General features: G+C 50.8%; 2 protein-coding genes and 1 non-coding gene across 5 annotated transcripts in view; all 3 read right to left on the bottom strand.

Moving 5' to 3' along the window:
- E2f2 (E2F transcription factor 2) overlaps window positions 1-8759 on the bottom strand; it is a 20807-nt gene extending 12048 nt beyond the window's left edge. Inside the window, exons 1-4 of one of the 3 annotated variants that reach the window (XM_006980830.4) lie at window positions 8447-8759; window positions 2821-2926; window positions 928-1147; window positions 43-201 (exon numbers count right to left, since the gene is read on the bottom strand). In XM_006980830.4, coding sequence (XP_006980892.2) covers window positions 43-201; window positions 928-1147; window positions 2821-2926; window positions 8447-8716 — 755 coding nt within the window. In that variant the 5' untranslated portion in view covers window positions 8717-8759. Of the gene's footprint in view, window positions 1-42; window positions 202-538; window positions 874-927; window positions 1148-2820; window positions 2927-8446 lie in introns of those variants that run through there. The other 2 variants (XM_015999254.3, XM_015999251.3) reach the window with 2 other exon arrangements.
- Window positions 8760-33648: 24889 nt separating this feature from the next.
- Window positions 33649-35205, bottom strand: Id3 (inhibitor of DNA binding 3). The gene is made up of 3 exons (XM_006980829.4): window positions 34842-35205; window positions 34636-34718; window positions 33649-34145 (listed from the first exon to the last, which is right to left on the bottom strand). The coding sequence occupies exons 1-2, from the start codon at window positions 35139-35141 to the stop codon at window positions 34659-34661; spliced, it is 360 nt and encodes a 119-aa protein (XP_006980891.1). The 5' UTR covers window positions 35142-35205; the 3' UTR covers window positions 33649-34145; window positions 34636-34658.
- A 6822-nt stretch (window positions 35206-42027) lies between these two features.
- Window positions 42028-42130, bottom strand: LOC121827703 (U6 spliceosomal RNA). The gene has a single exon (XR_006070018.1). It is a non-coding gene; the product is annotated as a U6 spliceosomal RNA (small nuclear RNA).
- Between the last annotated feature and the right edge of the window lie 28326 nt (window positions 42131-70456).

The raw sequence follows: 70456 nt of genomic DNA, 5'->3' as shown, positions 1-70456 counted from the left end.
CCCGCCCCCTCCCCCTTTCCCAGCTCCCTGCAGAAAGGATATTTCTTGTTGGCGTTATCTTCCGTCAGGTGCTTGAAGGTCTGGGAGCAGCTCTGGATGAGCTGGTCCAAGGCCTGCTCCGCGTTCATCAGTTCCTTCAGCTCCTGGCCTAGCTGCTGCTGCTTCGCAGGTCGGGTGGGGTCTTCAAATATTCCCCTGCCTCTGGGAACACAGCAGCCCCCGATGTCAGTGCCCGTCCACATTCACCGTCCCTACCCTCAGGGTTGCCCGGCACAGCTGCAATGACGGAGCTCGTGAAACTCCAAGCCAGGGTGAGTCTCCAGTGGTGCCCATGCCACGTCGTGCATGTCAGTGGTGGTGCCTAGCTCCCTGGGAACTGTCATGGATCAGCACTTGAAGTTTGGTTAGCGATAAGAAGCCTGAGCCCCAGGGTCTAGCCTTATGCCACCGCCTCCACGAGATGGAAAGGAACTATTGACTTTAGCCCTGGCCCCGCTTCGGAGTTTCCTTTAGGGTTCATGCCAGGGCTCTTTCAGACCTTGTAGCTGTAGGGAGGAGTCTGACCCACACCTGTGCAGCTCCCAAGAGGCTTTCCTAAGAGGGGGGATCCTAGGGACCCGGACACACGGAGCCGGGGTCCTCTCAGGCCTTTACAACCCCCAAAACTCCTCCACTAGGTCCCTTTGCTCTGGCTGCGATTACTCCAGCATTTAACTCCTGTCCCATCCCACTCAAACACACTGGCTATGCCCCTCCTCAGAGACCTATTGGTTGGCTTTGGCCACCTACCACCACCACCCTGTACTTGTACATTGCCTGTTGCTGGGGAGGGCACTCTAAAAGTCACACTCATTGGCTACTGTTCCTGGCCCCGCCCCCGACACATGCACCCATTGGATGGCGCCATGGCCTGGCCCAGGCACTCACACCCACTGGATGTTGTTTTTGGACTTCTTGCGGATGAGCTGGATGCCCTCCAGCACGTTGGTGATGTCATAGATGCGTCGCTTCTGCACATCCAGCACTTCGGCTGCCCAGTTCAGGTCCAGGACCCCATCCTCCGACTCGCTCAGGAGGTAAATGAATTTCTTGGTGAGCAGTCCCAGCGACGTGTCATAGCGTGTCTTCTCCCCAGGAGACTTGGGGGCTGAGGAAGCAAAGGTCCCACTCACACGCCGCTCTGGGGGAGCCAGCGTGGGTTCGCTCCAGGCGTTCAGCTCCATGAAGCAACACCTTCTACCCCCCTTCACCGAGAACTGTCCAGCGCGCGGAGCACCCAGGCAGGGGCTTCTCCACGGCCGCACAGACCCGGGACCTGTAACCTCGGAGGAAAGAGACTTGCTCCAGGTCTCACCGCCAGGGGGCGCTGCAGAGACCGGAAGCGAAGGGTGGCCACTCCGGGTTCAGAGTACCTTTCCACCCTAGCTCAGAGGAGACACAGCCACAACTCCAACAACTGTTGGGAGGGTCACCGTTCTGGGCACTTCCCTTAAGCGAATACCCTACGGGGTTGTACAGAAGCCCAGACTGGCTGAGTACTTGGTTCGCTTCACCCAGCAAGTGGCAAACCAGGATTCAAATGCGGGCAGTTTGGCTCCAGCCTTCCCCCTAAACCATTATCCTCTCCTACCAATTATACCAGGAATTAGGAATTGTGGTTGGGAGGGTAGGACAAGCCTGGATGTGAGAACAGTTTTATAGATCCACACTTGCCTTTTCTTTCCAGGTGTAGCCCAATAATTATCTGAGGGGAATCATCTAACATCAAACATCAAATGGGCCAGGTTCATGGAAAAGGTCCCTTTCTCAATAAGGCTGAGGTTGCAACACCACATCTCAGCTGCAGCGAATTAAACCACAAGGGAACTTTTGCAATCAAATGACTTTAAGTCACATAGAAGTTAGTGGCCACACTAATCATGGGAACTAAGTTTTAGTCTCAGATCCCTCAAAAGGGGGACTTGAGAATCTCTGAACACACCGAGGCCAAGCATTTGGCACACAGGCTGCTTAGTGCAGTTTTGTGTCCATGGCAGACATTAATAGTTGATCAGTGTACTATGCTCTGTAGTCCTACAGAGTTTTGGAATCCTGTGCCTCGTCTACATGAGATAAGGAGGGTTCACAGAAAAGGGTGAACCAGTCAAGTCACGTGGGATCCCTTACCTGGATCCCCAATTCCTGACCTTCATGCAGTCTACCTAGTTGTATGCGCTCATTAGACCTCTGGGGAAATTCATATAACTCCTGGACACACTGGCTTTAATTCCCAGTTTAACCAGAATATTGACTGAAAATCTCAACGGTAGGAATTCCTCCTGACTCAGCTTTAGGGAGGCACTAGCCAGACAGCCCCGAGACCTTCAGGTGGCACAGGCTGGATTAGTCCAAGCTTCAGTTCCCTGCGAATCAATTAGCACTGTCTGCAAGTGAGCCGCTAATCCTCCCAGAGCTCTCTTGAAGAAAAGGTCAGATTAACCCAACTATGAAAACTTAAAAAAAAAAATAAGTTCTTAGATCAACACTGGTGATTGTGGTTAGCTCTGAGGAGCAGGTACCTAGTGTACAAGTAGTCTGGGACACTAGTCCTGATTCCACTGACTAGCTGTGTGACCTTGGCCAAGTCCTGAGTTCCTCCAAGTTGCCTCATCAGTAAATGGGACACAGTCCTACCTACTGGACAGAATCAAGTGTGAGAATACACCAGAAACCCTGGGAAAGGAAACAGTCTGAAACAGACTTCTGTGCTGATGACTTGGATACGGCTGTTGCCTCCTGCCCCATGCCACCCTGCTGTAGGTGCCCTTCAGAAACTCTTACTTTTGGGGCTTGGTAAACCATCCACTCGGATGCACTTCCCCTTGGGAGTCCGGAATTCAGGGATCGCAGGCCTCCCAATGCCCTCCAGGTCCAGCTTCCTCTTGGCCTTTGACAGACAGGAAAGAGGGGAGGAGGGAGAATTAGAGAACTGGGTCTTCCTTCGCCTCTTCCCTGAACTGCAGCGAGGCCAAGGAGCCCACCAGCAGCCACCTCCCGTGTGTTTGCCCTCAGCCCTCGGGACAGCGTGGCTGGCTGAACTTGGTGAGGAAATGTCAATGCCCAGCGAAGTGAGTGCCATATTTTCTGAGTGGCAAATAAAATCCCCATCTCTTGTGTCCCGGCCCCTGGAGGCATCTACCAATGAAACACACACTTGGAGGGAGCAGTGGGCGGGACCTAAACCACATCAGGCTGCCTTTCAGAAGCAGCTGGCTCAGACAGACCTGGTGCCCATCACAGCCCCACAGCTGGCCCTTATCAGGGTGGGACCAGCATCCGCCCAGGCCCAGGGGACTTCCTGGCTCAGTGCCACACCCCAGGGAGGTGCCCACATTGAGAAACAGTGCAAACACTCCCCCTTCCCCATTTGGGCTCCAGCTTGAGGGTCCAGGGCCTCCTGAATGGGCGGCTTGTCATTCTCTTTGCGGAGACACAATGAGTCCTCCCCCCGCCCCGTGTCTTAAGGACAAGCAGCTGAGGCCCTGCTGCCCCTCCCCATTCCCGCCAAGCTTGGGAAACACCTGCTGGGGAAACCAAACCACAGCCCATCTGCTCCTTCCTACCCAGACACCACCCACTACCACCACCACAGGGCCACAATGAGGCTTCTTCTAGCTGCATTGCCCGGAAAGGGCCTCCCTGATGGTTAGGGCTGGGCAGGGGTGGGGCAGGGGCACTGGGGCACTGGGGCACTGGGCAAAGAGCCAGCTGGACTCTCCAGCACCTTTGAAGGCTCACTGTATGACCTAGGGACATGTCCCGCCATAGCTAAGAGCCTCAGTTTCCTGCTCCGTAAAATGGGCAGAACATCACGACCTGGAAGGCTACCGCAAGGACTTGGGAGTGACTTCTGTGGAGTTCTTAGGACTAGATACAGTAGGGGCTCAGGAAATGCACAGTCCCTTCCCCAAACACGATCTCAACATCTTCCTGGACACACCCTCCGGGGCCATTGAGCCGGCTTCCTTCCTTCCCTGTCCCCCAGACACCCCCACTCACTTGAGAGGTCTGTTTTAACACTTAGTGGTGAGGTCACGCTCCGCAGGGCTGAGCCTTCTAACTGCTGCTGCGCACAGCTGTCTTGACAGGTGTCAGCTCCCCTCCCCGACTCCTGCCCCCTCCAGGAAGTCTCCCTGGACTGGTACAAGAGTTCCGTTCACTGCTCCCAGGAGCCTGAGCGTCTCTCCCCCCACCCCATGCCAAGGCTCAGACAGAATCCAAACCCCTGCTTGTCACCTGCCCGTCAGCTGACCAACAATCCTAGACTCCAGGGGGGCTAGCCCCATCTTGTCATCAGAGATGGGCCCTGTCGGTCACCCGCTGAGCCCTGCTAGAGTCTAAGCTAAGTTCCAGCACTTGGCTCTAACCGAGCTCCCAGCACCGCGGGTACCCACTGTACAGCTGTTGTAATCAAGGCCAGGTGGGCTCCACAGACTTGGTCTTCAGCAAAACGGTTCGCTCCAACCCCCTCCCACCAGACAAGGACAGGGGGACAAGCCAAGTCCCAGCTCATCCCATACTCCCAAGCCCCCATCCGAAGGTCACTGGCCTCCTGCAAGGCAGGCGGCAGGAGAGGACCCTGAGCAGCCAGCCTAGCACATCTCCCAGTCCTGAGGTGGGTCTGCACTGGCAATCTGTCTTGGCAGACAAGTGGATACAGGTTAAGTTACAAGGCAGGCCTAAAGTCACACAGACAAAAGCCGGGCCGGGGTTCGAACCCAGGTCTGACCAACTCCAACGCCCTGTGCCAGGCTCCAAGAGCCAGCCGTACCCACTCCCTCGGGAATTGCTGGAATGTGGGCCAAGGTCTGGCTGTGTCATCTGCTCCCATCACTTCAGACTGTTTCCCCTTCTGTCCCCCTCCCTCCCTATATCCCACATGACTGCACTCCCAGGGTCCCTAAGTAGCAGAGTGTCCCCACTTAAGGACACCAGCCCAACACCCTTGGGTGCTACCCAAAGAAGTCACCGTGTGGCTGGGTTGAGCCTGCAGAGGCCTGTTGGCAGAAGACAAGCTCCAGGAGAGGCTGAGACCACAGGCCTTGGGGTCAGATGGGGTCAAAGCTAGTCTTCTCCCTCCTTAGCTCGATGAGCTGGGAGGTCAGGTGACCTTGACCCACCTATAGAGTTGGGCCAGTCTGCTCCTGCTGAGAGTCAGAAAGTGTACTCTGCCCCGGCAGTGCAGTGCTGCCGAGGCCTCCCTCCCTCAGACAGGGGTGTCACCCTCCCTCAGGCAGGGGTGTCACCCTCCCTCAGGCAGGGGTATCACCGTGAGTGAAGATCAAGGGTGAACAAAGCCGAGGCATCAGGGGCTAAAGATCTGTGACCACACCCAGAGGCCAGTGTGGCTCTGATCTGGACCCTCGGAAACAGCCCCTGGTTAGGATTTAACTCCAGGCGCCAAGCCCTCAAGGGTAGGACACACCCCTTGCTCAGGCAGCCCCAGAGGAACTGGCAAGGCCAAGCAAGGGAGCAATCGGGTCAGAGAGGGAAGGGACTTGCCCAAGGTCACACAGCAGGGACCTGGGTCTCCTTTCCAGCCTCGTCAGGCACTGGGGTGGGAGCAAATTTAAGGATCACTTTGCTGTCGGCTCCAAAGTTCCATGACAGCAGGACGGCCTGGGGCTGGTCACCCTACCCCGGAGCCTATTTGTCATCCTCTAGCCTGGTGTCAGCAGAGTTAAAAATGAGTGAGTGAGGAGTGAGTGAGTGAGTGAGTGAGTGTGTGTGTGTGTGTGTGTGTGTGTGTGTGTGTGTGTGTTCAGCTTACATTGGAAAGGCTGAGGCAGGATCTTTTTTGTTTATCTTGAGACAAGGTCTCATTGTGTACCCCTGGCTGTCCTAGAACTCTGTGTAGACCAGGCTGACCTCAAACTCACAGAGATCCACTCTGCCTCCGGAGTACTGGAATTAAAGACCCGAGCCACCAGGACCTGCTGGATATCTGTAACTTTCAACAATCTTCCTGCCTCAGTTTCTCCAGTGCTAGGACTACAGGAGTGTATGTGTGCCCAGCTTAGCTGGATCATTTGAGCCTAGGCATTCAGGACCAGCCTGGCAATAGTGAGATCCTATCTCAACAACAACAAAAGCCAGGCGTGGCGGTGCATGCCTTTGATCCCAGCATCCAGGAGGCAGAAGCAGACAGATCTCCGAGGCCAGCCTGGTCTACATAGTGAGTTCCAGGACAGCAATGTGAGCAGTATAGACAAATGAAGAGGCAAAGAAAAACACCAAAGAGCCCCATTGTCCTCCCAGAAACCAGCTTGTGGGGCTGATAGAAAAATGCTATGAACCTGGCCAGAGGTGAGACTCCACAAGGAGTGGTCCTCGGTCTTTTCTAGAGGATAGCAAGAATGATGGGCAGGAAGCAAGGAGACCCGGGTCCTGGCCTTACTTCTGCAACTCAGCTTGGTTACCATCCCTTTAAAGGCCAGCTCCCCAACAAATCTTGCTCACCCCACACTTTGCAGCCACAAAGCAGAAAGCCACACCCAAGGTTGGGTTGGAGCAGCTCCAGGTCACACCCTTGTAAAATGAGTAAGCAGGGGGTTAGGCCTGCCCATGGGGTGCTGGGGCCCCAGCATCTGGAGACGGACCAGAGATGGGCTCTGGGCCTGGCAGGCCTTTAGGGAGTCTGACGCAAGGACACCCCCACTTCTTGGCTTGTGACTTGGGCATGTGACCTCACCTCTGCTCAGTTTCCTCACCTGCAGAGCGCCCCATCCTGAGCATCTTAACTGAGATAACTGGCGAAGAGTGCCAAGCAGGGCCTGGCATGCAAGGGCTGCTCTGGCTAAGATCCCTGAGCCCGCCCTGGGAGGGCAGAACAGACAGATGCGGGGTTGGTGGGGAGGTCCAAAGCGGGTCAAAAGCCCAGCTGCTACTGACACTCTACATCCAAAAGCAGGTGGCCAAAGGAGAGATTAGCCTGCCACAGAGTCCCCTTTCCTGGGGCCACCTAGCTCCAAGGCTGCATGGAGAGAGCTGACTTGTAGTCAGGTCACTGGACCCATTTCCCTGTGTGACCTGTGGTCACTCAGTTTTCCCACCTCTGTGACATGAAACGTCTGTTCAATCTACTTCACAAGCTACATGAATGCTCCACACCAGAGAAGGCAAGAGACAGTTACCCTCGTCATCCTGACCTGTAAAATAGGGATGACATGCAGCCAGCCCTTCCTGCCTTCCTGCCCTTCCAGGAAAGGGATCTGGGAAGATAAAACACAGCTTGACTCCAAAGGCAGAAAGTGAGTAGCCAGAGAGTTGATCCTTGTAGCCCCCAAGATCACTGAGCCCCGAGCTCGCCCTGGGAGGGTAGAACAGACAGAGGCACAGGCCATCCAGAATGTCCAGGGGAAATGGGATGCTCCTATCCCTGTCCCCAGACGGACCAGACTCTACAAATACCCTCTCCCCTCCCAGGCACCCACTTCCCAAACCTGAGCTGGAAGTGACAGAGGAGATAAGCCAAGAAAGGTGCATTTTCTAGAAGAGGAACTAAAGCTGTCAGATGGTTCAGTGGGTAAAGGAGCCACCAAGCTGGACACCTTGCGTTGGATCCCCAGGACCCACTCGGAAGAAAATAACCAGCTCTGAAAGTCGTCTCTGACCTCCACACAATGCGGCACAAACAGTCCCCTCCCCCACATAAATGTAATTTTAAAACTTTCTAAAAGAGGAAACAGAGGCCCTGACTTATCCTAGTATCCAGTGATGATCAGGAGCTGAAATGCAGCTCCCCGACCCTCACGCCACCTCCCCAGGCCTTTTCCCGGTTCACTTCCACTCTCGGGTTGCTGCTACTCCTACAGCACACACCCTGAGCTACAGCCCAAAGCCACCACACCAGGTCTTCCTTCACAACAGATCTGCAGGACCCAGGAGGACACAGTCCAACTGAACAGGAACTCCAAGACACTAACTACATTTGCATCTGCTGCTGGCTATTTCGGAGGATGACCAGGCTGTGGGGAGGGCCTGGGGACAACACTTGAGAAGGAGCTGGCTAGACCACTTTTTGTCATACCAGGCTGGACCAGAGACCTACCCTCCTGTCACCAGGAAATCCCACAGGCCAAGCCCCTGGCCTGAAATGGCAGGTGCTGGTTTCTGGTGTAAACAATGAAGGAATGAATGAACTGTAGCAATGTCTATGCCTTGTGGACTCTGTCAAGGTCACACTGGCTCTCTGAGCATTGGTCTGGGTCTCCAGGCTCCCAGTCCAGTGCTCATCACACTCCCCAACAGCAGGTGAGATGGTTATTTCATGCAGTAGGAAAACGAAGGGGTTCTCCCCACTTGCCCACCTCAACCAGCTGTACTCAAAACTGAACCCCAAGCGGCCGCCTTCCTTTTCCCCCACCCAGACACGCATATGGGAAGTACCGGGGGTCCCCAGCATTACCGGCAGCCGGCCTGCGGGCACACATCGCACAATCTGGCCCTCGGGTCCGTGGGGAGTGGCGTCGAGGCAGGTGCCCAGCGCCGCAGCGGAGGGCACCGTCTGCGTGTAAAGCGAAGTGTAGTAGGTGGTGGTGCTGGTGGTGGCGGTGGCCGGACAGAGCTGGGGGCTGCTGAGACCGGCAGGCCACAGCGGCTCGGTGGGGTTCAACGCGGGCGAGCTCTTTGTGGGCTGCGCTGTGGCCGGAGCCAGGGTCCGCGGCGCGCGCAGCATGGCGAGTGCGGTGCCCCCTACCCACCCGGGTCTGGCGCGCGCGCGCGGGGCACCTGCGGGCTTTGCAGCCGGCTGCGCCGCGGACGCCGGGAGCAGCCGCCAATGGACGCCCGCGGGGCAAGGCCGGACCCTCCCCTCCTGGCCCGCCGCCCAGAGCTGCCGAGCTCGGAGATCACCGCTCGGAGATCGCGAGGCGCGGTGCCACTGCCAGGGGCTGGCCCGGCCGGGCCTGCGCCCCGAATGTCTGGGCGCCGGCGCGGGAGAGCGTCCCCGGATGCCCACGGACCCCGCGGACACGCGTGTGCTCTGACCCGCGAGGGGTGTCTTGCACGCCCCGCTGAGCTCTCTGCTTGCCCTCTAGTCCCCAGCCCTTGCTCGGTCTCCTTTTTCTTTTCTTTCTTTTTTTTTTCCCTTTCTTTTCTTTCTTTTTTTTTTTTTTAGCGCCAAACTACGTGCCGCCAAATTCGGATCTCCCGCGGAAAATGCCGCGCTTCGATTGGCTTCCACAACATATACAGGCTCCACCCTCCTACCCGCCCCCGGAAAAGCTTAGTCTAAGAAACAACGATTACAACAGGAGCTTCGTGGCTTAAAGGGGCCGCAACATCTGCCGACTTCAGCGTCCTCTTGGCTCTCACAGCCAGCGAAGTTGAGGCAGGAGGGGCACCTGGGACTCCCAGTATCGCGACCTACAGAACAGCGAATAGCGCTGAGGAATGGGCCCCGGTTCTTTGAAGGTGGGGGCCAAACCCTTGAGGAAAATCAGAGTCTGGATCTGAGCCTTGACCCTCAGTGCATTTCCCAGGCCACAAGAGCTTTTGCTCATTTGCATTGTTGCTTAGGTAGATTATATCCATTTATTAATATATTAATTAATATAACCAATATATCCTCCTTTCTCTTCAAACGAAAGCCCGGGCACCTGTTCCTTTAATTGGCAGAGGGTCAGGAAAGGGTGGAGCCTCCCATTTACATTTCTTCTTCAGGAAGAACTAATTAACATCTATTGAGAGCCTACTGTATCCCAGTACAGTACACCGAGATCAGACCATAACATGTGTTATGTTGTTTAATTTACCCCACCAATCCTGAGAAGCGGGATGGGTAAAGCTAGAGAGTCGGAGGGGTGGGGTAATTCGCCCAGGGTCATTCACAGATTTGCTGATCTGAGAGTTGGCAGTCAAATCTAGGACAGTCCAGCTCGGTGTCCTTGTTTGTTCTAGTAAAGACTCCTCCCGGACTCTCCCAAGCTCTGTCCTGCCCTTGGCAGGCACAGCAGGATGGGGTCCAGAGTCTGTCAGGGACACTCTTTTCCCCAGGACCCAGCACTCTCGCGAGTTAAACACCTCCAGGTTTCTCCTAAACAATTACTTCATAAACTTCCCTTGCTGATCATCCGAGTACAGTCACATCTCTCGAGTTTAAAGAGGCTGGAAGAGTGTTGGCTGGCGGGGCCATCAGCAGGTGCTGGCCTGTTCAAGATCAGCTGGGTGGTTTTGGTTTTTTGGTTTTTCTTTTCAGGTTTGGGCCTTGGCACTCAAAGCCCTCCAGAGTGAGTCTCCAGCTTAAAACCTCCTTAGGTCGTGAGGAATCAGGCAGTCGAGGCTTTGCTCACCAGCATTCCTAATTCCATACCTTAACCCTTTTACCAAAGCCGTTTGACAAGATTTCTCAGTTCTCTGGGTCTTGTTTTTCTCATCGCTAATAACACCTCATAGGATCACAGAGAAATCTCATGAGATCATGCGTGCAAACTTTTCTGAACAGAGCCTCGAGAACTGGCAGCTGTGGCCACATCAGACATTGTCTCTGGAACACAGATGTCTTTAGTCTCCGGCATCTCACCAGGCAGTGGCAGCCCATGTCTTTAATCCCAGCACTCGGGAGGCAGAGGCAGGCGGATCTCTGAGATGGAGGCCAGCGTGGTCTACAGAGTGAGTTCCAGGACAGCCAGGGCTACACAGAGAAAGACCAATAATAATACCAACAATAAAATTGCTTACTGGTCCTTCAAGCCCAGTTTAAACCTCTCCTCCTCCAGGAAGCCTTCCCTGCCTACTTCCCCTCTTTCATCCCGAAGGCCTTTTACTCTCTTTGAATATTTATTGTGCCCTGCCTCAAGCAAGACTTGGCTTTCTTGCCTTGTAAATCACTGCATTCTAAGCTCCTTCAATGATCTCTATCAAATCTCCCCTTGAATGGGGCTTGGCTTGGCATGCAGAAAGTGGCTAATAAATATTGATTATGACTTGTTCGTGTGTCCAGCAAAGAGAGGCAGCAATGAGTAAGATTTGAAATCAGAAAGTGGGGGGGGGGGTCCCTCACAAAGTCCTACATCCTAGCCGGACAACCTTGGGCAGCGGTTGCCCGACCTCTTGGAACTTCCATTTCCCCAGCCACCCGATACAGATAAAGCTGCCCCTCAGCTTGTGACCAAGATCTTCCAAGGCATCATTCCTGTGACAGTGGGAACGATGGCCACTGGTCTGTATCGAGAGTCCTCTTCATGCGCTGCACCTCCAGCCTCTCTGATCCCCACAACACACCGCACTGTTATTATCCCCATTCTACAGACGAGGGAGCCGGGAAGGAATTGTGGCTGAGCAGGTTTGCAGCAGAAGCAGAGCCCCAGGGCCAGGGAGGGAAATGGGGGTGGCTGGGTGGGGCTGGGAGAGAAGAAGGGAACCAGCAGCCAGCGAGGGGGCCCAGAGCCAGTTCTCTGTGGTTGAGTTTCGGGTAGTTGGGGCTGGCTTTGGAGTTTCACTGCCTGGGAACGGATGGATTCCTGCGGGAGGTGTGGGCGCTGGGGCAGGCCTCCCTCAGCTTGAATCCTTACCCTATCCATGCTTCAGGTTGGGATCGAAGCGTTGGTTCTTACACCTTTGAAGCTGGACCACAAAGTGGCCCTTCCATTCAGTATCTGGGATGCACTATGTGTTGAATAAGGGATCTATAGAAGGGTGCCCGGCGCATAGTAGGTACTTGAGGTAAACACCCAGCTGTGCGCTTACATGCTTATTTTGTTGTTTGGTTGTGGTGGTGCTTTTGAGATAAGGTCTTGCTATGTAGCCCTGGCTAGCCTCTGACTCGCTAGATAGACCAGGCTGGCCTTTCACTCACACAGATATGCCTGCCTCTGCCTCCCAAGTCCTGGGATTAAAAGCATGTGCCATCAGCCAGGCAGAGTGGTGAACGCCTTTAACCTCAACAGTTGGCAGGCAGAGGCAGATGGATCTCGGTGAGTTCGAGGCCAGCTTGGTCTATCTAGTGAGTTCCAGGACAGCCGGGACTATATAGTGAGACCCTGTTTCAAAAAACAAAAACAAAAACAAACAAAAAAGCACGTGCTGCAATGCTTATTTTGTTGAAGCCTCCCAATTACCTTAGAACAGGTACAACATGAGCACAAGAAACTGAGGGTGACCCATGTAAACCAGGGGTTCTCAACCTTCCTAACGCTGGGACCCTTTAATACAGTTCCTCGGATTGTGGTGACCCCCAGCCATAAAATTATTTTCGATACTACTTCAAAACTGTAATCTTGCTATTGTTATGAATCATACTGGAAATATCTGTGGTTTTCAATGGTCTTAGGCGACCCGTGAGAAAGGGTCGTTTAACCCCCACCCAGAGGGCTACAACTCAAAGGTTGAGAACCGCTAACGTCAAAAGATTCGACTAAAGGTTGCTTGAAGATGAAGTCAGGATCAAACTTGGATCTCTGTCTCCCAAGGCACTAAGATATATTTTTAAAAATACATTTACTTTATGTGTATGATTGCTTTGCTTGCATATATGTTTGTGTGCCACATGCATGCTTGGTGCCCAAGGAGGTCAGAAGAGGGTGTCTGGTCCCCTGCAACCAGAGTTATTGATGGTTGTGAGCCTCCATGAGGGTGCTGGGAATTGAACCCAGGTCCTTTGCAAGAGTAACAGTGCTCTAGACTACTGAGCCATCTCTCCAGAGCCATACACTAAGGACACTGAATGAAGGACCCGTCTCAGGGTCTCAGAAATCCTTGCCTTGCCAATGAGCCAGGGTCCCTGGGCTGCAGACATTGCCGGCAGTGGACAGAGTGGGCCCAGGCTGGAAGTGGTGTTTCACACCTGCAGTCCCGGCACTTGGAAGGTGGAGGCAAGAGCAGTGGTTCCGGGTTAGCCTCAACTACATAGTTTTAGGCCAGCCTGGACTATATGAGACCCTGTCTAAAAACAAACAAACAAACAAATAAAAATATGCTCACAACTGGGTAAGTTAGGGATGCTTCCAACCATTTTCCAGATGATGAAAGGGTGACTTGGGGCACTAAGGACCTGCTTGAGGTACACACCTGATATAACAAAGCCCTTGTCCCAGCCAGGCGCAAAGAGCCTTGGGAGATTCCCCAAGCCAATGCAAACTTCCATCCTCCTGTCTGTCATCCCTGGTGTGTCTTCTGACAAATATCTCAACAGATGCCTCTGCTCAAAACCCTGTTTATCAAAGCCTAAAATATTTGGTACAGGTTTCCCAGAGAGCCAGATGTGGTGATTCACGATTCACACCTGTAATCCTGGCATCAAGCAGGCTAAAACAGGAGGATTGCCTTGAGTCAAGGTCACCCTGGGCTACATAGCAAATACCAAACCAGGCAGGGCTACAGAACAACTCTCTCTCTCTCTCTCTCTCTCTCTCTCTCTCTCTCTCTCTCTCTCACACACACACACACACACACACACACACACACATTTAAAAAGAAAAAAAAAAAAACCCTCGGGAGGCAGAGCCAGGTGGATCTCTGTGTGTTTGAGGCCTGCCTGGTCTACAGAGTGAGTTCTAGAACAGCCAGGGCTACACAGAGAAACCCTGCCTCAAAAAAAAAAAAAAAAAAAAAAAAAAAAAAAAATTGTTAGTCACTTGGGAGACAGCAAAACCACTGTGAGATTCTGCTTCCCACTGGCATGGCCATATTGAGAGAGATGGACACTAGCAAGTGTTGGCCAGGATGTGGAGAAATCCGAGCCTCCCGTGTTGCTGGAAGAAATGAGTTAGTACAGCTGCGCTGCAAACTATTTGGCGGGTTTTCAAAAAGCCACACACAAATAGAGAAGGCCTGTAATCTCAGGACTCAGGCTACACAGTGTGGCCATGCCTCAACGGACCCCTTCCTCCACTAAATCAATACACAGATAAATAAAACAAAGTCTAGGCATGGTGGCATAGATCTCCACGGGTTCAAGGTCATCCTTGTCTACATAGTGAGATTCAGGCCAGTCCAGGCTACATAATGAGAACTTGTCTCAAAAACAAAAACAAAAAAACAATAAATAAATATATATAAATATATATACACATACATATATATAAAGGCAAACAACTATAGTATGATTTAGTAATAGTAATCCTGGCTATAAACTTAAGAGAACTGACAACCCTGTTAAGATTGTGATGTGTACTAGGCAATGGTGACACACACCTTTAATCACGGCACTTGGGTGGCAGGAGGATCTCTGAGTTCAAGGCCAGCCTGGTCTATAGAGCTTCATAGAGAAACTCTGTCTCAGAAAAAAAAAAAAAAAAAAGAAAGAAAGGAAGGAAAGAAGGAAGGAAGGAAGGAAGGAAGCAAGCAAGCATAAAAGTGTGTACACAAACTAGGCATTGTGGCACATGCCCTTGATTCTAGCCTCTGATTCTAGCACTCAGGGGGCAGAGGCAGGCAGGTCTCTATAAGTTCCAAGCCAGCTGTCAAACAAACAACGCAACACATGTGTACATAGTGTTCATATCCATGGGGTTTTTAATGGCTCCAGAGTAAAAATAACCCAGGTGTCATAAACCGATAAATGGATAAATAAACTGTAGCCATACCGTTGGGGCATATGGTTGTTTGTTTGTTTGTTTGTTTTTGTTTTGTCAAGACAGCATCTCTCTATACCTCCCTGGCTCCCTGGCTCCCCTGGAACTCACTCTGTAGACCAGGCTGGCCTTGAACTCACAGAGGTCTGCGTGTCCCTGCATCTGCCTTCGAGGGCTAGGATTATGGGTGTGGGTCCCCATGTCCAGCCTATATTTTTTGCCATAAAAAGAAAAGAAGAACCAATTATCAATTATACCCCAACATGGGTGAGCCTTGAAAACATGTAGCCAAGTGGAAGAAACTGGACACTAAAGGCCACATATTATAAAATCCAGTTTATATGAAATACCCGGAAAGTCTGGGAATGGGCAAGTCTGTAGCTGCAGGAAACAGCCTAGCGTTGGCTGGGGATGGATCAGTCTCCATGACAGATGAGGGAAGTGGACCGCATAAAAGGCAGCTAACCCTGTGCCCACCTTCCTGCGGGATTTTAAGTCTTTGTTTTCTCAGGGGCAAAGGCAATGCTCTGCTGAACTTGCTCACCAGTGGGCGATACATGCCTTCTGGCTAGCCGGGCTCCCTTCTCTCGGCCTCTGAAAGGCTGCCGGGGGCGAAAGGGAGAGGGTGCCATCTAGAGGCCGACTGGCGCACCTGCCGCGGAGCGTCTCACCGATCCCCTTGGCGCGTGCGTGCTAAGACAGGGAGCGCAGGATGCAGCCCTGGTGGGAAAGCCCAGGCTACCAGTTTGGCCAGATTCTTTCCAGATGTTTGCAGACACTGAAGATGTTTTTCACAGATGTTGGGACTTGTGAAGGTGACCCCACATGAAACGGGGGCCATCCATCTGCGGATGTAGCTCAGTCATGGAGGACTTGATGAGGCGTTGGTTGGCTACAATCTCCAAAATTGAAGGGGGGGAAATGCTGTTGTGGGGGGCAGGGGCAGGGGTGGAAGTGATAAAGGATGGGAGTGAGAGTAATCAGAATACATTACATACATGCATAAAATTGTCAACGAATAAATTTAACTTAAACATTAGCAAAAGAAAGAGAAAGAAAGAAAAAGGAAGGAAGGAAGGAAGGAAGGAAGGAAGGAAGGAAGGAAGGAAGGAAGGAAGGAAGGAAGGAAGGAAGGAAAGAAGGAAGGAAGGAAGGAAGGAAGGAAAGGAAAGGAAAGGCAAAGCCCCCGGGCGTTGGAGGCACACTTCTTTAATGGCAGCACTTGGGAGGCGGAGCCAGGCGGATCTCTGAGTTCGAGGCCAGCCTGGTCTACAGAGCCATATCCAGGACAGGCACCAAAACTATGCAGAGAACCCGTCTGGGGGCGGGGGATGCCTGGCTGTGGTGGCGCACACCTGTAATCCCACCTCTTGGGAGGCAGAGGCAGGTAGATCTCTGTGAGTTTGAGGACAGCCTGGTCTACAGAGCAAGTTTCAGGACAGCCAGAGCTGTTACACAGAGAAACCCTGTCTCAAAAATAAATAAATAAATAAATAAACAAACAAGCAAAAAAAAAAAAATAAGTTTACTGTTGGTCTAGCACATTTTTCCCCCCACTGGACTTAGTGGCTCATGCCTATAATCCCAGCACTTGGGAGGATGAGGCAGGAGCATTGCCAGTAGCTCAAGACCAGCCTAGAAGAAGACAGAGAAACACTGGAGGTGTTTAGAGCAGTTTGGGGGAGGACGACCCACAATCAGTTTTCTCCTCCTCTCCCCAAGGGTGCCCCAAGTTGTACCCCATCATGGCTGGGCCATGCTTACCCACCTCTAATCTCCACACATGGACCTTGAGTTCTGATCAACATGCCTCTCCCAAATGCCTGACACCTCTGCTCCCCAAGGACCCGAGGTGTTCTGCTGGAGATGTCTTTCTTCACCTCCCTGCCTCAGGGAGACCACCCTGCTTGCTCCCCCACCCCCACCCCCACCCCAACACCCTGTCTCTCCATCTCTGTCCCTCTGTCTCTGTCCCTCTGTCTTTCTCTCATTTTGAAATAGGGTCTCAAGTAGCCCAGGCTGGCTTCCAGCTTTCTATGTAGCCAAGAATAGCTTTGAGCTCTTAATCCTCTGCCTTGACCTCCGGAGTGTGGGAATTACAGGCGTTTATCACCAGGCCGTTTCTTGGCTTTTGGATAAGGCCTCACTGTATAGCCCAGGCTGGCCTCAAACTCAATCCCTCTCTTCCTTGAGATATAGGATATCGGGATTACAGGTGTGCTTCACCAGGCCCCCTCCCTTTCTTTTAACCAGTTAAGTTTCTGAGAATGTTATGCATTCTATATTCATTCCTGATTCAAAAACTCCCAATTAAAAAAAAAAAAGAAAAGAAAAAGAAAGGTGTGCCTTAATGCTTCAGATAATAGAAGTGAAACTTTGAAGCAAGATCAGGAATTCAGACCAAGCTGAGTGGTAGAGCCCTTGGAAGGCTAAGGCGGCAGGAGGGTACCTTGTGTGTGTGTGTGGGGGGGCTGCGAAGAGATCACTCCACGAAACAGATCTAAGGAAAGAGGTTTCACCCGACCCGGAGGGAGGAGAGCGAAAGGCCATCTCAGAGCGGGGACATGAGAGAGAGAGAGAGAGAGAGACCAGGAAACAGAGAGTAAGGGAAAGAGGGAACGAGAGTCAGAAACAGAGACGGAGGGGGGGGGGGTCTTTTAAAGGGGGCACGTGACCTGCTGGAGGCCATGATGAGGCAAGCAGCTGCTACTGCCGCCACGGCAGATCTTTGAGTTCAGTCTCCAGCACAAAACCAAAGGGGACCTCAGTTGGCAAAGGGCTCAGAAGGGATTAGATCAATTGTTAAAACGGGAAAACAAGCCCAAACGCTTTGGAATGAAGACAGTCAGTCTTACACCAGGCATGGTGCCGCACATTTTTTGATCAGTAGAAGAGGAGAAACTACATAGGTCTATGGACCGGACCTTAAATACCCTGTAGGTTCGGTCTTGAGGAGCTCTGGGGGAGGAACTGGGGGAGGAACTTGGCGGGGTTTCTGTGGGCAGGGTTTGGAATGGGAGGAGTGAGGCCAAGTTCCCAGCTGAACATCTGGGCGGGATTTGGACCCCCCCCCCCAAATTGGAGATTCCCAACATCTTTAATCCCAGCCCTTGGAGGGGGAGGCAGAGGCAGGCAGATCTCCGTGACTTTGAGGCCAGCCTGGTCTACAGAGTGAGTTCCAGGACAGCCAGTCTTGGGAATCTTGCTGGTGTTGGGTGATGATGGTGAGTGTCCATCCTCAGATGCCGACTATGACCCCAGTTCCCACCGTACTGTTACTATCTCAGTCCAACACCAACTCCATGGTAATTATGGCTGTTTTCACGCTCTGCCTGCTCCTTGTCCAGCCCAGTGGCCCCTGACGGGCTCAGCCGCCATGAGAAGTATGGAAAGTAGTTGACAGGTCACTCAGCCCCTTCCCAGGAACAGTCTCAGGCCACTGACACAGTCTCTGGAACTTTGTACCTGGGGAAATACTCTCAGGACCCTGGGAGGTCAGAGAGGACACGTCACCTTAGAGGCTAAACGTTTCCGGCGTTCCCTTTCTCCAGGCCCCCAGGGAAAGAAGCATAGCGTCTCCCTCCTACCCACTCCCCCGGTTCCCCTCCACCCACCGTGGCCATTTCCCCTTACCCAGCAGATCAGAAACTTTTATTTTTAATCAGTATGGGAGACGGAAGTGGGAGCCTCAGGCATGCTGGGTAACTGCTCGACCACCAGGAAAGTGCAAAGCTCTTTGAACGTTGACATGAACCATTATCCCAGTGTTTCTCAACCTTCCTAACCCTTTAATACAGTTCCTCATGTTGTGATGACCCCCAGCTATAAAATTATTTTCATTGCTACTTCATAACTGTAATTTTGTTACTGTTACGAATTGTAACATGAATATCTATGCAGGGTATCTGATATGCAGCCCCTGTGAAAGGGTTGTTTTAACCCATAGAGGGGTCATGACCCACATGTTGAGAACCCCTGCTTACCAGGAACCTTAACACCGGACCGCATGTGATAAGGGGCAATCAAAATGAAGGCCCAAGGGCTGAGCTGGGGGAAGGGAGGCTAGCTCAGTGACACCTCCCTTGCCTAACAGGTAAGTCCTGTTACACCAATGAACTTTGTGTTTTAGACTTGGCTCCCAGTGGCATGATATATCATTATGCGTATGCAAATATTCTTACTTAAGTGTGTTATCCAAAACCCATCTGGGAACAAGCATTTTGGATAAGGGTTGCTATTGTTGTTTGTTTTTTTACTCTTTTGCTCTTTGGGGGGCCACCACCCAGCTCCCAAACAAATTCACACACAGAGGCTTATTATTATTACTTATGAATGCCTGGCTTTAGCTTGGCTTGTTTCTAGTCAGCTTTTCTTAACTTAAATTACCTTGTCTACCTTTTGCCTCTGGGCTTTTCCTGTTCTCTTACGTCTGTAAATCTTACTCTTTCTCCATAGATGGCTGTGTAGCTGAGTGGCTGGCCCCTGATGTCCTCTTCCTTCTCTTGCTCCTAGATTCTCTCTCCTCTCTCAGATTTCTCCTTCTATTTATTCTCTCTGCCTGTCAGCCCCGTCTATCCTCTCTTCTGCCTTGCTGTTGGCCGTTCAGCTCTTATTAGATCATCAGGTGTTTCAGACAGGCACAGTAACACAGCTTCACAGAGTTAAACAAATGCAACATAAACAAAAGTAACACACCTTAAAATAGTATTTCCCAACAGGATGCTCTACCTGTGACCCACCCCAGAAGCTTTCATTAACAAAACACTCCTGTGACTTGAGGCAGAAACCAAAGCCAGGGAAAGTTCAATGATGTACCCGGAATTCTATGTATCCTCTATATGTGGATCACCTTCCTGAAGGCTTAGAAATGTTATACCTGTGAGCTTCCTGATCCTTATAACACCATCACTTTGCAAATGGAGAAACAGATTAGAGGGTGTGCTGGCTAGACTTAACTGTCAATCACTTGGGAAGAGAATATTAATGAGGAATTATCTAGATCAGGTTGCCTGTGGCATGTCTGTCAGGGATTGTCTTGCTTGCAGGGAGACCCAGCCTACTGTGGGCAGCACCATTCCCTAGGCCTTAGGGGGGGGGTCCTCGGTGGCCTAAGGGGAGAAGGCGAGCTGAACGCAAGCAAAGAACCATGCATTTATTCTCTCTCTGCTCTTGACTGTGGGTATGATGCTTCAAGTTCCTGCCTTGACTTCCCCAAAGTAACGGTCTCACCTGGAGTTGTAAGCTGAAAAAATTACCTTGAGGCAGGTAGCGGCGGTGGCAGGTATTTGAACTGATGCTGCCATGTTGGCCTTCCTAACCGCCTGCTTTTTTACCTTTCCATGTTCTCTGGGAGCCTAGGCTTAAGCATGGGTGAGTGGGTTAAGAACGCCCACCCCACAGGGTGAGGAGTAGACCTGACATGCGTGGGCATCGGGAACACAGCGGTTACATAGCCATGGTTCTCTCCTCCAGTGCAGCAGTTGACAGTTGCAGCCACTGGCCACCAGAGGGCAGTCACATGCCAAAAACCTGCGCTGTCAAAGTTTCTACGGTGGCGGATTCTATTGAACCTTTCCTCAGTTTGACCCTGGGATCAAGGGCATTTCTCACCACCGTGTGACCTTAAGCTGACCTACAAGGTTTAGACCTTAAGGCCTAAAGACCCTTTAGCAGTGTCAGTTCTGCTGGAGGAGGGGGCTTAAGAGTGATCCAGCTGTGTCCCATTTGGAGGTGGCAGTAGCTGGGGGGCGGTGGTGGTGGTGGCAATTACCAGCAGTTCCTCTCCCGCTGGGGGCTGGGACACAGCTGCAGGGTGTGTGTGTGGGGTGGGGAATGACAGGGAGGGCTCTGGAATTGTCTCCCTAGGGGTTTCCATGGCTACAGATTGAAGCAAGCAGCCCACTAGGCTGGGTCCTTTATCTATATTGTCTCCGGGGTAGACAATGGGCCTGGGGGGTGCCTGGCTGTATGTATAGATCATGGCTGCAGCAGGGCCTTCTGCGCCCTCTCTGTGAGCCCCCTGACCCCAGATGCTGAGGCTGAGGGAGGTGGGTGAGGGGGCAGTCTTGGTAGTCAGCCTTGCTTTGGGGTACCACACTGAGGCTCCCTAACAGCAAAGCCCAGAGGCCTCCAGGCACTAAATAGAAGACACATACTGGAAGGGACTAGCTTTGATAAAGTCATGATATTGTCCCTCCCTGTCTGTGTGACTTGGGCAAGTTCTTTTACTTACCTTAGTCTCAAGGTCCTTAACACATGAAGACAACACCGGTCTTATTAAATTCTGAGGAAGATGTCAGGCCAAAAGCCTATATACCAGAAGGTACTCAGGGTGCGTGAGTTCAGAGAGGTTGAGGCATGCCTTGGAACATAGCATTGGTCAAAGTTCTCTCCTTCTGGGTCTCAGGTGCCCATCTATGATTTGCAGACTTGGAAAGGTTTAAAGGATGAAATGCAATGATGAACTTATAAAACATTCTTAGGAAATTGAGGGCGTAGTTAAGTCTTAGACTGCCTAAAAGCACGAGGTCTGTCTTTCTTTAAAGATTTGTTTATTTATTAGGTATACAGGGTTCTGCCAGAAGAGGGCACCAGATCTCATTACAGAGGTTGTGAGCCACCATGTGGTTGCTGGGAATTGAACTCAGGACCTCTGGAAGAGCAGCCAGTGTTATTAACCACTGAACCATCCCTCCAGCTCCAAGCACAAGGTCTTACTTTGATATCCAGCACCAAAATAATAGCAACAATATTTGTTTTCTTTGAGACAGGGTTTCTCTGTGTAGCTGTGGCTGTCCTGGAACTCACTCTGTAGACCAGGCTGGCCTGGAACTCAGAGATCTACCTGCCTCTGCCTCCTGAGTGCTGGGATTAAAGACAGGCATGCACCACCAGTTAATTTCTCCCCTGACTACCCCCCCACCGTGTGTGTGTGTGTGTGTGTGTGTGTGTGTGTGTGTGTAGGCCAGTGGTTGCCATTAACATTTTTTTTAAGTTTTAGATTTTAAAAATGTATTTGATGTGTTTTATCTTTATGAATGTATGTAACATGAACGCCTGCAGAGGTCAGAAGAGAGCATGAAATCCCCTAAACAATTGTGAATTGCCATCTAGGTACTAGAAACAGAACCAGGTCCTTTCCAAGAGCAGCAAGCACTCTGAACCACTGAGCCATCTCTCCACCCACCGACCCCCCATTATTATTATTATTATTATTATTATTATTATTATTATTATTATTATTATTATTTGGAGTGAGTCTCTCATTGGATCCGGAGCTCGCTGACTCAGCCAGACGAGGTAGCCAACAAGCTCCAGGGATCTTTCTCTCTCCAGGTCCCCAGTGCTGGGACAAGGGTGCTGCCCTGGCCTTTTACCTGGTGTGAGGGTTTGAACTCCATCCTCATGCTTGCCCAGCAGGTGCTTTCCCAAGGGAGCCATCTTGCCAGTCCAAGTCTGTTTTCTTTTATTTCTTCTTCTCCTCCTCCTCCAACAGGGTATCACTATGTAGCCTGGCTGGCTTGAAACTCACTTGTAGACCAGATTGACCTCACACTCACAGACATCCATCTTGATCTGCTTCCTGAGTGCTGGGATTAAAGGCAAGAACCACCACGCTCTGGTCTCTTAAAATGTGTGTGTGGATTGTTTTAAATCACATGTATGTGTCTGTGTGTGTCCACAGAGGCCAGAGGTTGTCTGCTGAGTTACAGGTAGTCATGAATTGCCTATGAATACTGGGAACTGAACTCAAGTCCTCTGCAAGAGCAGTATGGTGCTCTTGACCACTGAGTGATCTCTCCACATTTCTGTCTCTGTCTCTGCCTCTCTCCTGCTTGCCACTACAAGCTTTAGGTGGCATTGGGAGATACAGCACATGGTCAGGGCACCAAGAGACGTTTGTAGTGGTCAAATCTTTGGTGACATGGAAGTTACAGGGCCTTTTTCTAAAGAAGGTGGGACTTGAGCAGCAGGCCAAAGGTCTCAGATGGGGGATTGTTCCAGAAGGAGCTGCAACACCGCGGGAGTGAGGAACAGCAGCTCAAGGGACTTTGTCACCTAGCTGACTGGATTTCTAGTCACTGCTGCCCTCTTCAGTGGAGGGTGGGCAGAAGAGGAGGGGAGGAAGGTGTTCGGGGAAACTATTCTCACTATGTCCCGTTTCTGGGACTCCTTTATGAGGCCAGTTGATCATCGATCCAAGTATAGTAAGGATGCATAGAAATATCCGTGGAGGAGCTGGCGCCCAAGGCCTCTTCCAAGCTGAGCAAACACCCTCATACTACACCCTCAACCCAGGATTGCCATCTGTGCTCACCTACTGATTTGGCCCCAGATGCATAAGGCTCAAAATTAAAATTACCTCCTCTGCATGTGGGAAACACATAGGGAAATGTAACACAGTTTCTTTGTATTTAAAAAACCAATACAGGGGCTGGAGAGATGGTTCAGCGGCTAAGAGCACTAACTGCTCTTCTAGAGGACCCGGGGTCAATTCTCAGTACCCACATAGCTGCTCACAACTGTCTGTAACTCGGAGATCTAAGACCCTCACACAGACATACTTGCAGGCAAAATACCAATGCACATAAAAATAAACTTTTTTTTTTTTTCTGGATCTTATTCTGTAGACCAGCAGAGATCAGCCTGGCTCTCCCTCCCAAGTGCTGGGATTAAAGACGTGCGCTGCTGCTGCTGCTGCTGCTGCCGCCGCCGCCGCCGCCGCCACCCCCACCACCCCCACCACCCCCAGCTATTTTTTTAAAAACCAACAAAATAAATGGGCTACAAATGGAGCTCCATTGGTAGAGTGCTTAAGGAGCATGGATGAAGTCCTAGGTTTGATCCCCAGCACTTCATAAACCCTGTGCTGTTACACTCCTCCAATCCCAGCACTCCAGAGAAAACGGCAGGAGGATTAGAAGTTCAAGGTCATCCTTGACCACGTGCTAAATTCAAGGATAGACTAGGCTATGTGAGGCTCTGGAGAAAACAAACAAATAAAACCACTGCAGAATGTGGGACCTGTGCTGGCTCTGACCTCCAATCCCCCATCTGGGAGTCGGCGGAGTCCGAGGCTGCGCTGGGCCACGTAATAAGCTCCAGGCTAGCTCAGACGAGAGTGAGAACCTGTCTCAACAGAACCAAAACAGCCCATGGTGGTGAAACATCCCTGTAACCCCAGCACTTGGGAGGCAGAAGCAGGCAGGAGGCCAGCCTGGTCTACAGAGTGAGTTCCAGGACAGCCGAAACTGTTACACAGAGAACCCTGTCTCAACAAAACAAAACAACAACAAAAAATACACAAAAACATTTTGGATATGGAATCAACAAAGAAAATTTATTTATTTATTATGTACACAGAAGAGGGCGCCAGATCTCATTATGGATGGCTGTGAGCCACCATGTGGGTGCTGGGAATTGAACTCAGGACCTCTGGAAGAGCAGTCCATGCTCTTAACCTCTGAGCCATCTCTCCAGCTGCAACAAAGAAAATTTAAATGCTTCCAACTAAAGATCAAAAACTTTCACCAGGCGGTGGTGGCACACGCCTTTAATCCAGCACTTGGGAGGCAGAGGCAGATGGATCTCTGTGAGTTCAAGGCCAGCCTGGTCTACAGAGTGAGATCCAGGATAGGCACCAAAGCTACAGAGAAACTCTGTCTCAAAAAAACAAACAAACAAAAAAAACAAAACAAACAAAGATAAAAAAAACTTTCAAGAAAATGCTTTCAGTGTTCCTTATGCAATCTTATTTTATGACATTTGTGTGCTGTCATACCAAGGCACACATGAAGGGCAGAGGACAAATTCTAGGAGTCACTTCTGTCCTTTCACTTCAGGTTCCAGGGACCCAACTCAGGCCATCAGGCCGGCACAGCAGGCACCTTTATAACGAACCAAGTCGCCAACCCCGTCTGTGTGAGCACAGAGCCTGGCACACACCAAATGTTCAACAATGAACATTATCGCCATTAGCGTTACTCAGTTATTACTACGTCACCAGTGCTGAGGCCCAAGGTAACCACGTCCGACCTCTGAGAACCTCGATGTGTGGAGGGGCAGCAAAACCTGATCTCTGGCTTGTCTCACAGCTTTACATACACCACCTCAGTGAGTTCCCAAAATAATCTTGGTTTTGCTTTGCCCTGGTGGGTTGAGACAGACTCTTGCGATGTAGCTCAGGCTAAACCTTTTACTGATCTTCCTGCCTCGGACTCCTGAGTGATAGGATTACAGGAGGGCACGTCAGTGCCTGGGTTCAGAATTCCTGGGAGGGGGCCACTGGGGTGATAGCCTAGTGGCAGAGGGCTTCCCGGCATATCAGAGTCTCTGGGTTCACTTCCCCATACCATAGACAACAAAACAAAAAACCAGTGAATAGATTTAAACACACACACACACACACACACACACACACACACACACACACACACACCAGGCCTCAGGAGAAAGGTCCTTTTTCTTTCAGTCCCATTTTAGAGTTAAAAACCTGGCCTTATTGGTGTTTGTCCTTCAGTCTCTCTCGCCCAAACATACTTAATCTCTTATTCATATTTGAGGATGAAATAAAATAAGCTAATGGGAAAACCTTTCATTGGCTTAACTGGGGTGTTCAAAGGTGGTAAGTAAATATATTTATGTAAGGCACATAGACCTTAGCCCTGTTTCTTTAAAATGATTTTTACTCAACCGAAAGCCAGCCAGGTGTCTAAGAACGCTCATTCCTGGACAGTTGGCAATGACTCTTTCAGGAACGTTCTACACTTTCTGTAGACCTTGCAAGAGCCCGGAAAGGACTGGAGATGTGGCTGAGTGGAAGAACACTTGCTTAGCATGCACAAGACTGTGGGTTCAATCCCCAACACTACACAAAAGAACCCCAAAATGTCGAGATGACGAACCCCCTTTCACAGGAGAGTTGAGAAAGCTGAGTCTGAGGGAGGTGACGCTCTCTGCAGAGTTTCAGGGCAAGGAGGGGACAGAGCCAGGCTGGGTGCGGCGGGCCTCACTCAGAGCCGGCTGGGTAGAGCTGAGAGCTGCCTCCAGCTCCTCACGGCCCTTCCCAGCCCATTTGGAAAGGAGCACTGTGTGGCTCGGGCTTCTCAGGGCGCGTGTGTGTCCGCAGGCTTGTGTGTTCATGTAAGCACATGTGTGGCTGTGTGAAGCTGGCCCGGTGCCTGGTCTCACAAAACCATGTGATAAAAATCTGGTACATCTTCCTGAGATGTCAATTTCACTTAAATAACAAAGCAGAACAGAGATGCCACGTTTTTACAGAAGGCACTGATGGCTGCTGGCTGCCGAATGTACGAGAACAGGGACTTCTTGTGGCATGCTGAGGTGATGGGTGACAGCCAGGTGGAGGAAAGACAGTTCTAGGTACCACACGCTACTGTCAGTGGGAGAGACTACCATTGCTCCCATTGCACAGATGTAGATGTTGAGGACAGAAACAGTGAAGTCCTCTGTCCAAATCCACACAGCCAGTAAGTGGGAAAGCCTACAACTCACTAGGCATTTAATACGCAAATATGAGAATATCTGGATTAGCCAACACTGCTCAAACAGAAGCTGCACCAGTCATGTGTGAGGGTGGTCATCTAAAGCAGACAGGGATGGAACTCAGCTGGTAGCATGCTTGCCTAGCAAAACCCAACACTGTATACCAAGCACTGGCCGGTAAGATGTTGGCTCACCAGGTAAAGGTGCCTGCCACCAAGACCAAGTCCTTAGTCCATCCCTAGGCCTCACTTGGTGGAAGAGAACTGACTTCTGCAAGTTGTCCTCTGATGGTCATCCACAGGCTGTGGCCTACATGTGCCTAAACACACACAAAACTCTAATTGATGATGATGATGATGATAAATAATGGAATTGAAGCTGGGTGGTATATGATTGTGATTCCAGCACTTAGGGGGTACAGGCAGGAGGGTCAGAAGTTAAAGGTCAGGCTAGAAAGATGGTTCATCCCTTAAGAGCACTGCCTGCTCCTCCAGAGCACTCAGGTTCAATTTCCAGCATGTGACAGCTTAAAACCATCTGTAACTCCAGTTCTAGGGGATCCGACGCCCTCTTCTGGCCTCCTCAGACACTGCATGCATGTGTTGCACAGACTTACATGTGACAAAACAGTCATACACGTGAAGTAAAAATCAATAAATCTTTTCTAAAAAGTTCAAGGTCACCAGGAGGTGGTGGTGCATGCCCTTAATCCCAGTACTAGGGAGACAGAGGCAGGCGGATCTCTGTGAGTTTGAGGCCAGCCTGGTTTACAAAATGAATTCCAGGACAGCCAGGTCTCTGTCTCGGAAACTCTGTCTCGGAAAACAAAAACCAAACAAAATGAAAAGTTCAAGGTCACTTTTGGCTACATAGAAAGTTGGAGAGCATCCTAGAAGGAAAAAGGGGGCGGGTAGGAAGGACAGGAGGGGGGATCAAGGCAGGGAGCGGGGACAAGTGTCCTCTCCCGGCCTCCCTTTGGCTAGATGGATAACGGCTGTCCACCGTGAACAGCTCACCTAGACCAGGCACCCTACCTCTGCCTGACCCCTAGAGCCTGGCTTTTTTTGCTAGGTCTGTGAGTATTTCTTTTCCATATGACCTTCTGTGAGTCACTTCTCTACCCAGGGACTCAGTTTCTTCTTGCAGGATGGGAGAGAGGGACCTTGGACACAGAGGGGTTAAGTTATTTTCCAAGGCGGCAGAGCTCAGGAGTGGAGTCCAGCCTGTGGCTTCCCCGCACTGCTCATTCCCTGAGCCCTCCCGGATGGTCTGCGGGCTGGGAAGAAGACAGACACCGGGTAGGTGGTCCTGAGGTGCTGTGTACTGCCAACTGCAAAGCCTACCAACTGGGAAGGAACCCGGAGAAGGAACGGGACACTACACCCAGCAGACTCCCTGGTGGGGGTCACCGGGACTGACCGAGTGCCAGGAGCTTTACACGTGTCATCTACTGTAATCATCGCGTCAATCCCGCGAGGCTCCCAGAGGATAAATGGCTTTACCTGGGGTGGCATAGCTGATAAATGACAAAGCTAGGATCCCAGCCAGCTGTATCTGCTTCCCAGACTCTCAGCTCCCGGAGACTGCTGTGGCTGGGATGCTTTGTAGGCTGTATAAGAGTGGCATCAAGTTGGAGGGGTTTAATGTCTGTATGTGCGTGTACACAGGTGTGCGTGTATTGCAAGAAGCTGGAGGTTGATGGCGGGTGTCTTCTATGATTGTTCTCCTTATGTTTTGGGACAGGGTTTCTCACTGAACCTGGAGCTCATGGATTGCGCTAAAATGACTTGCCAGTAATACCCGGGGATCCTCCTGTCTCCCCGCACCCCCAGAACTGGGATTACAGACATGTGCTCCTGCACCCAGACATGTGCTCCTGCACCCAGCTCCTCTCGGGTCCTCATGCTTGTCCGACAGGCTCTTTCCTAACGGAGCTGCCTTCCTAGTCTCAAAGTCTTAAGCAAAAAATTCTTTTCTTTTTGCTTGAAGTTGCTGGGAACGGCGTCCAGGGCCTCGCAGGCTAGTGCTCAGCTGTGTCCCCAAGCTGTGCAGAGGTTCCAGAGCAGGGCAGACGGCAAACCCACTGGTCACCCCAAGTTAACTTTTGTCAGGACCCCTCACAGCTTAGGGTCACAGGACTGAGATCGAGGACACCCCACCCTTCCAGACTGTGCCGCTGTGTAGGTGCTGAGCAGTCCTAACCGCCTCTTCTGAAACAGATCTTGCTGCTCTTGTCCAGGCAGATGGATCTGCAGTGGAAGAGGTGATTGACAGGTTGCAGGACCCCCCACCAGGATAAGTCTTGGGAGAATACCAAGAGATCATGAATAGTGCAGCTTGTCACACATCTGGACCCACTGGCAGACCTACAGGACCTCTGGCCCCATGAGGATGGGAGGCAAGTTGGGGAGAATGCGGTCATCTGTATTGGTGGCCCCCAAGAATCCCGAATTAACATACAGGGGCTCAGTAGAGGGTACAGGGGCCTGTATCTTGAAACTGTTTGTTTGGATGCTAGAGAGGGCATGGGCTGAAAACTGAACAAGGCTTAGGAGGAACCAGGGTCGTGGAGTGGGAGACTTATCCCGGGGAGTCAGCTGGGCCTTAAGTACCTCCTGCCACAGAACACACTCTGTTAGCCCCAACCCCATCCACTGCCAGCTGGCCAGCGACCACCTTGATGTAGCGTAATGAGTTCCGTGTGCGTCTGTAAGAAGCCAGCTAAGCTGATCCGGCCGGCCCGCCGCTCTCATAGCCTTCTCTCCCTCCCAGCTTTCAGCTCATGTGGGTCACCCTTCCTCCATTTGTTCCTGGCAAGGGTGGCAGAGAAGGGGCTGGGCAGGGACAAGAGACAAGGCTTCTGGGAGGTGCCATCCCATTGCCCTTTTCCAGAGGCTCTGGGTAGGGCTGTGCAGCAGCCCTTGGCAGCCTCTCTGCAAGAGCAGTGGGTGAGGTCCGTGGACTGGCAAGGCTCCAGCCCACCCCGTCCCCAAAGCAGGAATAATAACCCCTGCTGGCTCAGGGAGAGCCCAGTGGGTGAAGGCAGGACTGGATGGGAATCCAGGAGGTTTAGGCTCAAACTTAGTCTTTTATGTTGAGATATTTCAGTTTTTCTGTTTGTTTATCCACTGTTCTTTTTTAAATTTTTGAGATGGAGTCTTATGTTGCTCGGATTGGCCTCCGACTTTGTAAAGTTTATTATGTGTATGTGTGTGTATGGGGGTGGGGTGCATGCATGCTGCATCGTGCATGCTGCATCCTGCATGTAAGGTCAGAGGGCAACTGTGGAAGTCCGTTCTCTCCACTATGTAGGTTCTGGGGATCAAACTCAGGTCATTAGGCTTGGCAGCTAGCTCTGTTAACCTGCTGACCCTGGCCTCCAATTCTCAATGTAGTAGAACATGGCCTTCGAATTCTTGATCTTTCTGCTTCTCTCTTTCAAGTACAGGAATTCCAGGTATTTGCCATCCCACCTGACTCCATTACTTACCTATTTTCATTTTTTTGGAAACAGGGTTTCTCTGCGTAGTCCTAGAACTTGTTCTGTAGACCAGGCTGGCCTCAAACTCACAGAGATCCCCCTGCCTCTGCCTCCTGAGTGCTGGGATTACAGACATTTGCCACTACCACCTGGCCCATTCATTTCTTTTAGAGATTTATTTTCATTATTTTTATTATTATGGAGGCCAGAAGAGGGCGCTGGATGCCCTGGATCTGGAGTGGGTGCTGGGAACCAAACTCTGGTCCTCTGGAAGAGCCACGGGTGCGCCTAACCTCTGAGCCACCTCTTCAACTCCTTATCTATTTTTAAGACTGGTTCTTGCTGTGTATCCTGGGCTGGCCTCAAACTCAGGATCCTCCTGCCTCAACCTCCTGAGTGCGAGTATATGCCACCACAACCTACTTACGAGTCTTGTCTTAACCGCTAACTTGGTGGGTGTCTCTGAACAGGCCACATGTGTGAGTTCTGAGGGTCCTCCCACTCCTGACAGGCTTTGGATTTGTGAACAAATGGGAAAAGGTGCTGTGAGGAACAACAGCTTGCTGCTAAACACACTCGGTTCTGGGGTGCTGCCCTCCCTCCCCCGGCCAACGCGGCTTTCCATTCACAATAGGGTCTCAGGCCCAATGAGGTTGATGCCCAAGACATCTGGCTCAGAAGAGCAGTGACGGTGAGGAGAATGGGTGTCTCCAGCAGGAAGGCTAAGGTGATGGTGAGCCCTCCACCCGGGAGGGACGCAAGTGTGAGCTGGGGGAGGGGCATACAGAAAGCGGCCCCTCCTTAAGAAGCTTGTCAAAGACAACCCCCCCAATCTTGGTCTCTAAGTTCCCTTATCCTGACCCCACACCTAGCCCATGAGGCCAGGCCACAAACTGTTACCAAAGCTCCTTGGAACCCCAGTTCAGGCCACTCTGACCCATCAGTGGGCTTGCAGATCGACCCCATCAATAATTACACAGAGACCCCCCTAGCCTTGCCTGGGTCTGAACCCTAACTGGCGGGAGAATAATCAGAGAACTCGGGAGTGAAGTAGGGCGTCACCGCCTGCTTCGGGCTGGGTGGGGAGGGAGGGCAGGGAAGCCTAGTGACTCGAGGCCACTCTCGGAAGGTCGGCGAGGCCTTGTGCAGGGCATGTCGCAGGCGCCCGAGGAATGCGCGGTGCCTGAAAGAATGAAGGAAGGAAGGAGCAGGGTGCGATGCAGGCGGCCGCCGGGCCGAGTCAGGAAGCGGGGTGGGGGGGCGCGGCCAGGCTGCAGCGGCCCGAGCGCCGATGGGGGCAGCGCGAGAGCAGTGGGGTCAGCGACTCGGCCGGGCAGGGGGGGGGGGCTGCTCACCCAGGCCGGGAGGTTGGGAGCTGCAGGCCGCGCTGCTGGCAGAAGCGGCGGGGGCGCCGCGAGGCTCCGGATGGGCTGCGAGCCCCGCCCGCAGGCTGCGGAGGGAGCCGGAGCCAGAGTGGAGCCAGAGCTCAGACATCCGGGCGCCAGCGAACACCTGCGAGCGGCCCCCAGGGCCCGCGGGGGGCGGGAGAGCGCGGGCGCCCGGCCGGGGGTGGGGCCGGGCTGGGGGCGGGGCCCGGAGCCCCGCCCTCCCGGGCCCTGGGCCACGTGGGCCGAGACTCTTGCCCTGCCCAGGCGCCGGCGAGCCGCTTCTTGCCTGGAGGCCGGCCATGGGGTAGGGGCAGATTTGCGGGAATGCGGGGGATAGAAGTTTTAAGGGTGCAGCCTGGGGACCTGGGGGAGAATGGCGGCCAGGGACAGCGGTAACGATTCGGAAGTCTTAAAATTGAAGAGTGTCCCACGCTGTGTGCTAGAGTGGTTGGTTGTTCCTGGAAGGCCACCAAGTGTCACGGACATGAGTTTGAATCCCTGCTTTGTCACTTAGGAACGGTGTGGCCACGAGCTAATCGAGTATTTCGAATATATATATATTTATATACATTCAGCCCAAATGTCGGTGCTTCAGAGCTGTGACATTCGAGATCGTCTCAAGACCCTCAATGGTATAGCTCAAGGATCCAGGGGGATGGTTTATGTGTGGTCTTTCATGTGAACCATAAAACTTCCAGGGAGGTACCATCATCCCATTTCATACAGAACTAGGGTTCATGTTTTGTTTGTTGCTTTTCCGACAAGCTCTTACTGGGCTCCCAATTTGTGCCCCACTCACGGAGTGGCAGGGGAAAGAGCCGTCTGAAGTAGAAATGAGAACATGGGCTTTGAGGCTAGAGGAAGCTGGCCTTCTTACATACCATCTCCCACTTCCATGCTGTGACCTTGATAAACCTATTCAAGATACCCACCTTGCTGATTAGAAAAAAGATTAAGATGAAATGGACTCAGCGCACCTGGTAGGCACTCCCCTTAACGATTACAACAGAAGACTATCTCAGAGGTTTCTGACCTAGGGCTAAATTGCTTTCACTCTCTAATGACTAATGGATTGGCGGGATGGTCCCAGCTTTTGTCCTGGCCACCTGAACTGCTCAGCCCTGGGAGTCTTGACAAGCAATTTCCTTGGAATTAGCTTAATAATGCCTCGTAGGTGTGTGATGCATTTCAAAGAACTTTCCCATCATTATCTTCCGTCCTGGGAGGCAGCTGGGCTCCCAGAGAAGTGGCTTGCTCCAGGTCACATGAGCCTGCACTTCCCCTGGTCTTCACTTCTAAGGGAACAGAAGGCAAACTACTGTGCTACAGAGTAAAGGCCCCTCAGAACCGTTGCCTGGTACAGATGTGGAAACTGAGGCTCACAGGAGGCACAGTCTTCAGCAAATTCAAGATTTTCACCCTCGATGGGCTGTATCCAGAGAACACAGCACAGCCTAGCACAGGATCAAAGGTGGATGTACCGAGTCTTAGGTTTATTTGGGGCAAGGGTTTCTCACGTGGGAACCGAGGGCCTCCAGAAGGGTGGAGGTCTGCTATCACTCTGCAAAAATGTATGTGTGCTTTCTAAAGGAGTCGCCTATCTTCCATCAACTCAGAGGAAACCAGGACCCAGAAGAGGTTAAAAACTACTCATCAGACTGTAGGATGATTGGCAAAGACAGAGGTTGCACCCCCTCCTTGACCCTGGTTCACCCCAAAAAGCTTACTAGGGTCAAAGCATCAAGGGTAATGCCATGACCTGTTGTGAAATAGAAGAAACACCTTGCCAAGGCCCAGCACACAGATGCGATCATGTAAACAGGAATTCAGTGAGGCCAGGAGCCGGCTGTATCCCACCTGGGGAGGCACCGTGTTGGGGGTAGATAGATGGGACATGAGTGGATGTCTTGCCTTTCGCTCTACTCCCAGGCCTGACCCCAGAAAACGGCCAGTCTAAGGTCCTAATCAATCGCGTCCACCAAAAGACTGGTCACTCTTGTCCAACTCCCAAGTCAAGGTTAAAGCTTACTGAGCATTAAGGGCACTTGTAGCATTGCTTTATAGCCAGGCTGCATTCCCGAGTGGCTGCAGATTGAGGAAAGGCCTTGGTTTTAGATTTAGTTTCCAATAGTCTTACTATGTAGCTCTGGCTTCTCTGGAACTTACCACCTATGCGGATGGTTCCAAACTCAGAAATGCCCCTCAGCTTCTCAAGTGGTTGAATTAGAGGTGTGCATCACTATGCCCAGCAACCCTGAGGTTTCTTTTTTCAAGTTTAGAAGTCTGGGAGGAAGCCAGACCAGAAAGCATGAGGGAACTGAGACCAGGCCTGGCAGTCAGTTTATTCATCCCTGAAATGGGCTCACTTTTACTACACCCCCAGGAAGGTATCACCAATAGTTTGTAGCATCTAATGGCCACTGCCAGGTTTCAAGGGACTGAAAGAAACTCAGCCTCCCAACTTGCTGGGTGGCTTGCAGCAGCTTTCTGTGATTGATAGGGTAGGGTTGCGGTTCCTTGCTCTCAGCCCCCAATGGATTTGGGGATTCCCATTCTTAGCCCTTTCAAATATCCACCCTACCTCTCAGCTTCAGCTGGGAAACTTTTTCAATCCTAAGAGGGCATGCAAATTTGTTCCTCCCGAGATCCCAGGATATTTCCTAAAGACAGCCACATAAGACTTAAGAAATGGGGAGACGGGCGCATGATGTCATACACAAAGTGTTCAAAAATTGTTTATTATGCAAAATGTTAACTTTTATAAAAAGTTTAATACACATCACATGATTACAGAAAGTCACCTTCCTGTAAAAAAGGTACAAAAGCTATATACTCTATTATAGAGTTCATAATCAGGGCAGCAGAGCCGTTCTCCAAGGTCAGAAAACCAGCTCTTAGGCTGCCTTGGCAGTCGCAGGGCAGCCACGGCCCCCCTTCTCAACACCCCCATTCTCGGAAAAGCCAGTCTTTTAAGACTTAGGAGTCAGGGTGGGGACAGGGTGACGTTGCCCAGCTGCTGACCAGCGCTAGCTAGCTCTTCAGGCCACCCAAGTTCAGTCCTTCGCTCTCCGGCTCCCGGTCCAGCCTCGAGGCAGGGGTTTAGGGGAAGTGAAGAAGGCTGGGCGAGATCGAGGCTCATCCATGCCCTCGGGCTTCCGGCCGGAGAGAGGGTCCCAGAGTCCCAGGGTCCCAAGCGGAACGGGCGCCAGCACCTGCATTCTGGGCGGGGGAGAAGAGAAGAGTGAGGGAGCCGCCAGTTTCCGCCGAGCGCGCCCAGGCGGAGGCCGCCGCAGACTGGCCGGCGCCAGGGAGGAAACTCGGTCTCTACCTCCAGCTGATAACTCCGCGCCCCACACAGCCTCCACCCAGTTGGCGCCAAAGGACCACAGGCGGAGCCACCACTCCCCCTCCCGCTTGGAAATGACACCAGTGGAAAGGGGGCTCCCCTTTACTGAAAGACTGTTTGGTGGGATCCGCGCGCCCACTCGCCCAGGGCTTTGGCCACCCGGGGTGAGCAGAGGCAGCGTGCTTTAGGAATGCACGTGATATTGACATTGGTACTGTCCTTTAAGTGACCACGGATAAGCCTCTTGCCTCTCTCTGGTTTGGATTTCCCTAAACCGAGGAAACTCTAAGCCTTGCAATGTTCTGTCAACCACGGGATTTCCCAAACAAGCCTCCCTCTCGTCCCGGTCAGAAGAAAACTTACCGGGAGGTGACAGGACCGCCGGGTCAGTGGCAAAAGCTCCTCTTGTCGTTGGAGATCACAAGTTCCGGAGTGAGCTCAGATGTCTGTCAAAGGAGGATAAGAGAGCAGTTAGCCAAGGCATTCGGGGACTCGGTGGGAGAGACCTGCAGCATCCCCCAGCCCGCACGATCAGCTCTGTTCAGCCCCCGCCTGGCTCCCTCGCGCACCTGGATCGGGAGATGCGGACCGTCCGGGGGTCCAGGCGCCGGCTCTGCCAGGACCACCTGCAGGTCGAGGATGTAGTCTATGACACGCTGCAGGATTTCCACCTGGCTAAGCTGAGTGCCTCGCGGGACTCCCGGCACCAGTTCCCGCAGGCGCGAGTAGCAGTGGTTCATGTCGTCCAGGAGGCTAAGCGGCTCCTCGGCCGCCGGGCTCTTGCCGCGGCCCCGCGCGATGGCCAGGCTGCGTTCCGACAGACAGCACACCGCCTCGTAGCAGCCGCGCACCGGGCTCAGCGCCTTCATGTTGGAGAGTGTAGCTGGAGGAGCCGAAGGGAAGACTAAAGCAGCAAACAGTCCGCGCACGCCTGCTGCAGCGGGCTCTTATAGAGTCAGCGCTAGGACACACCCCCTTATTCAAAATAGCCTGCCCAGGCTCCACCCCCGCCCGCCCTGGGCACCGCCTCCCCGGCCCTGGGCGTTCACAGTGGGTTTAAATTGCTAACAGGCTTCCTCCGCTGGTCTGACGCCGAGGACCGCTGAGCCGCGGATGCGAAGAATGAGGAAGCGCTGATACTGAGGGGAGGCGGGGCTTTTCAGCCAGTAGAGATTTGAAAAATCACTTAAAACCATTAACTTTAAGAATTTGCCTTTTCTGGCGGCGTACAAGATCTTTGAGCTCCCCTGCCCTCTGCCCAACACTGGTTCGAACCCACAGCTTTGAGGTCATCATAAATCCCCAAAGGACTCGCTCTTTCTCTCTCTCTCTCCCCCCTCTTTCCCCCTCCCTCTCTCTCTCTCTCTCTCTCTCTCTCTCTCTCTCCTCTCTCTCTCGAATTTTCAAGGGAAACTTGTAAGGAATTAGTGCCGCCTTGTTCCCCAATTTGCTGCTCGTCTGACCTCCAGACTCACTGGCGTCGGGAATTATCTTGTGACCAGAGGGGAAAAAAATTAATTGCGGTGAAGCTGAGGTTACAATGAAGAAAACAGATTTGGGCTAGGCGCTGAGATTGCAGAAGGAGGAGGGGAGGGGAGGTTTGAGCAAAGAACACTATTTATTTGAGCAACAGGGGAAAGGGGGGTAAGAGAGAGAAAAGCAGCCTAAACCCAAGCCTTTTCCATGGAGAAAGAAAAGCACGGGCCGTTGTCCCATGGACCCCTTAAAGAACTAAATATACGCCCAGTTGTGCTTTGGGAGTGAATTTGATTATGATTTTGGACAAGGTTTCGGCTAGGGAGGACTAGAAGCAATGATTTCTATATGAACTCTTTAGAAGCCCCCCTACACACACACACACACACACACACACACACACACACACACACACACACCAGTGGGACAGCAGATCTCTTCTGACTCTTGCTTCCTCATTTTGCACAGCCTCCCTCCCTCCCCACTCTCCACGTTCTGTGCAGAAGACAATAGCAATTTCATCGCCCTGTTGTCTGTCCCCTTCTGTGGTGGCAGGGCAGCCACCTGGACACGATTATTCCTGGTCCTGCTGAAGTAGCTCCATCACCTCCTGAGAGACCAGGAAGGGCCGGCCGGCAGGCAGGCAAAAGGACATACTACACTCCCGTATTGCAAAAGGACAGTGCACCCCGGATTCCTTGCCTGTCTTCTCTCCACTTCCCAGGCTCTGAAAACCCTGTAGCTCCAAATTCTGGTTTCCATCTTGGAAAAGACCAGGTGAGGCTGTCCCATCCACGATTGCTTTCTTAATCAGCCTACTGAATATTTACAGAGTTGCTTCACATGAAACAGGTTCCTGCTCTCAAGAATCTCACAGTGTCCAGGGGCGAGATTGACACAGGGAACAATTAAGTGTTCAGTAGTGTGTGGTACTGATCCACAAGACAATGGGACCTCTGAGCTGGGACAGTTCCAATAGTGGGAAGGACACTAGGAAGCCAGGACCCTGGGTTCAATCAGCCATCTCTGCTAGCCATTGGTCATCTATGTAGAATCTTCAGCAAACCCAAGATACCCTGGCTTTGATTGTCTTGTGAGAGGGAGAGAGAGAGAGAGAAAGAGAGAGAGAGAGAGAGAGAGAGAGAGAGAGAGAGAGAGAGAGATGGCACTTCAGGATTGTTATAAATACTTTCTGACTTGAGAACTCTATGCTTGGGTGACAGTTGGACAGGGCGTGTGAGATGTCCAAAAGGCTGAGAGAGGACATAGAAAACATGTCCAGTATCACATCACAGGTAAAGCCTTTTCCATCACGCTACCCGGCCCTGGGTCCCAATAAAAGCCTCTGAAAGTTTTCTCCAGAGAATATTAAGGTTCTCAAGGACAGCTCTTTCAGGCTCAGAAAGAGGGAATCTAACCTGTAAAAACACAAATCAGTCTCTATATGCCGAAGAAGTCGACTGGCAGCCATTTGGTCACGGGAAGGGAAATCTCCGTCGCTGTGAAGACTCCTGAATAACTAAACAGAGGACCCTTTCTTTAGCTGTCTTGAAGACTTCTGTATGTTTGTTCAAAATAGTCAAGCCAAGAGCTTCTGGAAAAATCATGGCCTTCAGTACCTGGCAGACCTATGTTCAAACGCTTTTACAGTGTGAACTTAGACCAAATTATTCTCTGTGCCTCAGTTTTCCTGCCTGTTAAGTGGAGCTCATGAAACTGACCTTGTTTGTTTGTGTGTGTGTTTATTTGTTTACCTTCCCCCCTTTTTTTGAGACAGTTCTCTGTGTAGCCTTGGTTGTCCTGGAACTCACTCAGGCTGCTCTCAAATGCAGAGATTCTTTGCGTCCCTAGTGCTGGCATTAAAGGGGTGTGTCATTACACCCAGCTCTGACCTCGTTTATTTAAAAAAAAAAAAAAAAAGGGCCTTTAATCTCAGCACTCAGGAGGCAGAAGCAGGCAGGTCTCTGTGAGTTCAAGGCCAGCCTGGTCTACATAGCGTTTTAGGACAGCCAGGAACTAAACAGTGAGACCTTGTCTCAAAAAAGAAAAGACCGTGAAACACCGTTTATCTAAGACGCATCCAGCATGCTCTCTCCAACAGCGTTAATTCTTCATAAGGCCAAGCATGTGGGCTTCAGCTCAGCCCATCCAGTGTCTGCTCTCTCCTCTCTCCTCTGGAGTCCTCCAGTTCTACCTCTGTTGCCTCAGGCTTGGATAGCGGGTTTGCTGGGTTTACGGCTTGCAAAGTACCTTCAAAGCATTTATTATTTCCTCCTGATGCTCCGAGGCTGAAATGGCCATAGGCTGTGTGGGATAGGGCAGAAGGGTGCAGTGGGGTTATCTAGCCATATTCTGTCCTTTTCATGCCAAGAATTCACCTTTGGACGCAAATCCTTTCTCCCCGGACCTTACTTTGGGGGAGGGGAAGAGAAGGGGGCTTGACCTTTAAGGATCTTTTCTGACTTAAGAATCTAAGTCTGAAAGGAGTGGTTTTCGATTGGGTTGCGAACACTGAATAGAGTTTAAACCCCAAAGACTCCTCTCTGCCCTGCACAGCAGACTGGCCGGCTCGCCCCGGCCTTCTGCAACTTGTTTAGCGGTGGCGGGGCCTCAGCCTCTTACTCCAAACGCCTCTGAACTTTCTGTTCCCAGTTCTGCTCCTTTTACCAGCTTTTTCCCCCCCTCTTGCATTTTTTATTTTTATGAAAGGATGTCATTAAGGCTTTTGTCTGCGCTGTTTTTGTTTCAGAACTTTTCCCACAATCCTATTTTTTGTTGAGGAATCCGCTCCTTTGCCCAGCTGTGGGTCCGGGTCCCACAGCTGTGTTGATCTAAGACTCAGCCCCAGACAGCCTGGCGCCAGGGTGGGACGTCATGCGTTCACACAGGGATGCGTGTCCCAGGCAACCTTTCCTCGGGCAGTCACCGGCCGGCGACTGCCTCTCCCACCAATCAACGCCCGACACCCGAGATAGGGGCGGGGCCTGCGCCACCCTAGCCGGCGAGCGGCTTGTAAATCGCAGATTCTGAGACCTTGATAACGTCCCCTGAATTGGGGCCCTTTAAAGTCCCCCTTTCTCTCTTAGTTCTTTTGTTTACCCCCTTTCTTTCCACCTTTCTCCTTTCTATCTGTATGTAGATAAATTTTCTTCTTCCTTTCCCCCTCTTAACTCTCTCCTCCTAGTGTCAGGAATCATTTTGTAAGCATTTCCAGGAACTGCATCTTCCTCTGCCAAAATTATAAAAAGAAAAAAAAAAATCAATGTTGTGCTCTCTGATTTTTTTTGTTGAGGAGCTGGCAGAACTGTAAGCTATTACTGTTTCGTCTTTAGAAATTTAAGACGTGGCGGCAGTGGGGTCTCTGGGCTGTGAATTTCAAAGTCAATGTCATGATGATGAGGATTGCAGATGTCTTGCTTAAACTGGGCTTCTGTCAAGCTAGCTAGCTATCTTTTCTCCGTGTGTAGACTCGGGGATCCAGGGACCTTAGAACCTTGTCCAAGGTTATGGCGAATGTCTGTGACTGACCTGTGGCCAAGATCCAATCCTTCTGCTCCCTGACTCCCTGACCGCTCTGGCCCTGGTTCTCATAAACGTTAAGTACTCTATGTCAGTTTAAGGTTCCCAGAAGTTGTATTTAAAATTTTTTTGTGCAAGTGATATATGTATATCTAAGCGGTCATGTGCCACGATGTCTGCATGCCACAACATAATTGAGGAAGTCAGAGTACAACTTTGGGAATCCAGTTCTTTCCTTCTACTGTGGGTTCAGGGACCAAACTCTGACCGTCATTCAGGCTTGCAGGACAAGCACCTTTATCCACGGAACCATCTTGCCAGCCCATGCATTTTCTGGAGTCTACCTATTTGTTCAGAAAGTAGCCATAAAGATGTGCTGAGTGCTTTCCAGCCATACACTGAGAGCTTATCTCTGCTCCCCTCAGCAAATCTGAACCCCAAAGTACAACCCCAGCTCCAGAGGCTACAAGGAAGGCATATTCTAGTACTGCCTAGGCTGTCCACCTTCGCTCCTCCCTTACCACCTCTGTAAAATTGGGGGGGAAATAATATTTACCCACCTGACAGCTGGGAGGGCCAGAGGGGCCAGAGGATGGGAAGTAGTTACTTTTATGTGATATGATGTGTGGCTGGGGATCCAAGGTGTCCCTCTAAGTTAGTGCTTCCCCTAGAGGCAGTTCCCAGAAATGTGGGCAATACTAAGAGAGGCAGTATAGGAACATGGGGACCTAAGTCCTTAAAAAGGCAGAGCTTTTAGGGGATTTTGAGATGGACTCTCCTACACTTCAGGAACACTCAGCTGTCACCACCACTTCATCATGGTTTTGTTGAGTCCTGTTTGCCAAGAACGGCTTACCTACCCTTTGTTGGTTTGGTTTGGTTTGGTTTGGTTTGGTTTTTACAGAGCTGGGGATGGAACCTGGGGCCTTGTTAGTGCTAGGTGGGCAGTCTACTCACAGCCTCAGCCCTGGCCCTGCATTTTCTCATTGACTTTTTGTTCTGAGAGAGTCTCACCATGTAGCCTGAGCTGTCTGTCCTCAAGCTTAAGATTCTCTCACCTCAGCCTTCCGAGGACTGGGACGAATATGCTCCCCCATGCCTGGCTTCACTGACCCATTTTGTGGATGCGTAGAAAGAGGCTCAGCGAGGTGAATGTGCTTTCTACTAGGTCACATAGCCATTCCGTGGTAAACCCAAGATTTTCATCCTGTCTCCAAAGCTTCTACCCTTCCAAAGGACCTCTCGGGAATTATAGTTATTACATGTATTCATATATTTGTGTGTGTGCACGACATGGTGAATGTGTGGTGGCCGGAGGACAGTTTATAAAGGTTGCTTCTCTCCCTCCACTGTGTGACTCCAGCGGATCAAGCTCAGGTCCTCAGACTTTGTGACAAGTGGCTTTACTATATGAGCCATGTCACCAGCCCCTGAGAAGGTTGTGTTCCACCAGATAGAGAAAAGTAAATTGGACCCATTGGGTAGGGTGACAAATAGTAAGGTGCATTTGTTTCAATGCCATGGATAGAGCTTCAGAGTCCTGCAGTGGTAAGCACACTGTCACCGTTCCAGTTCTCCTTGCAGTGTGACACTTCCTCTGAAGTCACACAGCGGCTACTGCTAAATTTAGGGGTCAACTTTGGAGCTCACTGCCTTCTTCTCCATCTTTCAGCCACGCTTAGTCCAGCCACACCATCCTAAAACTAACTGACCCCTTATTTCACCAAACGATCATTGACCATGGGATGTCCCAAGGCTGGCTCTACCCCCAGGCACGGAGTAAGCCAAAGGGGAGGTATTTTCTGAGCGCCTATCCTGTGTGAGATACTCTACTGAGACACTTCATTGAGGGGAAGCTGTAGGGTTTTTTGGAGACAGGGTCTAACTATGTCGCCCAAGAAGACCTTGAATTCATCTGTGTCCCTTGTAAGTACTGGTACAGATAACTTTAAATCTTGCAGGCCAGAGCCTGGTGGTATATACTTATAATTTCAGCACTCAGGAAGCAGAGGCAGGAGGATCTTCACAAGTTAGTGTAGTGCAATGCCTCAATGGATAGAGGCACTTGCTGAGCAAACCTGAGGAAGAACTGAGTTCAATCTAGAGTCCGTGCAAAGGTAGACTGAGAGAATCAGTTCCTCGAAGTTGTCCTCTGACCTCCACACTGGGGCTGTGGCTTGCAGAACCTTAAACACATCACATATACCCCTACACTTTAATAATAAAAAGAATTTTTGGCCGGGCGGTGGTGGCACACGCCTTTAATCCCAGCACTCGGGAGGCAGAGCCAGGTGGATCTCTGTGAGTTCGAGGCCAGCCTGGGCTACCAAGTGAGTTCCAGGAAAGGCACAAAGCTACACAGAAAAACCCTGTCTCAAAAAAAAAAAAAAAAAAAAAAAAAAAAAAAAAGAATTTTTGTTTGTTTTTTGAGACAAGGTTTCTCTCTGTAGCCCTGGCTGTCCTAGAACTCTTATCTGTAGACCAGGCTGGCCTTGAACTCAGACATCTGCCTGCCTCTGCCTCCCAAGTGCTGGGATTAAAGGCATACACGTACTACCACCACCAGACTCCCCCCCAGCCAAACAAATTTTTTTTTTTTTTTTTTTTTTGAGACAAGGTTTCTTTGTATAGCCCTGGTTGTCCTGGAACTCGCTGCGCAGACCAGGCTGGCCTTGAACTCAGAGATCTGACTGCCTCTGCCTCCCAAGTGCTGGGATTAAAGGCATGTACCACCACCACCGCCCAGCTGCAGCAAGAATTTTTAATACAGCATACTTCACTAATCTTCGGGTCTTGCTCAGAGGCCATGCTAATCTTCTCTGTATTATTCCAACTTTAGTATATGTGCTGCTTAAGTGAGCAGACGCACACATTAAAAAAATAAATAGCGACAACTAAGTTCAGTTCTACCCCAGTAATCATTAACACTTTTGAGATATCAACGCTTCAAGATAAGATTTATATTTGTTTTCATTTTTATTTATTTATTTATTTATTGGTTTTTTCGAGACAGAGTTTCTCTGTGAAACAGTTCTGGCTGTCCTAGAACTCACTCTGTAGACCAGGCTGGCTTCGAACTCACAAAGATCTTCCTGGCTCTGCCTCTGGAGTGCTGAGATAAAAAGTGTGCACCACCACTGCCCGGCTTTGGTGTTTTCTTTTGAGTCAAGTCTTTGTACCCCTGGCTGGCCTGGAACTCATAGGTAGACCAGCCTAACCTATAACTTGTGAAGATCCTCCTGCCTCTGCCTCCTGAGTGCCGAGAGCATAAGTATATACCACCAGGCTCTGGTCCGCAGGATTTAAATTAGAAACGCTGAGCCTGGGAGGTGGGAATGTGGTGCAGAGGTGAAGCGGCCCTGGGGTTTGATGTCCAGCACTGCAGACAAAATGAGAATGTGAAAGTTCAAATTCAGGTTGTCTTTTGGTCCTGTGACTCCCGGGGTGTGATTCTCTCTCTCTCTCTCCAGCAGATAGTTGAGTTTTGGGCTTCAGGAAAGGGCCCGGAAGGATGGTGAGGTCCAGAGTCCATGCAAGGAAAGATGAAGACAAAAAAGACCTTGAAGAACAGTGTCCACCCTGCCCAGACATTGTCCTGCTTTGGCCTGGGGCCCAGCAGCAGTTCAAAAGCTGCCAGGGGAAGGGGAGGGGAGGGGAGGGAGGGATGGGCCTGGCCACAGGGTTGACCCTGCCAGAGAGGAAAGGGATCTCCCACCCCTAACTGGGCCACAGCCCTGCAGAGAGCTGGAAAGGCTGGGATGCCAGAAGGCAGAAGAGCTGGACTGCAGCTCTTAGGGAGCCTCCTGCAGGCCACACTGCTCCGAGTATGGAGTCGTGAGTCACCAAGCCCACTGTGTGGCAGCGATAGCGTGTGCTGAGTGTCCGCCACAAGTTTGACATTTCATTTGTTTCTTTAGGTTTTATGGGACAGTGTCTTGCTATGTAGCCCAGGCTGTCCTCAAATTCTCCATCCTCCTGTCCTACCCAGCCTTCCTGATTATAGGCTGTGTCCCACCAAACCTAACTGAGCAGGCATTTTACATGTATCCTCACCCTAAATCCTCACATTGACTGAGGCTGGAAGAGGTGAGGTCATCTACCCAAGGTCACACAGCTAGCTGCTGGGAGCCAGAAAAGCGAGGGTTGCAAACTTAGGCTTTGGGCGTGGAAATCGAAGGAAACACCTTTGAAGCCCACAGAACTTCTGGGGTCAGGCAGCGTGTGTGTGTCTTTGAATATGAGCGTGTGCTGTGTGTCTGGGCCCCAGGTGAGGATTGCATACAGCCGGATTTAAATGCAAGCTGTCTGGCTGAGGATGTAGCTCATTGGTAGAGTGCTTGTCTAGCATACGAGAGACCCTGGGCTCTATCCCCAGCCCATAAAACGCAAACATTCATCTCGCTCAGTCCTTCGCAGGGCTGCAGTCCCAGCCTGGGCAAACTTCTATGTGCTCAGCCCAGGATGAGTCCTTCTTCCTGAAATCTCCTGGCCAAGAGAACCATGGGGAGAGGACTCTGGTGGCCTTTTTCTCCATTTCCTCTCCATTGCCATCCTCCCTGCCTGCACCCCGCACAAAGCCTGATCTTACACCCTATAGCTCCAACCCACCTTCATGGGAAGCCCCAGCTTGGCCTGCACCCCGCGATCAGGCTGTCCCTACCGCCCTGGCCCACCTTCCCGGGCAGCCTCAGCTCGGCCAGCACCCCGGCAGCCCCCACCCCAGCGTTGGCGCGCAGCTGCGGGACACACAATCGCCCGCGCCTCCTCCCCGCCCCCCCGCGCAGCCCCTCGTTCAACAAAAGCCGCTTTCTTTTCCCACAACAGATTAAAGACCAGGAGGGGGTGAAAAATAGCTTCTCCAGCCAGTGGCGGGGGAGGGGCGCGGGAAAAGCTGGGGCTTTGGGGACGCTTTGATGGCGAATGTGTGGGAAACCCGGAGGAATGCGGCTGCTCCGACGGCCGCAGCGGGGCCAGGCGCCGCCAGCAGGGTCCGCCCCCGGGGACCCGGGCCCCGCGCCCGCCCGGCCCCGCGCGCCCGAGTCTCCTGCCAGCGCTGCCTCCATCCTCCGCCCCTTTTCTCAAACTCTAACTTCTCCCTCTTCCCCGTCTTCGCTCTCTCTGTTCTGGTGCCCCCATCTCTTCCCCTCATTTCTGGCCCCTTCCTCTCCCTCCCGAGGCCTTTTTCCGAGTCGCCCTCTTTGTCCAGGGCATTCTTTCTGGGCCTTTGTTTCGGCGCCTCTCTTTCAGGGGCGCCTTCTCAGCCTCTGCCTGTGGCTTCCTGGGATCGGGGGTTGGATGGGTTCAGCGTTGCCTCTGTCCCCGTTTCGGGACAGGGCTGGGAAGAGGGCACCGGGCACGTAGGTGGTTTCAACACCTCCCCACCGCGTGTGAGAGCGGATGGGGGCAGAGCAGGGAGATCTAGGCCCGCCTCGGGGAAGACACTTAGGGAGACTGAGTCAGCTAAGTCAGGAGAGAAATGGAGCAGAGAGCCCTTGGAGACCTCCAAAGGGTCACAATTATTTTCGCCTCGGTTTAAGTCTCTGAAAGGAATTCCTGGCTCAGGACCGGATAGTGGTCCTGGGACTCTGGTGGGAAGTGGGTTGTCTCCCTCCTTGCTGTAGTCTTTTGGACAGTCGTGGGGCAGCAAGAGACTGGCTCAAAACAAGGGCTTCAGGTGGAAAGAACCCTTCCTAGTCAAGACTGAAGTCCCCAAGGAATCTCACCCCCGGATTCCTGCGAACGCAGCTCCAAGATTGCCAGCACAGAGGAGCCCTTGGCAAATCCACCCTCCTCCCTGAGCCTCAGTTTCCACACTTGTAAAATGAGAAGCTGGATCAGATCAGTGGTCCTCAGCCTTAATTTCACCCACATATCCCGAGAGTCAATAGATGGCAATGTGTTGCTTATGTTAATCTGTTTCTTCGTTTCGTCTTTATGAAAGACAAGCATTCAGTCTGAGTTCTGATTAGAGTGGTTCATTATCACTCGTAGCCGGTCTAATCAAGTACACTCTGCCTCTAGACACCCTGGACAGTAACCTGGGCAGCAAGGTCCCACAGAAGATAGACTTTGGGTCAGACAATTTTGGTTGGAAACTGGAATCTGTGAGTGCCCAGCTATGACCTTGGGCAGGTCACTCTCTCCCTTGGATTTACTTCTTTGTAAAGAAAAGATAGTCACAACATGCACCCCACACGAGTGTACTGAGCCTTGTAATCAGATCCAAGCATGTGAGAGAACAGACACTAAAATGTAAGAGACAGGGCTGATGACATGGCCAAGTGGGTGAGTTCTGTTTTCAGGACCCAAACGGTGGAAAAAGAGAACCGATTCCCAAAAGTTGTCCTCTGACCTCCACGACGGCACAGTAAACATTTCTGTCCACATATGAACAAGAAATATGAGCCACATAAATAACTCTACACACTGTTTACTAGCCACATAGAAAACAATCGGGAGGGTGAGGGAGGTGTCCCTCAGGGCAGAGTACTTGTCCAAGGTCCTGTGCTCCATTCTCAGCAAATTGAAGATTAAAAAGGAATTTTGATTGTCTTTTAAAAAGGAAGGGGACCTGGAAAGATGGCTCAGTAGTTAGGAGCACTGACTCTTTTCCAGAGGACCTGGGTTCAATTCCCAACACCCACATGGCAGCTCACAACTGTCTGTAACTCCAGGATCCAACACCCTGACACAGGCATACATGAAGGCAAAACATCAATGCATATGAAATAAAAATAAATTTTAAAAAAGGACAGCTTAGTATGGTGGCACATGCCTAATCCCAGCGTGTGGGATGCAGAGGCAGGAGGATCAGGAATTCAGGGTCATTCTTGGCTACTGGTGTTCAAGGTCAGCCTGGGTTACACGTGACTGCTTCAAGAAAACAAAAAATAAATGAATAGGTAAACAAATAAATAATCTCAGAAAGACAGTGGAACTGGTTTCAATAATATAATCATCTGACCTTATTATCCCAAAACGTAATTGGTATTTTAAAAAAATCTATTCTTTTTACACTATTTTTCACAGTAAGTCATTAAGATGTGGTAAATGTTTTACAGTTCAGCCTGTCTCAGTTTGGGTCAACCACATTTCAGGGGCTGAATGGCCACCTAAGACTATGGCTAGTGATTGGACAGGGCTGACATAAAGTCCAAGTGGGCATTAAAAGTCACAAGAAGAGAGGGAAGGTGGGCACAGAATGCTGTGAGGGAAAGTTCATTAGAGAGAACGGACAGAGGTCAAGGGGAGGAACAGACTAGCCATGATTGGGTAAATAGACAGAGGTGGGGTATCTGGAGAACTTTGGGATCCCCGCTAAGAGGCCTACGGGGCGTGCAAACAGATAAAGAGAAGGGGTCCCAGCAGGTCAGAGTGAATGTCTGGATGGGCTCCACTTTGTTGGGCTGGGGTGAAGCTCAGTGGTAGAGCCCTTGCCTAGAGTGTACAAGACCTTAGATTCAGTGTTCATCAGTGGAAAAAAGAAACCCAGAGAGTGAGGTAGAGGGGAGGTAAAGAGGGGAGAGGGAGGAGTGGGGGGGGAGGGGAGGGGAGGAGAGAAGAAAGAAGGGGAGAGGAGGGGAAGGAAAGAAAGGAAAGGAGAAGAAAGAGAAGAAAGGGGACCAGAGAGGAAAAGGGAGGGGAGGAGAGGAGAGAAGGGGAGAGGAGGGGGGAGGGGAGGAGAGAGCTGCTTTGTTCAGGGAAGAAAGCACTAGTATTCTGGGTACTCTGTCTAATTCTGTGAGACCCCCTCCTAGGGATGGAGCAGAAGCTCACCTAGGCCCTGCTGGAATTCCTGAGTTTAGGCTTCAGAATCCCTATTTTTTCTGGGGGGAGGGGGGGACAGAAAGAAGAGAAAAAAAAAAAAAGGAAAAGCCTATTAATGTTAGCCACCCTTAAAAAAACTTTTATTTATGTACTTTATGTATACGGGTGTTTCGTTTGAGGGCATCATATTTCATGGGACTGCAATTATAGGTGGCTGTGAGCCACCCTGTGGTTGCTGGGAATTGAACTCAGGTCCTCTGGAAGAACAGCCAGTGCCCTTAACTGCTGAGCCGTCTCTCCTGCTCTAGCTGCCCATTTTTTAAGATCTCCCATAACCAGATGCCATCCTAAACTCTTTGTACTGATTTTCTCAACAAACCTCACACATTGCTGAACAGAATATCCAACCTTGGCAGGGGGCTAGAGAGATGGCTCAGCCGCTAAGGGTGCTCACTACTCCCCCAGGGGACTGGGTTCCATTCCCAGCATCCACATCAGGAAGCTCACAACTACCTGTAGCTCCAGTTCCTGCATACATATAGTACATATAAACTTGTGTATGAGCATGCTTGAACTTGAGCGTGGATACACACACACACTTTTTGAAAAGATAGACAGTTCTTTTTTTTTTTTTTAAAGTTAAACCCAAGTTTACTATATATGACCCAGCAATCTCCTCTCAGATATCTGATACCCAAGGGAAATGGAAAGACTCGTAAGAGATGCTCACAGCCACGTTTTCCATAATCACCAATAAGCAATAATGACTCAACTGTTCATAATGGATGACAACATCACCAAAGTATGAGGCAGTCACACATGGAATATTATTCAACCATTAAAAAACTACCGAAACATGTAGCATCATGGACAGACTTCCAAAATTGTGCTAAGTAAAAGAAACAATACTCCCAGGGCCCCACAGTATATGATTCCGTTTATGTGAAATTCCCATAAAAGGCAAATCTAGAGAGACAAGTAGATGAGTGGTTGTCTGGGGCTGGGAAAGGAAGGGGAGGGATTGCTAATGGGAACCGAGTTCATGGGGCATGATGAAAATATTACCAGATTGCTGTAGTGGTGGTCGCATAGCTCTGTAAATATGCAAAAAAAAAATCAGTATATACTTAAAGGAGATGAATTTTTTTTTTTTTTTTTTTTTTTTTTTTTTGGTTTTTCGAGACAGGGTTTCTCTGTGTAGCTTTGCGCCTGTCCTGGAACTCACTTGGTAGCCCAGGCTGGCCTTGAACTCACAGAGATCCGCCTGCCTCTGCCTCCCGAGTGCTGGGATTAAAGGCGTGCGCCACCACCGCCTGGCCAAGGAGATGAATTTTATGGTATGTAAATTACAGCTCCATAAAGGACTTAGGAAATAAAAGAAAAAGCTGTTCATAGTAATGCAGACCTATCATCCAAAAACAGGCTGAGGCAGGAGGATCATCTGTGTCCACAAGTTCTCATCCAACCTGGTCAAGATCTTGACTCTGAGAAAAAAGAAAGAATTTCCTAGCACCTTTTGGCATATATGGCATTATTATCCTTAGTCATAGTTTGCTCAGAAAGGAGACAGTGCCTGTCACAAACTGCCGGGCTCCTAACATCTCACTTCCTGGGCGCTGCCTGGGCCGGTTCCTCTATCCCTCCGGGCCCTTTAACTTACACATTTAAACTTTATTTATTCATTCATCTATTTATTGGTTTTTCGAGACAGAATTTCACTGTGTAACAGCCCTGGCTGTCCTGGCACTTACTCTAAAGACCAGGCTGGCCTCAAACTCACAGAGATCCACCTGCCTCTGTCTCCTGAGTGCTGGGGTTAAAGGTTTGCGCCACCATGCTTGGCTCATTTAAACTTTTTAGTTACTTTTTTTTTTTTTTTTTTTGAGATAAGGTCTCATGTAGCCCTGGCTGCCCTCAGATTCCTTAGGTAGCAAAAGGCAACCTTGAATTCCTGATCCTCTTGCCTCTACCTCCTGTACTGGGTTTCCAAGCGACTGCTACCACAGCCAGTTTATTTGGTGCTCAGGATAGAACCCACACATCTGGTACTAGCCAGGTTTTCAAGTTGTACTGACTGTTCCTTAGATACTGAAGGTCTGGGAGCGGTAGCAGTCCTGGGGTAAGTTTGACTTGCTGGGAAAGCCTCCTCCTAAGAACACTTTGGTGGCAGCTGGTCCGGTCATGTGTAGCCAGTTCCGTACTCCCCCTCCCTAGCACGCTCCTCTCCCAAGGGAGGGAGGAACTTGGCTCCAAAACTGAGGCTAGAATCTGAGCCAGAGCCTTGACCTGATCCCTACCCTTGGAGCCTCCTAGATCTGGGAGCATGAAGGCAGAGGTCTGACCTCTAACAAAACCAACAAACCAGAGCTAACAACCCTTCCTCTGCCTTGTGACTACTTCTGTAGGACACCCTCAAGTGGAAAGCCCTGGAAACCTAATTCAAGCCCGAATTTCCTTCTTTTCTGCTCCTGACATTACTCCCCTCAGGTCTCATGAAGCCCAGGCTGGACTCCAGTTCCCTTTGTAGCCCAGGCTGCCTGGAACTTGCTATAATCTCCCTCTCTCATCCTCCTGAGTTCTGGGACCACAGGACTATGCCTTGCAAACCTAGTGGTCTCCATCTCCAAACTCACTGTCAATGAGCAACTTGCTGATCTATTTCAAGCCTTGTTTCCCTGCTTATAAAACATCAGCATTGGGGGCTGGAGAGATGGCTCAGCAGTTAAGAGCACTGGGTGATCTTCAGAGGATACAGGCTCTATTCCCAGCACCCATGCAGCAACTCAGTCTCTTAACTCTAGTTCCAGGGGAGCTGATGCCCTCTTCTGGCCTCCTTAGGCACTGCACACACATGGCACACAGACTCATGAACATACCCACACATGAGACAACTAAAAAACAAAGCAAAGAACCCTCAACATTAACACTCCCCTTAGATTGCTAGTAAAGATTTTGATGTGGGCTCGAGAGATGGCTCAGAGATGCCCTCTTCTAGCCTGCAGGCAAAACATGCTAAGTGCTAGCTCCATTCACTTCTTTCTCTTTATCCACTGCGGATTTGATAAGGTCGGTTGCTTCGAGTGAGGTCTCACTGCCATGATGGATTGCATCCCTCTAGAACTGTGAGCCCACATCGACCCTTTCTCTCTGAGGTGGCTGATGAGTCTTTGCACCCTGAAGGCCTTATCCACCAATGCAGCAATTCAATTTAAACCGAATCAGGCTGAATAGGAAAAGCCCAGGTTTAATGGGTAAAGCATTCCCGGGTGATTCTTGGCCTCTCAGAGAGGAGACAGGGACAAGAGACAGGAAGACCCACCTGTCTGTTTTCTGGGATGCAGCTCATATACCCTGTGGGAGTGGTCTTGAGTCTCTCTGGGGGAGGAGCTGTTTGGCAGGCTTGAAGGGGCAGGTTTAGGGATAGAAATAGGGGAGGGGAGTCGAGGTGGATCTTCCACCAGAACAGTAGCTTTTGTCCTGCATGACAAGACAGAGTGACTGACACATGAAGTCAGTGTTTACAGGCCCTGATCTCAGTGCCATGTCAAGCGTTTGACACACATTGACTCACTCATCTCCATGACAGCACTGTGAAGTAGGGTGCCATTATCCCTCCCATTTAACAGATGAGGAAACTGAGGCTCAGGGGGGCTAAGTATGTGACTTATAGCGTGGTAGGGGCAAGCCAGCTGACTCTGGAGTCTTAGCTCTGTTTCATTCAGAATGCATGAGACTGGAACTAGGGAAGCATGAGCCTGGACCATTAGAGAGGATGAAAAGAGAACAGTCATGGGTTTAGATGACACGTGATTGGTCCAGAGCAAATGACTGACAGTTTCTCCCTCCTAAGCTGTACTGCAATGTGACACACACCATTTCATGGAAGGATAGTAGTCATCGTGACAACAATCTCGGTTCTCTCTCTCCCTCTCTCTCTCTCTCTCTCTCTCTTTGAGACAGGGTTTCTCTTTGTAGCCCTGGCAGTCCTGGAGCTTACTTTGTAGATGAGGCTGGCCTCGAACTCATTGCCACTCCCACACCCACTTGTTTTTATTTCTAATGCAAACCATGGCATTTAAAATATGTTGGGTTCAGGTATAGTAGTGATTTATGCCTTTAATCCCAGCACTGGGGAGGAAGAATTAAGTGGATCTTGGTGAGTTCAAAGCCAGCCTGGTCTACATAGTGAGTTCCAGGCTAACCAGTGCTACATAGTAAGACCCTGTCTCAAAATAAATAAACAATATTTTTAAATAAATAAAAGGATTTCAACGACTGTTTAAGTAAGCAATAATGTTGTTGGGTTCAATTTTTTGAAAATATTAAAAGAGCAGGGTGGTGGTGGCGCACGCCTTTAATCCCAGCACTTGGGAGGCAGAGGCAGGCAGATCCCTGTGAGTTGGAGGCCAGCCTGGTCTACAGAGTGAGTTCCAGGAAAGGCACAAAGCTACATAGAGAAACCCTGTCTCGAAAAACCAAAAAAAAAGAGAAAGCAGTTAAGGACACCCCAACATTGGCTTCCTGCCTCCACGTGCAGATGCTAACGTGGACACACACAAATAACTAAAGAAATGAAAAAAATAGGGCGGGAAGACTTTTTATTTCCTGTCCATGCCTGCCATCCCCCAGCTGTAGAGCTGCTAAGGTTTCAGAAGAAAAGGACCTAGCGTCTTGCAGTCATGAAGGGTCCTGCTTGGTTTGTTCTGAAGCCACGAGGCACAGAGCACCTTGCTCGGCAGGATCTCTGCAGGTCAGCCGCAGCCTGGTTTCCTGTTCTCTTTGATGCACCGCTGCTTCCTGCAGGTGATGGCTGGTCCCTCAGGGAGATGGTTGGTCCCTTCTCCCTCAGAGCCTTCCCCTGAGGCATCCTCACAGGTACCCATGGTGCTTCTGCTCAGTTTCCCCTCCCACCTCCAGGCCCCAATGGTGCCTCATCCCCAGGGCCTGTCCTGCGTGATTCTTATCTTCTGACCTAGGCTGATGGGACAGAAGAGGCCCCTAAAATACACCTGAGTGGCTGCGGATCAGATATAGCACCTGAGTTGGTTTGATGTGGGTTTTTTTTTTTCTTTTCTTTTCTTATCTGCACAGTGATTTCAAAATTAGAATGTTTCGCCTAAGAATCCGATTTTCTATATTTATCTGAAATACTGGCACACCTGGTCACAGTGTGCTTTCGGGCCCAGTGAGAGCACACTAAGTGAACTGCGTTGCTCCCTTTAGGAGGAGTGTGGACTCTCTGGGTTGGCATGGTCTTCATCCCTCCCGTGGGTTAGTGTGGTGGACTAGAGAGTAACCCTCCACCAATGCCTACGGAGGCCCTGCCATGAAACTCATGGCGTATACTTTACACTGCAAGTGGGAATTAGTTTGCAGATAGAATTAAGGCCATTCAAAAAATAAAATAAAATTAAGTAGCTGGACAGTGGTGGTGCACGCCTTTAATCCCAGCACTTGGGAGACAGAGGCAGGGGACAGGAGGATTGCTGAATTCCAGGTCATCCTGGTCTACAGAGTGAGTTCCAGGGCAGCCAGGGCCACACAGAGAAACCCTGTTTCAAAAACCAGAAAGAAAAAAGAATTAAGGCCCTTCGTCTCAATTACGGAGTTTATCAGGGATGGGGATGTTCGGCACAATGCACAAGGAAGGGTCTTTAATGTGACCCAGGAGCAGAAGGGAGCCAGGGAGAGAGGTATGGCAGTGGGAAGAGTTGAAAGGGTGCCATGTGTTTGAGTTTGATGATAGAGAAGGAGCCAGCGGCCAAGGCTTGGGGGCTAACTGAGAAGCCAGAAAAGAATTGAAGTAAGCCTCCAGAAAGGGGCGTGGTCCCGCGGCATTTTGATTCCACCCCAGTGGGGTCAGGTCAGTGCTCTAACTGACAGGGCCTTCGCATAACATTAGCATTGTCTCAAGCCATCCCTCTTGGAGTCATTTGTCAGAGTAGCAAAGAAAACTGGATACAATTAATACAGAGTCTTTAGGTATCCAGAGCTGAGAGAGGAACTGGGAGAGCTGCCTGAGTAACACGCCTGGCTGCCAGTGCTCTGGAAGCAACACCTAATTTTTTTTTTTTTGCAAGTGAGTTTGTGTGCATGTGTGTGTTTGCATACATTGTACGCAGGTATGGATGCATGTGTGTGCACAGGCATATGGAGGTTCACAGTTGATTGTTGGGAGTCTTCTGCCTTACTCACTGAGGCAGGCTCTCTCAAAGGAACACAGAGCCCACTGATTTAGCTAGTCTGGCTAGGCTGTTTACTGTCGGGATCTCCTGTCTCCAACCCTGGGCACCAGATTACCAGCTGGCCAACATGCTCACCTAGGCTTCACATGGGTGCTGCGGATCTGAACTCTGGTCCTCACACTCACATAGCAAATGCTCTATCCACTTAACCAACTAATATTTCAGTGAAAGCTTGGAGGGACTCCTGGGCAGAGAGGAGCCTGCCGGAGAGAGTGTTGCAGAGATGTGAGACCTGGGGTGGCACAGGGGAGCGTCCCTGTAAGCTGGGCCCTTGGAGGCCGTGGTGGTGGTGGCGGCGACGGCCAGTGCAGGAATTTCACCTCTGGCTGAGGACAGGATTAGAGGGTTAAAGTGGACAGTGTGGAACACGCCCAGACTGGGTAAAAGGCCATCAAAGCTCAAGATGGGAGGATCAGATGTGGGCCCTGAGGGAGGTGCAAGGCCTTGTCTTTGGGGGCAGTCGTCCCAGATTGAAGGCCTCTTTCAGGCCATGCTATCTGCTGAGGGCAGGACTGATGTGGGCCTGCTGGTCTTGGCTTTGTGTCACCTTGACACAAGCTAAAGTCATCTGAGAGGAGGGAACCTCAATTCAGAAAATGCTTCCAGAAGATAGGGTTGTAGGCAAGCCTGGAAGTCATTTTCTTAATTAGTCATTGATGGGGGAGGGCCCAGCCCATGGTGGGTGGAGCCACTCCCCCACCCCACCCCCACCCCACCCCCACCCCACCCCCACCCCACCCCACCCCACCCCCACCCCACCCCCCACCCCATCCCCACCCCATCCCCACCCCACCCCCTGTGCTGGCGGTCCTGAGTTCTATAAGAAAGCAGGCTGAGCAAGCCAGGGGAAGCAAGCCAGTAAGCAGCAGCCTTCCATCACCTTCTTCATCAGCTCCTGCCTCCAGGTTCCTTCCTTGCTTGAGTTCCTGTCCTGACTTCCTCCGATGATGAACAGTGATGTGGAAGTGTGAGCCGAATGAACCCTTCCCTCCCCAAGCCGCCTTTGGTCATGGGGTTTCATACAGCAATAGGAACCTGGACGAGGACGCACAGCCTGGGAGCCGCAGACCTGACTGCGGTGCCTTTGGCTGTTTCCCGAACCCCAGCTCAGCTGGCCAGCGGGGCCCTACTTTCATCCTGACTGTAGCCTAAGGTGGTCTATGCGTCAGGACAGGGCTGGAAAATGAGTGACAGGTAGGGGTGGCCTGAGTTCAACCGCTGAGGAAGTTCATTTCACTTTAACCTAAAACACAAAGTGAAATTGAAGGCGGACTGTCTGAAAAGGAAAAAAACTTTGGGGGAGGGGGAGGACGCTAGGAAGTACCTAGATGTGCCTCACTTGCCGACAGGGCTGTGAGAGGCGGTCCGCCACACAGCTCTCCTCCGCCCTGACACTATGGACATTGGGAGCCAGGTAATGCTTTCTGTTTATCCTGTGCTCTGTCGGTGCTGGATGGCATCCTTGGCTCCACCTCTACCAGATGCCAGTAGCTAAGCCCCATCCAAGCGGTGAGGAAGCAAAACACCCTCAGACTTTGTCAAATGTCCCTACCTCACAGGACCCTGGGGAGGACTAACCCATCTAACACGGTGACACCCGCATGTGGCCCCTCCGTGCATTCCCTCTCCCCAGCCCCTTGATGGCTGCGCTCCTGGGACCTGCCCTGACCAGTCCTCTGCGAATTTTGAAAATGTGCTCACTAACTTGACACAGGATTCCCAGGAGCTCCCTGCTCCGAAACTTGCCTGTGTGTCAGTCCTAATGGCTGCCCCGCCCCTGACATCCCTCTGTGGCATGCCTCTCCCTCCCCAGCCTCATCCCTCCCCGGTTCCCCATTTGCATAATGAGGAGCTAACCTAGAAGCCTTTCAAAAGGTCTTCTCTCTGCGGAACTGGGTGACTGGGTGATTCACGCAGATACAAATTCCCCTCACCAAGTCCAAATTCCTCCTGGGCCTTAGTCATTCTAGGGTTTGAACTTTCTCGAAAAAACCATTTGAAAAATTCTTCCAGCTTGGAAAAAAAAAAAGCTAGTAAAAGGAAGTAAAAGTTTCAAAACCAGATCCCAAGCAAACAGGCCTGAAACAAACACACACCTCCATCAAGGTATGGCTGAGAACAGGATATGAAACCTCTCAGGCAGGCCAGCACGGAGGAATGATTCATAGGCCGTTCGAGATGCTTCTATTTCAAGACACAATCCACCCACTAGATCTGGAGGCTCCAGAAACAAAATAAACCTTCAAGAGACTGCCCGGTTTCTTATCTCAAGGCAAGAAGAATGTGTGCAGACCTCAAGGGCTCCCAGCAGAAAACAAGGTTGGCCCCGAGAATTCCCGTTCTCTTTAGTGTCAGGCTTCAAATTGCAGGCTTACTTGGAGGAAGTCTTTGTACCCCCACTTCCCTCCAATGACCCGAGTTCAGAGCTGCACAGCCCGTGGGTTCGTGGCCTTTGGTTTCACAGGTTCAGGTTACTGAGGCGAGGCGTTGTGTGCCTTTGTCCTAACAGAACTGAGGCTGGACATTCCAACCGCTGTTTCTGGTTGTGCCCAGTGCCTGCCTTTGGCTGTGGGTACCCACATTCCTCTTACTCCAGAAAGGAAGCGTGAATTTTAGCATACCGCTTAAGACATAATGCTTTATTTAAAACAAAAATATAAAAGTAATTTATGGCTGAGCATGGTGTGGCACATGCCTTTAATCCCAGCACTCGAGAGGCAGAGGCAGGGGGTTCTCTGTGAGTTTGAGGCCAGCCTGGTCTACAAAGCAAGTTCCAGAACAGCCAAGGCTATACAGAGAAACCCTGTCTTGAAAAACAAAAACAAAAAACAAAAGTAATTTTTGAACTGAGGGTGTAGTTTAGGGGTAGAGTGCCTGCCTAGCACATGGGTGGCCCTGGGTCCCATTCCTACCACTGCCTGATGATGATGATGATGGTGATGATGGTGATGATGATGGTGGTGGTGGTGATGATGGTGTGGTGCTGATGGTGATGGTGATGATGATGATGGTGTTGGTGGTGTTGGTGGTGGTGATTGTGATGGTGATGATGGTGGTGGTGATGATGGTGATGATGATGGTGGTGGTGATAATGATGTTGATGGTGGTGGTGGTGGTGGTGATGATGATGGTGATGATGGTGATGATGATGGTGGTGGTGATGATGATGATGGTGATGATGGTGGTGGTGGTGGTGAAGATGATGGTGATGATGGTGATGTGATGATGATGGTGGTGGTGATGATGATGATGATGGTGGTGGTGGTGGTGGTGATGATGGTGATGATGATGATGGTGGTGGTGGTGGTGATGATGGTGATGATGATGATGGTGATGATGATGACAAATATTCTTTCAGCACAATGCCCATTGAATCCTTACTGGACACATACTTCTACATATGCTAGAAATGTATGAGGCCAAGGTGTGCTGGTGAACACCTGTAATCCCAGCACTCAGAAGGAAGAGGCAGGAGGATTGCTGGAAGTTTGAGGCCAGCCTGATCTACATTGTGAGTTCTAAGTTAGACAGGGCTGCATTGTGAGACCCTGTCTCAAAAATTAATCACATTATTATATATGTGAATATATGAAACTATCCACTATAGGAAATTCCCTGCATAAAGCACGATGCCAGAATTGGCAAAATTGAAAGAAATGCAAATACTCATGACACAGTTAAGTAATTCTCGTCTGTACTTACCCCTGGGGCTTTTTCTCTCTTTAGACTGAGAAAGCCTCTCACTTTTACAGAGGCTCATTGCTCTGCAGAAGCCAGAATCATTCAGAAAAGGTCATCATCTGGCCCAAACCTATTTTCTTTCTTTCTCTTTTCTTGTTTTTTTCCAAGACAGGATTTCTCTGTCTAACAACCCCGTTTCCCTTCCTTGTTTGTTTTGTTTGGAGACAGTCTTGCTATCTAGCTTAGCTGGCCTCAAACTCATAAACTCATAGCAATCCTCCTGCCTCTGCCTTCTGAGTGCTAGGACTTTTGCAGGTGCACAGCACTGTGTTAGACTCTCTTTTTACTGGTCCTCTGGGGTCTGATTTATACCCTGATTCCTGTAGGAAGCAGACTGGCATGGCCATACCCTCCCTGTTCTCTGGAGGCACAACTCCTGGCCTTCAAGCCACCCTGCCCCATGACTTCGCTTATACATATGTCTAGCTGTTACCCAACTTATGAATCAGGGGACAGAGGACAGGGCCTGCTAGCACCTGGTGCTTTCTCAGTGCCCGATATCTTGCTTCTTATCTTTCTTTTCTTTCTTTCTTTTTTTTTTTTTTTTTCTCTTTGAGACAGAGTTTCTCTGTGTAGTTTTGGTGCCTGCCCTGGATCTCGCTCTGTAGACCAGGCTGGCCTCGAACTCACAGAGATCCTCCTGGCTCTGCCTCCTGAGTGCTGGGATTAAAGGCATGTGCCACCACAGCCAGGCACTAGCTCCTTATTATAGATCGTGGATCCTGTTTATGGGGAGAGTTCAAATGTTTCCTGGGTGAAATCATAGGTAGTAACTTCCCTTACACCCAGCAGTTCTGTGGGGTGAATATTATTAACCCTGCCACGTGACAGGTGAGGAAACTAAGGCACTGACAGGTAGACTGCACGTGAGCTCTTCCTGGCTTGAAAGCTTGCGTGTCTGTTATGTCTGTGCATGTGCTCCCGTGTGCACATACGTTTAGATGTATGCTCACGTGTATGCACATGTGTGTTGGAGGCCAGAGTTTGACATTGGGTGCCTGTTTTTGTCACTTTATATTTTGATACAGGGCCTCACTGAACCGCAGCTCAGCAATTGGCTACCCTGGCTGGCCATCGAGAGCTTAGGATCCACCTGTCTCCACACCCTGCTCCTCCCACACCAAATGGGGATTACAGATGCATTTTCCCTATGCCTGGATTTTTCATATTTGCTGGTGATCTGAACTTGACTCCTCCTGCCTGTGCCGCAGGCTCTTTACCATCTCCCAGCTCCTTTCTGCTTTTTTTTTTTTTTTAACCAACATACATTTTCTCCTAACGTATGAGTGCTGAATAAATAGCTATTGATTAATCAATGATGGTGTGCACACACGCTCCTGCTTGTCCCATCCCAGGCCTCACGGCTTGTTCACCTGCGTGAGTTTGTGTTCGTTATTTCTGTAGCTTGTTTAAAAACTAACCCCTCTTCCAGGCACAGTAGCACACACACTTGTCCTTCTGGATCAAAAGTTCAAGGCCAGCTGAGGCTATACAGCAAAACCCTATCACGAAATAACAAAAACATGGGGCCCATGAGATGATTCAGTGAGTCCAGGGGCTTGATGACCTGACCTCAATTCCCAGAATCCACACGTGGAAGGAGAGAATTGACCCCTGCAAGTTGTCCTCTGACCTCCGAATGACGTGCACACATATGCAAAATAAATAAATGAGTCCGCAAAAGCCACCCCATGATCACCTCCCCAGGAGCGGTGGGCAGCACTGTGCTGTAGACGTTGGTGCCCCTGGAATATATGCTGATTATGCGCAGCGAAAGCCTGACTCGCTGAACCCGGTGGCAGCAGCAGTCAATGAAATCACACCCCTCAAAAGTCCAACCCCGAGAATATGATCTTATGTGAAATCAGGCGACTTACAGATGCAAGTAAGACTCTTGAGATAAGATCGTCCGTCCTGCACTTAGTGCTAAATACAAGGACTGGCATCCTTAAAAGAGCAGGACTGAAGACAGAAGCCGGGCCCAGTGCAGGCCTCTAATCCCAGCTACTCAAGGCACTGAGGCAGGAGAATCAAAAGTCCAAGGTCAACATGGATGACAGAAATAAGCTTGAGGCCAGCTTGGGCAATTTAGTGAGACCCTGTCTCAAAATGTAAAAAAGAGAGATCTGGGGATAGCCTGGTAATAGTAATAGAGCAAGCACTTGTCTGACATGTGGGAGCGAGACACACACACACACACACACACACACACTGAAGATGGAGACATACTGAGGATATGGACTAGTAAAGATGGAGTCTGAAATTGAGGTTACAAAACCCCACAACACAGACTGCTAAAAGTTGTGGCAACCATTGGGGGGGTGCGTGGCGGGGGGGGGGGGGGGAGCGTGGGGGGGGGGAGCAGGAGCGGACATTAAGACACCACCACCCCGCCCCGCCCAGTGGTTCCTGAGGAGAACTTCCTTGCTGAAGCACCTTGGTCTTGGACTGCCAGCCTCCAGAGAACTATGGGAAAGTATTGCTGTGAGCCTTCAAGTCTGTGGTAGTTTATAGCCATAGCTCCAGAAGGTGAATCTGAGGAGAGAGCTCGAAGAGAATCCTGACTGAGACATTTAGGGCTGAAAGGAAGTGGCTTCATCTTGGAGGCTCTGCGGATGAGTCTTGGTACCGGCCTATTCCAAGTCTTTAGTACTTGACACTGCTCTCCTGAGCCGCGGTGTCTTCCGTGGTCAGTAAGGACAGTCACAGCAATAGATGCCATTGTAGAGCACCAGGCAGAGGGCTCAGGCCTTTCCTGAGCCCTAAGACAGACTGGGTGGCAGGCCCAGGGCCACCCTCAATGAAGACGCAGGGTTTGCAAGTCACAGCCCCATTTTGCCATACATGAAGAAACCAATTCACATTGAACCAAACGTGATAGCTCATGGAAAGAGAGGAAACCCTGGAGTCGGAAAGCCAGGCTGGATGAATCTGTGTGACATGACTGGTCCCTCTAAACCAGGGGCGCTCAGCCTCCCTAACGCTGCGACCCTTTAATACAGTTCCCCGTGTGGTGGTGACCTCCGACCATAAATTTATTTTTGTTGCTACTACATAACTGTAGTCTTGCTACTGTTATGAATCATAATGTAAATATCCGATATGCGACACCAGGGAGGTCATGACCCACAGGTTGAGAACCACTGGTCTCAAGCCTCCCATCGTTTGGGAAATGGAGATAGTACTCCATTGATGCCACGGCGCAGGAGAACGCATACAATTGTGAGCTGTGCGGCACAGGGAAACGAGGTTCTGCCACACACACACACACACACACACACACACACACACGCACGCACGCACGCACGCACACATGTGCACGCACGCAAACACACACACACACACACACACACACACACACACACACACACACGGCGGACCATCAGACAGCGAGTCGGGGCCACTGCTAAAGATGATGGATCACCATCACCGGGGGACAATCCAGGAAGAGGCAGAGTAAGAAGAGTACCGCAACAGCTGGGGGGCGGCTTTTCCCAGCGGGGGGACGAGGGACAGTGAGGGCCTCTAGGGCAGCTGTTTCCTGGGGTTGTGATGTCACTGGCCCATCCAGGAGGCCACAGTACCCACGCCTGCTGCTGCCTCCCAGCTGGCCGGCTCCACTTCCTGTGCCCTCCTCTTCTTTCTCATGACCTCAGGAGGCAGCTGGACTCTGACTCAGTGGACAACCCTCCTCTGTAAGTTGGGAGAACAAGGGGTTCCTCTCCGCTCCCCAGGGCTTCTGTACTTTGGGAGTACCTAGAGAGTAACTTTTGTCCAGTGATTTTTTAAGCTGAGTTCCTCCAGGTCCAGGGGTTCGGTGGAAGAGTGTGGGGCTGGTGATGCTAGGGAGACTGGAGCTGGGGGGAGCAACAGGTCCCCCAGGCACGTTCTGGACCGCTTCCTCCAGCATCCAGGGCACTCTGCTCTCATTATGTCCAGGTATTGGATCTTCATACGAAACCTAATGTGGAAATAACACATTCTGCGACAAAAAGGAAGTTCTAGAACCTCCGATCTTACATGCCACACAAATTAAATCTTGTTCAAGTAAAACAAGGGGTGGGAGGGACGGATCAGCAGCTAAGAGTACATATTGTTCTTGCAGAGGACCCAGGTTTGGTTCCCAGCACCCACATGGTGGCTCACAATCATCGGTACCTCTAGTCCCAGGGCATCTGATGCTCTCTTCTGACTTCCATGGGTACCAGACACACATGTGCTGCATAAATATTCATGCAGGCAAAAGACTTGCACATATGAAGTGGAATGAATAAATCTAAAGAACTACTTTGAGGCAGGCTCAGCGGGTACCGGAGGGAAGCATGACAGGCTGAGCGCCGTCCCAGAACACATTTACAGGTGCAAGGAGAGAAGCAACTCTACAAAGCTGCCCTCGGCTTCCACATGTGTGATAACATGCCAACACACACCATGCACACACATGTGGAATGGTAATAAAAATAAGTGAATATTAATAAATACAGGCTTTCTGGCAGCCACTGTGGTGGCTCTGGTCTTTTGTGGTTCACCTTTTGGTCTCTTGAAAAACGGCATCCAGCGTGGCTATCTCTGATGATGTCATTAAGTTATTCTGTGACTCAAAACCACGCAAGTCCTTCTTGCCTGAGGAAGGAGGCGCTCTTCTCCATGCACAAGGCCAAGAACACTATCCTGCAGGAGCCCAAGGAGACCCCACAGCTGCTGTGGTTGCCTGAACTGTGGACGACCCTAGCTACCTTTGTCAAGGTTTGCCAGGCAAGGACTACCGCTGTGGTCTCTAGACACACTCTCTGTGACCAAGGAGGACAGGAAAAAGGATCTAGGTGGTCACCTGAGTGGGCACTCCTTAAGGGCAAAACAACGGGCCCAGCGATGGCGGCGCACACCTTTAATCCTAGCACTCGGGAGGCAGAGCCAGGCGGATCTCTGTGAGTTCGAGGCCAGCCTGGTCTACAGAGCGAGTTCCAAGACAGGCACCAAAACTACACAGAGAAACCCTGTCTTGAAAACAAAACAAAACAAAAAATAAACAAACAACCCCCCACCCAAAAAAAAAAAACAAATCCGAGTGCACCAGGCTTTGGGAACTACACTATCAGGCTCCCACTCTCATGGAAATTGACATTTGAGGGGCCAATAAATAAGCAATCAGATAAATCAAGAAGGAAAGGTCAAAGGACAAACTTTTGTGTGTTGAGGGGTTTGATTTTTTCTTTTTCTTTCTTTCTTTTTTTTTTAACCACTATTCATCATTTTACAGATAAAATAATTGAGGCTCAGAGAGGTATAGTGTCTTTCCTGAGATAACACAGCAGAGCTTGACCTTAAGTTCTGTGGATCCAGATGCCATAGATTTAAGTGTTGCTGACTTTTTAGATGGCTATCGACTCATCAAGGGTGAATGAAGTGAAATGAAGTCGGCTTGTGCTTTGGAGGAATGCTGACCAGGCAATTCAAGCCATTCCAGGGTCTTAGTATGACGGCCCCTTGAGAGACACATCAGGTCTTCAGCTCACCTTTTCCGGTAGGAATGCTCTCTCCAGCCTTCCAGATGAAGTCCCTCAGGTCCAGGGCAGAGAAAGGGAGTCATGACTGTTGTTGAAACTGTGCTGCCGCGAGGCGTGACGGTGTCTGCAGTCATCTCGGCGGGTTGTGCAATCGGGACAAGTGCTGAGACTGTGACTCACAACTTCTACGTCAGGAAGGAATTCCAAACAAGGACAATGAAGAGCCTGAGTCCAGAGACTATCCTTCCACAGCTGTGGCCACCCCAGCCCCTGACTCCACTCTTCAGTCACTGCCAGCATCTGGGATGCAGATGGACCCTGGTACCCCTCCTCTGGGCTCCAGGGCCCTCCTCTCAGGTGGTCTCTTGAGAACCACGTGGCTCTTTTCACCTCCAGAAGTTCCCTGAGTTGATGCTCCAGCTGAGAGGCCTCGTAGGTCTGGATTCAAGTCATGTCTCTGCATGGTGGTGCCTTTGGCATCTCTCTGGTCCTCAGCATCCTTATCCAAGTTTCTGGTCCTCAGCATCCCTATCCAAGTTTCTGGTCCTCAGCATCCCTATCCAAGTTTCTGGTCCTCGGCATCCCTGTCCAAGTTTCTGTTCTCAGCATCTTTATCTAATCAGAGGCCAGCATGTTGGTGCTTGCCTGTCATCTCAACATTTAGGGTCTGCAGCTGGGGGACTGCCAAGTTCCAGACCAACCTGGGCTATGTAGAGAGACCCTGCTTCAGAGAAAAACAAAATCCAAAACAGATAAATGGGAGAAGTGGCTGGGACCTCCGCTCCGAGAGGGCAGTGTCCTTGCCTGCTTCATTCAGGGTTGTACCCGGATCTAGGGAGGTAGCGCATACAGAAGCCTGTGTTAGTCACTTTCCCCTGGCTGCGAATACCTGACAAGAGCCGCTTAAGGGGAGAGGGGTTCATTTTAGCTCACAGGAGGGATGAGGCAATGGTCGCACTGCGACCATAGTGAGGGAGCAGAGAATGCCGGTGCTCACCCACATTCTCCTCATTCTGCCGGGGACCCCAGTCCATGGAACGGTACCCCACCTACAGTTAGTGTGTGCCTCCCCATCTTCGTTAATCAGATCTAGAAATTCACTCACAGACACGCCCAGAACTATATCTCCCATGATTCTAGATCTTGTCAAACTGACACTCAATACTAACATCTTATAGACCCTTAATAAGCTTGGGAGAATGAATGAAAATTCTGGGGGGGGGGGTGCTGGAGAAATGGCTCAGTGGTTAAGAGCACTGGCTGCTCTTCCAGAGGGCCCAGGTTCAAGTCCCAACACCCACATCACAGCTCACAACTGTCTGTAACTCCGTTCTAGGGGATCTGACACCCTCACACAGACATACATTGAGGTAAAACACCAATGCACATAAAACAAATAAATAATCTGAAAGAAAGAAAGAAAGAGAGAGAGAGAGAGAGAAAGGAAGGAAGGAAGGAAGGAAGGAAGGAAGAAAGAAAGAAAGAAAGAAAGAAAGAAAGAAAGAAAGAAAGAAAGAAAGAAAGAAAGAAAGAAAGAAAGAAAGAAAGAAAGAAAATTCTAGTAGAATGTCCAACACATAGTACGTACTTGTGGTCTGGTCAATAACTATTGTTATTACTGATCCCCCCAAAAAACAAACAACAAAAAAACCCTAATGTGTTCTCTCTCTTAACATTTGGCAGGCAGGTTTGTCTTGGATGGATTTACTCCCATGAATGAGGGTCCCAGACCAGACACCTGGCCTGTTGAGGGCAGGTGAGACCTCAACCCTACAAAGTTCAGGTGGGGTGGAGCAGCAGGGATGCTCCCTGTGGGGCTCAGGTGGGGCAGGCAGTTCCTCGGCTTCTCTTCCAGACCCTTCATCTCAACGGTGATCTCACTGCACAGCTCTTGAGATGTTTCCCAAGATGGGTTCATCCTGAGTCCAGGGACCTCCTTCTGGCAGCTTTGAGGATGGACCAATCTAGAAAGGGAAATGGGCTCTTAGCAACAGCTAACATCTTTGGCTATAACAGCAGAGGCTCATCTTGGAGAGGGGTATGGTCCCTTGAGATGGACAAGTAATGATTATCTGACTATTCTTTTAAATTTTATTTGTTTATGTGTGTGAGTGTTTTGCCTGTTGGTATGTCTATGTATCCCTTGCAAGCCTGATGACCACAGACGCCAGAAAAGAGTATTGAATCCTCTGGAACTAGAGTTACAGATGGTTGTGAGTTACCATCTGGGCACTAGGAATCGAATCCAGGCCCTCTGGAGGAGCAAGCAAGTGCTCTTAGCCACGAGCCATCTCTCCAGTCTTACTGGACAATTCTTATTCCAGGTAAGACTTGCAGGCTGGACACTGGCTCAGTCGGCAGAGTGCTCACTTAGCTCTAGCACCACATAAAACCTGGGCATGATGATGTACGCTTATCAGACCAGCACTTGTGAGATGGAGACAGGGAGACCAGAAGTTCAAAGTCATCCCTGGCTACATGGTAAATCTGAAGCTAGACCAGGATACTTGAGACTCTATCTCAACACCAACTAACTAACTAATAATAATAATAATAATAATACCCTCCCAAAAAATAGAGTACTATTCACACATATACAAAGTTGGTTGGTTCTGCTTGTAATATCAGTGAAACACAGAAAACCTTGAAATGACCAACATCCTCTATTAACATTTGGGGTGCTGAAGATCAAGCCAGGGTCCTGCACGTGACAGGCAAGTGCTGAGCTCTTCCTCCGGTCCTTTCCTTCAGTAATTTACTTGTGCCTGGGACTTAATTTGCAGAGGTAATAGCAGTGAGGTCTGTGCCAAGGAGTTTTTTACTCACAGCCTCCGGGGTGGCTGCACTCTGTGGGGAAGCACAGGGCCGGTCAGCAGGAGAAGGAGAGGAGAGTGTGGCCCAGAGCCTTGAATGTGGTTTCTGTGGGAAGGAATGTGGGAGCGAGGCAAGGCAGGCAGCAAGTGTGAACAAGGTTAGGGCCGATAACCATCACGGAATCCTGTGGGCGGCCTCTAGGTGCTAAGCATCTGGCCTGGGGCGACCTCGGGGAAGGGAGAGGCAGGAGTTGGTAGGGGAAGGTCAGACAGAGAACCTGGCTGGAGATAAAGGCCTGTGGTTGTCAGGTTACGATGTGGACAACACTCAGGAGCAAGTCATTCACTGTCTCTGAAAATAGCCAGCCCTCAGAGTGGCAGCCTCTCCTGGGTTAGCAGATGCCCACATGTCAAGGGATCCAGGCAGTGGTAGTTTGTGCTTTTAATCCCAGCACTCGGGAGGCAGAGGCAGGTGGATCTCTGAGTTCGAGGCCAGTCTGGTCTACAGAGCTAGTTCTAGGAAAGCCAAGGCCACACAGAGAAACCCTGTCTAAAAAAAAAAAAAAAAAAAAAAAAAAGCTAAATCTAAATAATATTAATAATAATTTAAAAGATAAAAGGGGCCGGGCGGTGGTGGCGCACGCCTTTAATCCCAGCACTCGGGAGGCAGAGCCAGGCGGATCTCTGTGAGTTCGAGGCCAGCCTGGGCTACCAAGTGAGCTCCAGGAAAGGCGCAAAACTACGCAGAGAAACCCTGTCTCAAAAAACCAAAAAAACCAAAAAATAAAATAAAATAAAATAAAAGATAAAAGGGAATGGAAAGAAAAGAAAAACCATGATTATCATGATTAATACACTCAGGGAATGTCTAGGAAACCTAAGTATAAGAGGTGGGTGTCTGTAGCTCTTATTTTATTGTTATTCTGTTTGCTTTTGTTTTATTTTGAGACAGTCTCCCTGTGGTTAGAACTGGCAGTCTCCCAGCCACTGCTTCCTGAGTGCTGGGATTACAGGCATGCATTACCACACTAGGCCCCTGGTGCATCCGTGGGTCCTGAGGCACACTAAGGAATTTTAAGATGGGGTACATCTATTTAGGTGGCTCTTTGTGTTTGGTCACAGATGACTGCCAGAGGTAGAGTTTTAGAACATGCTACCAGTCACTAGTGGAAAAAAGATTCTCAAAACAAACCTTAAATTTCTATATATCTATTTGTGTATTTGTTCAACACATATACATACACATACGTACAGAGAGCAGTATATGGTAATGTACACTTGTAATCCCAACAGTTGGGAGGTTAGGACAGGAGGATACACAGTGAATTTAGGGTCATCCCGGGCTACATGAGACCTTTTCTCAAGAGAGAGCAAGACAGAAAGAAAAAGATTAAAATCTAATGGTTAGGGCTGGAGAGATGGCTCAGCAGTTAAGAGCACTGGCTGTTCTCCCAAAGCACATGGGTTTGTTTGTTTTAAAGTATTTATTTATTTAATCTGATGTGTATGTGTGTTTACCTGAACGTATATATGTGGGCCATGTGCATGCAGGAGCCCACAGAGGTCAAAGGAGGTATCAGGCCGGGTGGTGGTGGCGGCGGCGGCGGCGGCGGCGGCGGCGGCGGCGGCGCACACGTTTAGTCCCAGCACTCGGGAGGCAGAGGCAGGCGGATCTCTGTGAGTTCGAGGCCAGCCTGAGCTACAGAGCGAGATCCAGGACAGGCATCAAAACTACACTGAAAAACCCTGTCTCAGAGAGAGAGAGAGAGAGAGAGAGAGAGAGAGAGAGAGAGAGAAAGAGAGCGCCAGGAGGTGGTGACCCACGCCTTTAATCCCAGCACTCGAGAGGCAGAAACAGGTGGATCTCTGTGAGTTCAAGGCCAGACTGGTCTACAAAGCGAGTTCCAGGAAAGGTGCAAAGCTACATAGAGAAATCCTGTCTCGAACCCCCCCCCCCAAAAAAAAGAGAGGTATCTCCCTGAATATACAGCTAAGTGCTTAGGCCAGCCTGGCTGCCCACAGACCCTGGGATCCGCTGCTTTCCTACCCCAGGGCTGGGAACACATACCTGGCTTTTTACACCTGAACTCAAACCCTCATGCTTCTGTAACACGCATTTTACCAACGGAGTCATCGTGGCGTTGGCCCCCAGAGCTCATGTTTTAATAGAGACAAACAGGACATATTCCAGCACAGCGCTTCCTTGTGAGCTCCAGGAAGGCAGGAATCTGTCCTGGAGTTCGGAGTGTAACCACCGCTCAGAGTGTTTATTAGCCTAGAAGCTGTGGGGGCCGGAGAGATGGCTCAGCGGTTAAGAACACCACTGCTCTTCCAGAGGACCCAGGTTCGATTCCCAGGACCCACATGGCAGCTCACACCTGTCTGTAACTCCAAGGTCTGACAGCCTCACACAGACAGACATGCAGACAAGACACCAGTGCAATAAGATAAAAGTAAATAAATTATTAAAGAAAAAAAAAGCAGCTGCTGGGGTCTCCTGCAGCCTCGGGGAGTATGCGAGACTGGCATTGGGGGCACAGAAGGTAAAGCCGTTTGGATAGTGAAGTGAGCTGGTAATACAGGTCAGAAACACACATCGCCTCTGCCGGGGAAGGGCAGGGCAGGGTGAGAACGAGTTTAAAATAGGTGGCCTTTCAACCAGATGCTGGGGGGAAGGAAGGGCTCTGACATCACAGCTGCAAGGTCCACAGCCCAGAGCTCCACTGGAGCAGAGAGGCCCTCCACAGAGGCACTCAGGCCCGTGGGCTGAGATGAAAGCGAGGCCCGGTGCCCAGGATGACAGGGATGCTCCCCAGCCTGGCTCCTCCTCCCCTCAGACCTCCTGCAGCATTGGCTGCTCTCACAGGATGGTGACCAGTGATGTGGAGGTGTGGTAGGCAGGGTTTGGATGAGTAGGTCCAAGGGCCACGCCAGGTGTGTCTGCTCATCCTAAATGACCTCACTCAGCTACTCGGGGCCTCAAGCTCCACTCACATCTGCTTACAGCTCTAGAACCACCTCTACCTCTAGTCCTTTGTGATCCACCCACACCTTCCTCCCAAGCAAGGACTCTCCGTCTCCCTGGGACGCTGGGTACAGGAAGGGAGAGGGACGGACCTTGGAACTTGACCATGCTTCCAGACGGGTCCTGGTTCTGATACCACAGACAGAGAGCCATCCCCTGGCCTCAGTTTTCCTTCTTTACAATGGATACGTTTATCTGCTAGTTTATAGTGAAAGATCACACCCTGACAGCTGGGCGGTGGTGGCTCATGCCCTGAAATCCCAGCACTCGGGAGGCAGAGGCAGGTGCATCAGTTTGAGGCCAGGCTGGTCTTCAGAACAAGTTCAAAGACAATCAGGGCTATACAGAGAAACCCTGTCTCAAAAACAAAACAAAACAAAACAAAAAAAAACAAAGAAATGGATGAAAAATGACTCCACAGTTCATTTTAACCGCCCCCCTTCTTCCCAAAGTTCCAGCTGCTGCTGTTTGAAGTGTTTCAAGCTTCTCTCTCTCTCTTCTTTCCTTCCCCTTTTTCCCTTCTCGTTCCTGCCTTCCCCCCCTTTCTCTTCCTCCGTTTCCAAGATTTGTTTTTATTGTTTCATCATGTGTATCTATGTGCCTGTGCGTGTGAATACAGGTACTGCAGGAAGCCAGAGGCATCAGAGTCCCTGGAGCCAGAGTTAGAGATGATTATGAGTCATCCAGTGTGGGTGCTGGGACTTGAACTCGGGTCCTTTGAAAGAGTAGTGATTACTCTTAAGCACTGAGCATCTCTTCAGCCCCATCTCTCTTAATATCTCTTCCTTCCTTTTCTCCTCTTCCTGATAGGGTCTTCTCCTCCTGACACGTGGCTCATTTCAGCATCCACAGTAATCCATACTGGGATTACAAGTATGCCCTTACTTATTACGCTTGCCTGGCTTTTTACATTTCTAGATGGATTTCAGACAGGCTGACTGCACCTGGCCTGGCCCATCCCCTGGCTGCCTGCAGAGACTGTACCCCACACCATGACTCTGAAAACAAGTGCCCTGCTGGGGAGATCATGTACACGAGCCTCCTTCCTCCTCATCAGCATGAGGTCCTGCGGACCCCACTCACAAAGCGAGGAGTCCTGGCTTGGCCAGGTGCTGAGTGATGGGGCTGGAGGAGTGGGCAGGACCTGGTGCCGGAAGGGCCCTGAAGATGCTTTACCCTGAAGACCACAGAGAGTCGCTCAAGGTTTCAGATGGAGAGATCACATGATCAGACGTGGGCAGGGAGGGCAGGAGAAGGGCACTGTTCAATTTCTGTCTTCCTGAGTGTTCCGAAGGGAGACCTTACCCCAATAAAGAGGGTGGGGAGATGGGAACAATGCTGGGGTCAGGGACCCAGGATGAGCTGACCAAACTGGATGGGGTGAGGAGCCAAGAGAGCTCGGGGAGGCCCACGTTGCCTAACACAGGGGCTGTGTGACCTCAGGCCAGCTTCTTTGGCTCTCTGAGTCTCCAGTTCCTCCTCTGTGAAATGGGCTTACTCACAGCCTAATTTATGAGGAGTCACAAGAGCTCCCCACAATAAGCAAGGACACTTAGGCCCAGGGCAGGCAGCCAGCAAGTACCCACCCCAGCATCATGGGAAGTGATTTTTACTGTGGTCCCCCACTGCTGCTAGGACAGCTTCTGGTGGCCTGGGGGCCTCCTCCCCGGGAGCCGCCAGAAGGCCAGCAGACTCAGGTGGGCCGCACTCTGGGACGCATCCCTGCTTCCTGGCTGGGGGGGCAGGGGGCAGGTGCTGCCCCGTCCTCCTCAGCTATTTCCAGCCTGTCTGCCGGAGGCCAATGCAGGTGTGGGCGATGAGTCAGAACCAAGCTGAGAGGACTAGGCCTGGGGGCCTGATGTCATCGCAACCTCCCTCCTCAGTCTTTTCCAAGTGCACATTCTTTGGGGGAGGACTGGGCCAGTGCCAACGGGTCCCCGTCAGTGTCACCAAGAGGGCATGGGAACAGAGCCCATCCCCAAACCTGCCTCTGCTGATGGCTGTGGATGGGGCACGTCCTGTTCCTGTCCATGTCCAGCAGGTCTCTGACAGGGTTTGGCACATAGTAGGGCAGGAATAAATGTGAATTGG

Source organism: Peromyscus maniculatus, chromosome 2 (genome assembly GCF_049852395.1).
Source record: "Peromyscus maniculatus bairdii isolate BWxNUB_F1_BW_parent chromosome 2, HU_Pman_BW_mat_3.1, whole genome shotgun sequence".
NCBI classification, from domain to species: Eukaryota; Metazoa; Chordata; class Mammalia; order Rodentia; family Cricetidae; genus Peromyscus; species Peromyscus maniculatus.
This window is presented reverse-complemented; position numbering and strand designations above follow the sequence as displayed.

Bases quoted from the DNA above. Each gene is read 5' to 3' on its own strand.
- Id3 (XM_006980829.4), bottom strand. From the start codon at position 35,141: ATGAAGGCGCTGAGCCCGGTGCGCGGCTGCTACGAGGCGGTGTGCTGT. The intron at 34,719-34,841 runs GTGCGCGAGGGA...CTCCTTTGACAG, and splicing joins GTCCGCATCTCCCGATCCAG to ACATCTGAGCTCACTCCGGA.